Source organism: Homo sapiens, chromosome 13 (assembly GCF_000001405.40).
Source record: "Homo sapiens chromosome 13, GRCh38.p14 Primary Assembly".
Classification (NCBI taxonomy): Eukaryota; Metazoa; Chordata; class Mammalia; order Primates; family Hominidae; genus Homo; species Homo sapiens.
The window spans coordinates 81288266-81360354 of NC_000013.11; the positions used below are offsets into that span (position 1 = coordinate 81288266).

At 36.7% G+C, this 72089-nt stretch overlaps 2 long non-coding RNA genes across 2 annotated transcripts; both read left to right on the top strand.

Annotated features, from left to right (window-relative positions):
• The first annotated feature begins 10343 nt into the window (after nt 1–10343).
• LOC105370281 (uncharacterized) lies at nt 10344–14459 on the top strand. The gene is made up of 3 exons (XR_942123.2): nt 10344–10385; nt 10924–11007; nt 14292–14459. It is a non-coding gene; the product is annotated as an uncharacterized LOC105370281 (long non-coding RNA).
• A 13671-nt stretch (nt 14460–28130) lies between these two features.
• Nucleotides 28131–51543, top strand: LOC105370282 (uncharacterized). The gene is made up of 4 exons (XR_942124.2): nt 28131–28253; nt 37765–37926; nt 47865–47945; nt 51511–51543. It is a non-coding gene; the product is annotated as an uncharacterized LOC105370282 (long non-coding RNA).
• The last annotated feature ends 20546 nt before the right edge of the window (nt 51544–72089 follow it).

Below are 72089 nucleotides of genomic sequence, written 5' to 3' on the forward strand. Positions count from 1 at the left end.
GACGATGTTCCTGAGTAGAGAATTCCAGTGAACCCACAATGCATGGATGTTCGGGAAGACATAAAGAGTATAAGATAAGCATCTTACTTTTGTGTCTGAGTAAGAGGGAAACTGACAGTTCCCAGAACCCACATTTCTTATTTAAAATGTAAGTTGCTTTTAATATAGAAAGGAGGCAGTGGTGTTCTAGAAAATATGAACAACTGAAGAACCCTGTTATAGCTTTTCTTATTCATGTTATTTCCTTGAATTAGCCAACAATTTACACTGAAATTGATAACATATAAGAAGTGAACATAATTTTGTTCACTAGTTCCTACTCTTCAGAAACTGAAGGTTGAGAGTGTTTGTAGAATGTATGCATTAAGACGTGAAATAAAAGTTTTTAATTAGTTCTGTGTAACATTTCTACTGTTTTAGTAAGAATGAAATGCATGTAGAAATATGAGCCACAGGATACTGACTGTGCATTTTTCTATTAAAAAAGAACATTGCACAATATAAAGATGAATGGTAACATTTCTGTTAATAATTTAAAATTTTACTTTTTCTTTACTTAGAACATTACACAACAAAGAAAAAAAAAAACACCAAGACAAGTGGAGAAAGAGCTCATAGAACAAATAAAAAACTTTGTACTTTAGTAGCTTTACAACACATTTTCCCACCATTTTCATCTTGCACAGAGACCCATAATTTAGGGTGTTTGCTCTACACAGATGAGTACATAAAAATGCATACTTATGTGCGCTTGGCTCTGAAGAGTGAAAGAAAAGAGTATAAAACAGCTACCTCACCTGCAGTTCATATTTCTAAACTCATCAGTGAAAGTCATTCCTCTCAGGTTAGGTGTGAGTGAGGAGTTGAAGGAAAAAACAGAGGCTTATACTAATGAAACTTCCACCTCATGAAAAGAAACACCAAGAGTGGAAAAAAGCACTGACATTGAAATTACTGAAGTTTTGTTTTGTTTTATTTTTCTCATACCCCATTGGGTTTAACCCATTTGGTTAAGCTACAAGTCCATGTTGGTATAGTATGATGAGAAGGTACTGGAGAAGATGAGTAGTCTATAATGGCCCATTCTGCTCCACTATCACTCTTGGTAAATCCTTTTTGAAAAGGAATTACAATATTATGTGTTTGCTGCAATTTCTGAAATGAGTAAGATCAACTCTATGATTAACAATATAGTCACAGCTGAAAAGTCACTCTTTATTCCATTTTTATTTCCAAATAATGTTCCTCTAAGTTTTACAATAGTTTATCAGTATTTATGAAATGATGTAGAATAAAATATTAAAAATCAAATGATAAATGCATAAAGATATGTCAGTAATAAAATTCCATCAACATAGAAATAATCCAAATTTAAATTTAAGCTCTCTTCCATTATCAAATTCCCAATGAGACATTATGGTCCATAGATTTAATTTCTTTGCAATCAAAGTCTCAGTATATTAAAACTCAAAGAGTTTAAGTCCTAAATCAATTATCTCACCTTTCAAAATTAAAAGTCCCGAGAATTTAAAGTCTTCTTTAATTAGTCTTATTCTATTTACTGCTTAGACAGAAGGTATTTATCCCTAGTAAGGACCTTGTCTGTTCGCAGTTACAGACTGGGCTATCTTTTATTGGAATGGTATAATTTGTCAGTTCCTCAAAACTTTCATTGGCATAATAACATAGATCTCAAGAGCTTACTTATAAATATGTAACAATTACAAACACACAGAATAGTACACAAGTCATGTGTGTGCAATTTGAAGTAATTGGGTAAAGTGAACATCCATATGCCCACCCTTTTTGTTAAAAATCAGGATACCCATGGCACCCAGTACCTCCCAGCTCTATGTTTTCTCAGTAATTACCACTCCATCTTCTCTGAAAGTAATTGTCCTTTTGACTTAGGTTATTATAGATTATTTTTGTTTGGTAAGGTTATTAATGGAATATTTTGTGTTTGTCTTCTTTCATAAGGTGTTTTGTTTATAATATTCATCAGTGTTTTTGCATGTAATCGTAGTTTGCTCATTTTTATTACATTTCACACATGAATTTAACACAACTTATCCATTTTACTGTTGGACAAGTATTATTGTTTTCTTTTTGTGTCTATTCTGACACTTTTCTCTCAGTGAACATATATATTCATTTCTGTAGGGTATATAACTGTGAGTGGTCAAAGTTATATATTGGCCCACATTTAATTGATATTGCCAAATACTTTCTCACTTTTATGTACAGGGTTACTTTCCTGTCAGTAATGTGTGAAAGTTCCCTTTCCTCTACAACATTTGATTTTTTTTTTTTAAGTTCATGTTTCTGGTGGTGTGGTGTTATCATACTAAATGTTTTACTTTAATTTCCATGCTGACTAATCAAGCTGAAGCATTTTGCATTTTATTCTATGCACCAGCTTTCCTTCGTTTTTGTTTTTGTGTTTTGTTTTGTTTTCTTGAGACAGAGTCTCGCTCTGTAGTCCAGGCTGGAGTGAAGTGGCACAATCTCAGCTCACTGGAACCTCTGCCTCCCATGTCCCGGTTTAAGCAATTTTCTTGCCTCAGCCTCCCCGGTAGCTGGGGTAACAGGCACGTGCCACCACGCCCAGCTAATTTTTGTATTTTTAGTAGACACGGGTTTCACCATGTTGGCCGGGCTGGTTTTGAACTCCTGACTTCGTGATCCGCCCTCCTCAGCCTCCCAAAGTGCTGGGATTACAGGCGTGAGCCACACCATGCACCAGCATTTTTTTTTTCTTTCTTTTTTTTTTTTTTTGAGATGGAACATCACTCTGTCGCCCAGGCTGGAGTGCAGAGTGGCGCCATCTCGGCTCACTGCAAGCTCCGCCGCCGGGTTCACGCCATTCTCCTGCCTCAGTCTCCGTAGTAGCTGGGACTACAGGCGCCCGCCACCACGCCCGGCTAATTTTTTTGTATTTTTAGTAGAGACGGGGTTACACCGTGTTAGCCAGGATGTGTGCACAAGCTTTTAAGGTAATAATCAAGTTACGTCAATGAAGAGAAGGGAAAACAGTTATAGAGTAGGCAGTTCACATTATCTGTCAGTTCTTTGAAGTTTTAAGGTATAAGTACACTCTCTTATCCCCAATTAAATCATTTCCTCAACTAAATCTGCCTATTAAGATCTCTGTTGTTCCAGCCTCTCTTGATACCCTTTCTTTCTGACAATCTGTACAAGTATAATTTAAGATTGAATAATGCAACTGGCACCCTCAGGCTAATTGAATAAGCTAACATCTTCAGAATCTATGCTTTCTTGAGGCTCCGTCAATTCTGTATGTTTGCTTGGCTGAGGTGGTCATGTAAGTAGCATTTTTACTTACCTGCTGAGATCTACTTGGCCAGTGTTTCATTTCAGATTATGCTGGCTTTGATACTTTGTTAAAAGTCCAATCATTCATATTGCTTTATTGAGGGCTTCTTGCCTTTGCTGTAGGCTTTAGGCATGCAGACCATTCAGCAATTCACTGAGAGTCTGCACAGTGCTGCTTCTATAAAAAGATAGGTTGCTATAGATGAACCACTGTGAGCTGTTCTATAGATGTGAAAAATACTGAAAAGCATCACCAAAGTTAAAGTCTCCCACCCTGTTAGCACCATAAATCTTAGTAACTTCACAGGTATTTTGTTTTATGGAGCAAGACTTCCAAATTAAGCTTGTCATTTCCTTATAGGAATTTATTCCAGAATTTAAGGGTTATGTAACAAAATCTATCATTCTAGCAAAAGTCTACCTAATGTCCTAGAGTTCAAACATTTGTGGGCATAATTTAGACAATGTAACATTTAGTCTTATTTAGTTATATTGGTTGATTAATTTTTATATTTTACCATAGCAATAATTCACTGTGTTTTACAACCTACCAGCTTTGGATAGAGGTGCCACACCGTACTTACACATGGTTGATATTCAAAATATGAATACAGATACTAACCACAACATTGAAACAGAGTTCTAGAGGATGCCTCTCACTCTAGGCATTATTAGATTAGTAAGGTGGCTCATGGAGGAGGTTCAGGGATCCCAGAAGAAGGAACCAAGGAAGCCAGATCAGGAGAGTATAGAGGAAGTTTTGGTCAAGAGATAGTTATTAACCAGCACTGCTATGAATATTTCACATTCTATTCACACATTGAATTTGAACTGAATGTCATCCCTTACCCTAACATATTTCAGCTCATCCATTACCACAATTTAGAGATTTCATGTTACATTCCACATCCTGGTAATGGTTTCCGCATGAGTTTTGTCAGTAAAAGTGGAAACTGTCAGAAGTTAGCATTTGTATTAGTCATTATGGGCTAGACAGTGCTGTGGAATAATCTCAAAATCTCAGTGGTATAGAACAATTTATTCAACTTCATGTCCTTCAGTAATCAACAGGGTTCTTTACCTGAGGTCACAGGCTGATGGGCCACCAACATAAAGCACACCACCAGTCCCTATGGCAGGGTTAAAGAGCACAGTGTCTACAGCACTGGCATTCACAATCTTCTTACACCAATTTAACTTATATTTTACTGGCCAAGATAAGTCTAAGCTTGCCAAGGACACAGTTAAATTCGAGGTAGCAGGAAAAACCAGAAATATTTACTACCAAAGAATGGAAAGTGGCCTAGGAAATCTTACTTCTCAGTTATTCAAGAAATAAAAATTCTACTCCCTTTCTGTCATTCAAGTAAAAGTCTTTGCATAGGCAACAGGTAGACTTTTCCAGAATAACTTGTGTCTCATCCTCATCAATGGAGCTGGATTCTTTAACTTAGAATGAATAAATGTGGCTCAGAAATATAAAAATAATTAAAGTATTATCAACCCCAAACAAAGATATGCCAAGCAGAAAAAACAACAAATATCCATTACACCAGATAACATAGATACCAAAACATCTGATCACATAATTCTCTCAAATTGTTGGGCGTTTTAGATTCTCCTGAGACTAAAGCAAATAAATAACACAATTAACAGAATTTTTGCCAGTATCTGAAAGTGATGATACACTTCAAAGGGGCACTTTATTCCTTGTAATATAAACTCTTTTTTAATAGGTTTTATTTTTATTTGTTTTTTGCTTGTGAAGGTGGTGCCATTTTGGTTTCAAATGGCTTATCATTTATCTGTTTGCTTATTTATTTTTGTAACATGGGTAATGTTTTTTGCATTATGTATTTTTAACATTAGCTGCATCCAGATTGTCAGTACTAAGAATAGTATTTGATTGTTAATTCAGCTGTCAGGAAAAAAATTAGTAATGTTAACTCTATTATCCCTGCCAGATTTCTTTAAAAACTGAAGTGATCGTGTTGCTATTGATTTAAAAAAGACATAGAATAATGCTCTAGTCTCATGGAAACTTGCATTTGTGACATACTGATGTGACTCTGATAAAATGAAGATATGTTGGCTGAAGAGGTGTTTTCTGAAACTCTGAGGCATATCATCATGTGGAGGAAGTGGAAACAAGGAAAGGGTCATTAGCTTTATCAATGGATTTTCAATGTTTACTTAGCCTATTTTGGGCTAAGTAAAAGATGCTCAGATAAACACATATCAGCAAGTGCAGAAAGAGATTGCTTGGTCAGGAAGCTTTCAAGGGCTCAATAATACTGCTTGTTGGAAATCCTTTTGAGCCATTGAAGCTTTAAGTCCTTTTTGCTATTAATATTTTTGGCTGATTAAGCAAAATTGACTTAAAAAGGGTTTTTTCAGAATCTATGAAACAGAATTCCCTTTAAATTCCGTGAGTTGATGTAGATCATATTACATTCCAGGAATTCTGATAGTTAAGAATGGCTGAGTTAAGAATGGTGCCGAGTGCATGGTATATGTGTTGAAAGAAATAAAGAAAAGGAGAATGAACTGGAAAAGTTATCAGAAGCCTTAAATAATGCCTTTTTGGGGTTACTGACAAGTAGGTCTTATACTTAAGAGAGTGCAGTATATATAGTGTTTACAATTGAGCATTAAAGTGATTTATTTAGTGCTAAAAACAAAATAAATACATGCATATATAATCTTATTTGGATGTTACATGGCATATTAAACACAAGTATGTAATTCTTATAGCAGCTAGGATTATTGGTTTAGAATTTTCATTTCCCTGTGTTAGTGCACAGCACCCCTTACAGATGGCCTCATAGTCATGCAACTTGCTCTCACAATGGGATATTAATATACTTGGCAAGAGCAGAGTTTTGACTTGTTTTCGTGTGTATCTGTCATTACTTCTTCATTACAAGGGATGCTTTGAGTTTCACAGAGTAGAAACAGCTCCCAGACTACAGATGAGCCCGTCAACTGACCTGCAGATGTACGCATGAGAAATATAAATGTATATATATATTTTCCAAGTTTCCATTGTGTTTGTTACTCAAGAAATGCTGACTGATACACCTCCACCTCTATGTTTTTCTGATATATTTTTAAAATGATGGTAAGGAATAAAAATGAAAGTCTATACCTACATATGCAAAAAGAATCAGAGAAAAAATAATCAATTTTTTAAGAAGCATGAAAACATACTAATAATAGCCAGGGACTCCACAGAGCAGAGGAAAAACTAAGAACTTGTAGTGAGAGAAAGCAGAAAGAAAGATATTTTGCATGCAGGTAGCCTGAAAGTTTTAGGAGGTAGAAATTCAAATTTTTTGCTAAAGGTGGAGGCTTAGATGAAGCTGAAAAGCAAATGTTCCATGGAAAGTCTTTAAGAAAAACAATCAGATTTCTAGATCTCTGTCACTATCCAAAATAATAGATCAGATACTCCTTGACCACCTGGCAGTAGATTCAGTAGCTTAACCAAAGGAATTGACAATGATAGGAGGAATAGGAGAAAAACAAAGAAAAAAACAAAAAATTGGTGTTACACTAAAGAAGAGAAGGACTGTTTCTAGAAGAAAGCAGTGTTGAACAATATCATATGCTATGCAGAGGTCAAACAAGTTAAGGACTGAAAAGTGTCCTGTGGGTTTATTTAATGTTGGCTCTTTGTAACCACCAGTTTTTCAGTGAGATCAAAGTAGAATTTACCTTGAGGTAATTTTCAAAGTGAATTAGATTGAGGAAATGAATACAGTGACTGGTTTGAGGCCCTTCCTGAAGCCTCCAAGCACAGGGAGAATAGAGAAGCTATGTTGCCTGGAGACAGCCAGGGAGTCAGAGTGTTTCTTACTTATTTATTTGTTTTTATATAAAAAAGAGATTCTTGGTACATTTAAATGTTGAAGGACAGGAAAGAGTAGAGAGAGAAATTTCTGATGCAACAAAGAAAAGGAGGAAACTATGGATCCATTCTCTCTTTTCTGATTTCCATTTTTTAGGTGAAAGACTTTCAGTGTGATTCCTTTATGTTTTTGATAAAAATCCTACTTTTTGGTATTTATTGAAAACAAAATTAAATTAGGTGCAAATTTTATTTTGCTTTTCTTTAGCTAATATTTCAAATGTATTTTTTTATTTCATGAGTAACCTGTTTTCCTTTACATTGCAGAATATTTCTATAAGTCCCCTGTCCATAGGAGAGACTGTGGATACTCCCATCTACAGGTTTCCTGCCTTATAGCTCAGTGTGTGTAGAATTCAAACTGCCAGAACTGCTTCTCTTTGTCTCAGGCCTTTTCCCAAACCTTAGTGTTTGTGCCCTAAAAGAGAGAGGCCAAGAAATTAACACTTACCACCCCCTATCCCTAAACCAAGACTGACAAGAGTTGATGTGTGATTTCCTCAATTTCTTGGCTAGCATGGTCATATAACATTGAGTTAGGTGTTTTAAACAGTTTCCCAGGCAGAATTAGGCTTTAGTCACTTGCAGCTGTAATTAACTTGACAACACACTTATCCCTTACATTTCCTCACTCCTATATCAGCCTTTGTTATACCTCTCAAATAAAATACCTCAGCTAGCATCCTTGTCTTAGGGTCTATTCCTAGAGTAGCTACTTTTTCTTGATTTTTTTTTCTGAATACTATTATAATATTTGCCTTGATTTTAAGGGTATAAATGGACATGGTGAATTTATTTAACAGGCCAGCAGTACTATAACCTGAAAGGCTTAGATAGAGAAATGGACCAGTGGACACTCTGTAATTTATCTTTGAGCTATGGGGTGTGTGTGTGTGTGTGTGTGTGTGTGTATGTGTATGTGTCTGAAGTCACTTACTGTCAATCAGTCAATATCCTGATTGACTTATTTGGCATATCCAGCTGTAGGAAAGCCCAGTTTGCTTATTCCTAACAAACATACTGTCAAGTTAGAGACAACCTTACATTATTCTATCTTCTGTAGATACCAAGGACCTTGCAGCTTTTTCTTTCACTATTTTAAATGGCTACTGACTACTGCAGTAAAAGTGTGTGCTCCCAACATATTCCATGTGTAATCTCTATTTCCTGCCTTTGCTACCTCCAATTAGGTGATAATAATGATGTTTATTTGGCATCCCTTGTGGACATATTACTTTCTTTTAATAGAAAGTTATAATTAAGTTCAGAGAACCTTCCTGCAAACTTGTCCTATGCACATTATGCCTAATATACTCTTTACAACTTATGAAATGCAAGCACTAATCTTTCCTAGCTCTGCATAGCTCCACAGAATTTAATTTTTCTTAATTTTTCTAAAATTGTAAAAAATTCACTGGGAGTCTTTGATGGAAAGTTATGTAACTTGATTCTTACAAACAGAAATTGGAGGATGTCAGAGAAAGCAAAAGCAAAAAACCCAGGAGGTGCAAATTTAGAAAATCATGTCATACATGACAAAGTGTTGAATGAACCACATTAGCTGTCGTTCAACTTACAAAGCTGAGAATAAATCATGGAAATCCTTAAATGGAATAGTAAGTAATTTGGACTTAGCTTATTAGAGATGAAAAAGCCTTAGAAATTTTGGAGTAGAACAGTCATGACGAGTAGTTTAGACATAGTAGGCTGAAAACTAAGCCTATTTGGAAATATGAGTTAAAATTGGAAAGTAATTTTGATACTTTAAAATAGCGTATGTAAGATAAAATGTTTCCTAAAACTAAATTAATGACAGTAGGAATAAACGTGAAGTATTGAAGAAACAAACAAACAAACAAAACACAAAATTCCCACCTGCGGGGTAAAGCTTGCAATTAGTCAACCCTTTAACAGATTTTAACCCAGAATGATTGGTAGAAGTAGGCTGCAAGTTCCCTTTGGTGGCTCTGTGAAACAGAAAGATACAAGGATTTCTGTGGTCTGATAAGAAGTAAATCAGAAAGTTGTACATTGGGGTTTATTACTATGTTTATCAGCTGATGGTTGAAAAGAGATGTTTGGAAATCATTACAATAAATGCAATTACTTTTATAATGTTCAGCAGTCAATTCAGTATGTGAGCTATGACCTGCTGTAGTGTTTAGGAACACAGACTACATTAGAGAGTCAAATTCTTTAGCTGGTCATGTAAAAATTACTCTCCTAAGCTTCATTTCCCTCATCTTTTAACAGGAACAACAGAGCATATACCACAGAATTATTATAGAGACTAAAAGAAAAAAAATGCACTTCAAGCATTTAGCAAAGTGCATTTTACCTGGCAAAAACTCAATTCATGTTGATAATGATGAAGTTAATAATGAAGATGATCATTATAGTGATGATACTGTGGATGATGGTATTCAACATGATGATATTTATAATGATGTCAATGATGATCAGGAAGATAATTTCTATTTCCTCTTTAATTGGATAAAATGTCCAACTTTGAAGGGATAAACAACAGAATATTACTCTTTGAACCAAATGCAAATAACACATTTATAGACCTCTCACTATACTCTTCTTATGTGGTGATATGGTTAGGCTTTGTGTCCCCACCCAGATCTCATCTTGAATTATAATCCCCATAACCCCCCTAGCCCCACTTGTCAAGGGATAGACCAGGTACAGGTAATTGAATCATGGGGTCAGTTTCCGCCATGCTGTTCTAGTGATAGTGAGTGAGTTCTCATAAGATCAGATGGTTTTGTAAGGGGCTCTTCCCGCTTCACTCAGCACTTCTCCTTCTTGCCACCTTGTGAAGAAGGTGCCTTTCTTCCCCTTTGCCTTCCATCATGATATTAAGTTTCCTGAGGCCATGCTGAACTGTGAGCCAATTAAACCTAATTCTTTTATAAATTACCCTCTCTCAGGCAGTTCTTTATAGCAGTATGAAAATGGACTAACAGATGAGGCTATCTAAGTATATAATTCAATAGAATGCAAATAGTTTTCACTATAATTTTGACAGACCACATTTCTTATTCTTAAATGATGAAGATGTCCTTCCCACTAATATAGTCATGCTTCACAGGAGCAGTTTTACAAGCACCACATCTGCCACACACAGGTAGCAGTAAGTATAATATTCTAAAATGTATCTTTAATCTATGTCTGTCCTTAATTATGATTAATTTGAAAAACCTGGTCACTGTATTATGTCCGACATAATTGACATCAGACATGTATTATATTTAGGATATTTTATGTGCATTTAAATATATATTTCTTTAAACAACTTATCAATGTTGGCTAGTCATTCTTATATTTCTCCTTGAATGATACTGACTTTCCTGTCACCCTTAGACACCTTTTAGAATTTATGTCAAAGATTTTCATGGTAGCTACACTTTTTAGTTGTTTTATAATTAGTAAGTTTATGAGGGCATAATGGCCTATTATCCTCTACTGATTTGTTTGAAATTTGTTATGACTTTAAAAAGTAGAACTTTCAAAGTTAATGAACATTATAGATAGGAATTATAAACAGAATATTAATAAGAACTGATAATTAAACCAAATAGGTCTTTTCTATGTTTAAAATCATCAAATAAATGTGCCTGGCATTTGTATTATTTCCATCTATTTGACTTCATTTTGTATTGCTGTAACAGAATACCACTGGAAGGTCCAAGATCCAGGGGCCCACATCTGCTAAGGGCTTTCATGCCGTGTCATCCCATGAGGAAAGACAGAGGGTAAGAAGGCATGAGAGACAAGAGAGGGCCAAACTCACTTTTATAACCACCCACTCTCATGATGACAGTCAGGCCCCTTCTGTGATAACAACATTAATCCATTCATGAGGGCAGAGCTCTCGTAGCCTAATCACCTCTTAATAGTCCCACCTTTTTTGTTTGTTTGTTTGTTTTTTTTTGTTTGTTTGTTTTGAGACGGAGTCTGGCTCTGTCGCCCAGGCTGTAGTGCAGTGGTGCCATCTTGGTTCACTGCAACCTCCACCTCCTTCAAGCGATTCTCCTGCCTCAGCCACCTGAGTAGCTGGGACTTCAGGCACACATAACCTCGCCCAGCTAATTTTTGTATATTTAGTAGAGACGGGGTTTCACCATGTTGGCCAGGATGGTCTTGATCTCCTGACCTCGTGATCCGCCCTCCTCGGCCTCCCAAAGTGCTGGGAGTACAGGCATGATTTACCGCGTCCAGCCAATAGTCCCACCTTTTAACAACATCGCAATAGCAATTAAATTTCAACATGCGTTTTAGAGGGGACATTCAAACCATAGCACCTTCAATGTAAGCAACAGAATAATGTACTCCATCTTAAATTATTGAGTGTAAGTTTTATTTTAGGAAATTATTTATCTTATCAGAAACTATTTCCAGAGATTTGTATCCATTGCTTCAGTAACAAAGTAATAGCTACTTAGAATTGTGTGTATATTTATAGAAAGAGTATTTTATTTTAATAGAACCATATAACTTTCCAGTAATATTGGAGAATATTTTCCAAAATGAGGGCAAGTGATTGCACTCTTTTCTAATGCATTATCTTTATTAAATATTTGACTTTAAAGCACCATCCGTCTTTACTCCTAATAATATACATTTATTACATATACTATATTCCTTAGTGATAATACTTAAATCCAAATCATATCTGAAGTTGATTATGACCGTCTGTCTAGGAAGATCACCTATGCGATGTATTGAGTAATGGCTATTACCATACACTTTAGTTTTCTAAATGCATCATGTAATTTATTTAGGTGCATATTGCTGGAATTGACTTGAAGGTAGCCTGATACATTTTTCACTTATTTTCTAACTGTTGCCTATGCTCTTTTGCACCACATAATGTTTTAAATTAGTAACTTGAAGCCATTTCATTGAATGATGTTACCTATATAGTCTATCCAGCAAGGCAGTTATTGTCTCCAAATTCATACTTATTGCAACAATGGAAATTTTAATCTAAAGGAAAACACCTTTTAGTAATTGAGCCTAATTTTAAAGTACCTTTTCAAAAGCTTTTATCTATAAATGTATGCACACCTACCTCACATTAAAATGCCCAAGGGATGGAATTTTGAATAAAAATAGCAAAATAATTAAGCTATTCTTCAGGTTAATCTTTTTTTCTGAGAAATTCTTAATAGGACTTACATTTATACCCATTCAGATTGTCCACAATAATAACTGTGATCCTTGTTAAGAATGTGTAAACAGAAAAGAATTAAGTTTGTCTTCCATTTTATATTCTATAAATTAGACAGTGTTCTGTAAATATAAAACTGTCTCCAAATTAACTTTCTATTTACAAAACAACTCCAGAGATGTCAAACTCCATTACTAATGTTAGGAATGATGCTCTAAATTAGCCTGAAAATAGCAAGTGGGAAATAAACATATAAAATTACTGATCCAAAGAATCACAATAAAAATACACTCTTTAAAAATGCATAGAAGCATAACAATTCCCAATGATTTTGCACAAATTTGTAGTCAATTTAAAATGTTTTACTGCCAACAGAGAAAGTGAAATGCTTTTCTGAAAGGAATGGAATATAATCAAAATTGTTGTGTTATTCTTCTGTTGTAATTTGACTGCCAGAGTATTGCTATCAAAATTAGTATTAAATTAATTATAACTAATTATCGATTATTATATGTGCAAAGCCAATATCACATTACTTAGTAGAAAGTAAAATAAGGGCAAGTTTTGATTTTAGATAGCTAACATATAGTTTAGAAGAATAAACACATTCAAAATCTATGTACCAAAAAAGTATCAAACAAATTAATATTCAGCACTATAGTATAATTGATCCTAGAGTAAGTTGATCAGTCAGAAGCTTAGTCAATTTTTGGAAAAAAATATATAGAGGCAAAATGTTCAAAAGATACAGGCTGGAGATTGGGAAAGTATGTAGTAGCTTAGAAAATATGTAAATATGCAAAAATAATAGGTGCTGATGGTGATGAAATTAAGACAGTTTAAATGTAGCAAGAATCATACTTATTACTCCAATTTCAAACTTCAGATTTTGCATCCACTTGGTTTATTCAAATTTATCCTTACCTTATTTCTGGGAGACATAAAAGACATTTTATTTCTATTACAAAAAATACGACCTAAGCAGAGTTTAATTTACAAAATCACATGTATATAGATAAATATTGTGTTCTAATCAAAAGTTGTGGCATGTTGGAGCTAAGCATAAACAGAATTCAGAGACGAACGTTTCCATTAAAGATTTCTGAAAATGTACTTGCCTCATTCAAATTGACTCTTATGTTCATTAAATCTAGATACAAGTTTCTTAAATGTGCACCTCACTTTTACCTTGACAAACTTATTCAAAGTTAATGATAGAAAAAATAAATTATTCTTTGTCATCCAATTTCTAGAAGGAGACTGGCAACTGCCAAAGGGTAGATCAAAAAGCTTGCAGGTAAAAATTATTACCAAGTCCCATGATTCTAGAAGCTACATTTTACAGTTCTGTCTTCAATAAAAGTGACAAGTAAAGCTATTGTCCATTCTGCTTTAAAAATAAATCCCTCAGAGTAATTTTTAGAATAGTTTTGGTTGTTTGTATCAAGTTGCACTTGAGCCTAGATTTTAGTAGTAGTGGATTATTTTATCCAAAGGGAAATAGCAGTTTCCAGCCCATATATTATGCCTTAAAAATATTGACTTATGTTTCTCTTCAGATTACCATAATGTAAAAGAGTTCAATGAGCTCTTTGTTTCCCATAGGATCCTGTTCTCTGCAAATGCAAACAGTTCTTTTATTACAAGGCTTTTTCAAGGGGAAGAGAAAACTCATTTGGCAGATAAGGTTAACCTTTTAAAAAATCAAGTGTGTTAAGCTCAAGGTGACTATGCAGATAAATCAGGTATATGATTCATATCTTCCCAGACTGAAATATATTATTTTATATTTATCTTAGTATGCTTATTGTTTGTGCTAAGATACTGAAATCTAATGGAAACTAAACTAGTATTATTTTTTCCTAGCAAGGAGAGTCAGATCCAGAGAAAAGTGACACATCTAGATACAAATTCTAGGATCTTCCCGCCTTTCAGTATCATCACTGCTTTTCCACTTTGACACTATATGAACTTCTAGGTTTCATATGAAACATTCTGTATTATTTTCAGAAATAAAAGAAGCTTCATACAAGATAAATGGCTAAGATGGCTTAACCTGTGTAAAATGTTACTAGAGCTTCCCAACTCATCTGAACTTACACCCCTACCTCTAATTCTTCTGAGATGGAAACCGAAAGGTGTGTTAAGAGCCTGATTATTTGTGGTTATGAGGTAACCGAAAAGGATTGTGCAATAAATATAAATGTAACCCATGTGGGTTAAGAAATAAATACCTTTTTTTCATCATTATCCTTAACATCAATGTGTTGAAAGAAAAACCTTAGCAAAAATAAATTTATCTGACTTTAATTGAGCAAAGAACACTTTACAAATTGGGCAGCCTCTGGAGCCAGAGGAAGTTCAAAGACTCCAGTGCAGCCACATGGTGGGAGGAGGTTTACAGACAGAAAAAGGAAAATGAGGTACAGGAAATGGAAGTGAAGTACAGAAAAAGCCATATTGGTTAAGCTCTGTGTTTGCCTTATTTGAACATGATTTGAACGGTTGGCCACCTTTGATTGGCCAAAACTCAGTGATTGGCATAAGAGTAGGCTGTTTACAACTCCCTTTAGGTTGTACAGTCTGTTTACAACTCCCCTTAGGTTGTAGTTCACGAGGTACAGAGACTTAAAATATGTAAGGAGGCAGCTTTCAGCTACACTTGATTTAACAATAGCAAACATTATATCATGCCTGGCTAAAGCACTTAAATTAGCAACTTATTCAATTGTAATTACTCTATGAGATGATACAATAGTGGGCCACTTATCCAAGACAACTCATATTATGCTTCATAAAATTTGTAAAATCAAATGCTTAATTTAAAAAATAGCATTTGTAATCCCAGCTACTCCGGAGGCTGAGGCAGGAGAATTACTGGAAGCCAGGAGGCCGAGGTTGCAGTGAGCCAAGATCGTGCCACTGCACTCCAGCCTGGGAGACAGAGCAAGAGTACCTTTCAATCAAATTAATTAATTAAAATAAATAAATAAAAACTTTTATCCTGTATGCTCTTTCTCTACCCTGCTATCATGTGCAGTAGCTTAGTATGGTACAAATTAGAGAAATTCAGAGAAAGTACATCTGCTCTGCAAATTGTCAACATTCCTAGGCCTAAACTAGTAAGGGAGTACCAGGAAGAGCTATACAGCAAAAAGTCAAAGTCATGCAGTGAGAATGATTAGCATTTTTTAGTTCTCATACTATGTTTTTGCTTAACTCAGTGATATACAGCTTTTCCCACCTAATTTGAAGGCATGCACAGTTCTTAACTTTATTTCTGTTTGATTCCTTTGTCTGCAATTCAGTTTATTCAAAACTAGAAGGACTGAGGAGAAATGTGATGAATTATGTACAGGTTATTGATAACCACTCCTGTAAGTGTCAAGGAAATTGTGTCTCCAGTATAGGGAATGAGGCTGCAAAATTATCCACTTTGGGAAATCACACATTTAGAGAAACATTAAGTTAGAAAAAAGTGCCTCGAGAAGGGAAAATCAAATATAAAAAGCCTATTTCTGAGTCTCAATTTTGGACCTATGTCTCAGGATATTGGACCTAAGGTGCATTTGGAAAATGTCATCACAATAGAAATAAACAAACGTGTATGTTTGCTGTAATGATTCATCCATGCAGTGACTAAAGTTAACTGGACATAAGCCATGATGAACCATGGAATAAATCCACAAATTAAGGGAAATAACACTATTCTGAAGTGAGCTTTATAGTTGGGGGAGAATATATAAGTGGAGGATAGATGTATTTAACACAAAGAACTATTTGTACATAGAATTTCATGAGCTCACCAGAGGATGTCTAATACTGGCTAGTTGTGATAGAGACAGGAGACAGCCAAGGGTCCCCAGCGAAACTCTGCCTTCAAGCCTAAATCAGCCTGAAGGCTGAAAAACTGGACTGCTAGTCCCGGAAGAAGCCCACATTTCCCGACTGATTCTCTCGGAATAATGCCCACCTACAAACTGGGAGGACGAGGTGGAGCCTCTGAGAGTTCACGCAGTTTGAATTGGGGGGGAGCCTGACCTCTTCAGTTCCCATGTGGTGACCTGGGATTCAATTTGTGAGGTGGGAGACCTGCTAGCAGGACTCTCTCTGGCTTTGCCGAGAGTTATTTTTCCTTTCCTTTTTGCCCAATTAATTCCACTCACCTTTCTATGTCCACAAGCCTAATCTTTCCTGGTCTGTGACAGAAACCCAGTTTTAGCTGAACCCTGGAGAAAGTTCTGCAACAGTTGGAAACTATCTTTAAACATTTTTATAAGTGCATTTTTTTTCAGGAAGAAATATATATTGGCTCTTGTCACTGGTTCCTGTCACAGAGCTAAAACCTTTGTAGTTTCCTGTGTTGTTGGAGTGATAGGAGGAGATTTTATTCTAATCTGGTGGCTCTTGCCAGCCCCTAGATAGCTTCAGGATGGGGGGGTTGGATGCCAGAAACCTCAAGCCTTGATTAGAAGCCTGAAACTTTCCCCTTCAACCTTTGGGGAGAGGAAAGGAGCTAGAGATTAAATCAATTGATTATTCCAATGTGATGAAACCATGAAAATCCCTAAATAATGGGGTTCAGAGAACTTCCAGATGGTGAATACTACCATCTTCCCAACTCCACAGAGATTGAAACTACCGTGCTTGGGACCCTATGTGCGTCTTCATCTGGCTGTTCATTTGTATCCTTTATAATAAACCAGTAAAGTGTATTTCTGAGTTCTGTGAGTTATTCTAGCAAATTATTGAACCTGAGGAGGTTGTCTTGGAGCCCCTAATTTATAGCCAAGTATAAGAGACCCAGGACTTATGACTGGCACCTGAAATGGGGTCTGGCAATCTTATGGGACCGAGTCCATAACCTGTAAGCTCTGCATTAACTCAGGGTAGTTAGCGTCAGAATTGAATAAAACTGTTGAACACACTTGGTTAGTATCCAGAGAACCAGAGAACTGGTTGTTGATGTTGAAAAACACTACAGAATTTCAAAAAAGAAAAGAGACAGGTGGATGTCAAACAAGACTATAATAGACCCAGTCGTTTTTGTTAACCATGGTGAGTCAAGTCATGAATTGTCTTTGGAACTAGTAATAAATGTGAGAGTTATCACCAAGAAAATAGGCATACCCTTTTGCCAGAGATGGAGTGAAGGAACTTTTAATTGTAGTTAGGTTATCTCACTGACATGATCCAGTTTTGGCAAACTTCTAGGCAAAGAAATGTCGTGTTATCAGAAGAGTGAAGAACCAGAAATGAGGTGGCTATGTCCTAACCTCCCAAAAGTACCTCTAACAAGCAAAGTCCAAGAGATGGGGAAAATTGGTCTCTAACTCCAGATGGTGTTTCATAGTTAGCAAATATTTAAGAGTTATTTGATAAAATCTACTGACACCTAGAAGTTTGTTTTGCTTTAGTTATGGGACACATTTGCTGCAGTTTGTGGACATAGTGATAACTGTGTGAACTGGGATAGCATAGGTTGTACTGCAGTAACAACACTAATCACCACAAACACAAGAAAAAAAATCTCACTGACATCAAACAACAAAGGTTTATTTCTTGCTCATTGTACCTATCCACATGGGCAGCTTGGCCACTTGGTTTAATCTTGTTCTCCTCTCTCTGAGACCTGGAAAGAAGGAAAGAGTACTATTGTGGGAAAGAGAAAAGATAATACGAATAGTTTCTCATCAGGAATTAGATGCAATAAGCTAAAAATGACATGTGACTTTCACTTATGGCTGACTGGTAAGAGTTAGTTTAAAGCTCCAATAAATCACAAAGAATCAAAAAGTAGAATGTTACTATGTGTTTAGAAGAAAGAATAATTGGAATTTGATCAAATAATGTCAATGACTTTGAGATATTTTCTGCCTTCTACCTATGCTTGTTCTAGTTATTCTTCTAAGCAATTTTATTCTCTCTACACATACACACACACGTGTGTGTGTGTGTATGTATGTATATGTATATATATGTATTCCTCATGACTTTCTTAAAATAATTTTTTACCACCTGTGAGATAAAATATGGAATTACAAGGCTGCAGGGGAAAAAATTAGATCTTTTTCTTACCAACTAAAAAGTTTATGACTGAGACCCTACAACAAAAGACAGATTAACAAAGAAAAAACACATACATCTATTTCTTACGAGTTTTATGTGACATGGTAGCCTTCAGAAACAAAGACCTAAAAGAAACAAGATAAACTGTGTATTTTCAAGTGTAAATTTGATGGAGAGCAGACAGCTGTGTGTAAGTGTAATTGGACAAAAAGGGTATGATCTTGTTACAGTAGTTAGTTAGGGATGCACAGGGCAGGAGAGGGATCCCCCACCCACGAGGAATGTCAGGCGACAATCAGGTGATGGTCTAGCAGTTATCACACTGCCTGTCTAAAAGCGATAATTGGTTGGGCTGGTGCCCGGGAGAGGCAATTTCCTGATGGTCCAGCAGTTGTCACACTAAAATGATAATTGGTCTCAGGCACCAGGGAGAGGCAATTTCCCAAGGGATAAAAACATTTGAAATTGGTAATCAGCAGCTTCCAATAAAATCTCAGGAATTGGGTGAGTAAACTCCAGCATGTGCATTAGGAGACAAAATGGCAGGGTATAACCTTCCAGAAGCATTCCACCAGAAAAGGTAAAAATGCCTCAGGCGATCATGCATACAACTCCAGCAAACACTGTGCATGTTCACCTCTCAAGTGTTAGCAGGCCACCTTGCATGTGGGCAGCCCACCCTAAGGGAAGAATCACAGGGAAAGGGACGCAAGGCCCTGCAAGTATGCCAACATATAAAACCCCAAGTCAAATGCCTCACTTGACCTCCAAAGTGCCTGCTTGGATCTCTTTCAAGTGCACTTTCCGTTGTTTCCTGCGACAGAGCTTTTTAATAAACTTCCACTCCTGCTCTGACACTTGCCTCGGTGTCAGTGTCTTTTTCTGCCTCATGCCCCTCAGTCAAATTCTTTCTTCTGAGGAGACAAGAATTACGGTTGTTGCAGACCCATAGGGATTCACCACCGTAACTCGGTTATTTGCCACCACTAACTATCTGATGGGAATAAACTCCAGGGGGAGAGACTTAGCATAGCCTGTTTCTTCAGTTTCTTCTTGGCATCTCTGTGTCTTCATTGATGCCCTCTGGGTATAGAGAAGGATCCTCACGAATGAGGGTCTTATGATTTTCTTTAGAGGAAGATCAGGTCAGAGAATTTTTCATAGCCTGCTTCAGGGAAGAAAGGTATGGGGAAACTTGAGTTATCCTTTGCTTATGTAGTTTTCTCAATTTCTTTTAGCTTAAAATACTCCATATAACAAGATGCCATATTTTGGGATAACATGTCCTGAATCCCATCAAGGTCTTTCATAAAGTGGACCTACATCTCCTGTCTCACATCTGGTCAGCTCATAACACTCTATGGTACAACTGTACCAGATTAATCAAAATCCTTGTAATGCTCAGTATAATTTCATATATATTTCCCAGCTAGAATTCCTCCTTTCCCCTTGTCATCTGTTTCTCAATGTTGTATTTATTCAGTAAGAACCAAGGTAGTCGTCAATGTACTTCACTTGAGGCATTTTGCACATTCTTGAGTCTGCAACATGCTGCAGACTTGATAGCTCCATGAAGGCATTGAATACTTTGTGTTGTAATTATTATTTGTCTACAAAGATGTCTTTGTTACTAGACTGTAAGCTATACGTGATTTATGCATTTGTTTGCCTTACACTAGGCCCAGTACCTGACATAGAAATCATTCCATAGATGCCTAGTGCATTAATAAAATGATTAAATGAACTAATATAGCACAAATTGTTTTGTGTTATATTTTATATTAAGTGAACTAATATAACACAAATTATTTTGTACTGCTTCGTTCTTTATAAGGCAACTAAAGCAAAACCCTACACTTTACATCTCTTTTTATGCTCAGGATCTGAAATAGGATTTAGAAATAGATTCTCAAAAATTGTTTTCAAATGAGTTAATGAATAAATACTATTTCTGGACTAACATTAAATTTCTTTCTTAGTTACATTATTTTTAAATGAGCACAAAAATACAAGTTTAATTGTAACAAATATATAGTGGAGAGAAATCTTAGGCCAAATTGGCCAAATTATTTTTATTGGAAAAAAAAAGTAGATTCACTAACACTAGCCTTAAAAAGTAAAATCCTTATATGAGAATGACCTGAACAATTGATCTGCTGTCAAGCACTCCAACCAAGGTGATTAGTCTTTCATAAATAGCTCAATTTTTGTCTTCTTAAAAAAATAGTTCATTTTACATTATTAAAAGCCACAGGCAAAGCTGGAGTTTGTCTGAGTTTAGGGTACCTGGGGAAGATTGGAAGGTCCTTATGCATAGGAAATTAGTTTCCAAAGAGGAGTTAAGGAACAAATATTTTCAGTTTAATTGTTTATTTCCTAGAGCCTTACAGATTGTCATCTAATTTCAACAAACTCATAAATACTATTCAGCCATCGCTATTCATCTATTCACTCCAAATCATGAAACTACAGAAATGGATATAGAAATAGGTTTTGTAATAAAATATTCAGGCCCTGTAAGATTTCAAATTTCAGATAATATTCTCAGATTTTAATGTAACTTAAATATATCATTACAAATATACCTGTGGCATATTCTGGCATCTACAGTGCATTTCAGGATTTTAATAAATAGGCAAATCTTCAAAGATAAAGTAAGACATGAACAAAAGTGGGAGATAAACAATGATAGTGAGAATTCTATATTATACTTGAATGTCATAAGAAACTGAAATTCATGTCATTTCATGTTTCCAGCATTCAAACTGAATAATGTTTTTTAGACTTTTCTACTTCTATTTGGAATCTCATTTCTTTACATTTTCTGTTGTTGTTGCCACTGAAAAATGATACAGACTTCTTGCTTTCTTGTTTAAGGAAATAACAACTGTTGGAGACTGAGGATATCTGTTGCAAATTTCAGCTACAAAGATCTAAAGCCTTCAAAGTGTGTTTGTAATGGAAATTCCTATAGAATTTTTAAATGACATAGGAATTGAAGGTTTAAACATTATTTCATAAAAGCCTCTTTTTTCCTCTTTGATTACTAACATTTAAGGGTAAAAATTGTTTGAAAACCAAGGATTTATTTTACTTTAGAGTTTGCATATGATAAGAATTTTATCAACAAAAATTCTGTCTCAGCACTTAACCCACTTCAAATACAAGTTATACCAAAGAATCCTCCATCTAATACACAAGGGCTCTAAAGTAGCTTGGTAATTGAAAAAGTTTGCAATTTAATAAAACCTCGGTCATTGTTTTTTTTTCTATCATAAAGAATTCCTATATTGCCAAAATATTCTTATTTTTTAGATACCTATGTTTTTTTTCCTAGTTAGATATTAAACTCTGTCCAGTAGTAATGTGGAGCTATGCTGACAAGCGGCCACTTAAGCAATTATCGAATTGCAAGGTGAAATGGAATAACCCTGCTATCAAGTAGATTCTTAATAATATGCCATAACTGAATGAAGACATCAATGAAATACATTTTAAAATAATTATCCATCATGATAAACTTACTAAAATTAATTTCAAACTAGAATTATAACAATAATATAAATTTACTTGTAAGCAAAAGTAACTTGACCGAGTCAAGAAATTAGATTAAATGTACCAAAATTTATCTGCTTTTAAATTTAAGGCATATGTTTGCATGATTTAGGATATTGTAAAATGGTAGAAAAAAAGAGCAGAAATCTTTAAGAATATATAAACTGGTGTCCAAAGCCAAATTGCAAATGAGAGGACATTTGATTTTAGACATAAAAGTGAATAAACCTGAATATATATACAATAGAAATTATAGCAAGGATAAATGCTGAGGTCACTTAAAAGTTTTATTAACGATGAACTAGCTCAATCTTTTCTTACTTCATTTATAATAGATTGAGAAAAGTATTTGAGATGATGAAACTGTATGCAAAATAATTTAAATCTCAAAGCAGGAAATGTCACTATGCACATTTTATTGTTGTTATTAATAATAATATAAATTCAAAATATTGAAATACAGTCAGGGAAATTATGTCAGGGATTAGTTCAGTTCTATTGATAGTATATGGTAAGAAAAACTACTTCTAAAATGAGATATGGCTAATATGTTCTTTCACTATTGCACGGTGCTATTTACTCATTCATTCAAATATTTATTTTTATCTAGGTCATTCTTTCTTAAGGAAACACATATTAAAATATTATCTAGTGCAGAAATTATTTTTTGGCAAATTTTTAATAGTTTTAGTGGAAGTTTAAACATTTTGATTGATCAAGGAAGGAAAATTTGATACACTACAGTACAAATTTAACAAACCAAACTGATATACCTATTGTTTTAAAGAAAGATTGTCTCTTCTGGGTGATAGATAATGAAGAATTCAAATGGAACCTCAGAGTCAGCCACACACAAGTATCACCAGATATATGTCTTTCCAACCTAAATTTACTTCCATGGCATCATAGATTATAATTTTCTTCTACCAGTTCCAGATTACTTAATTAAGCATGAGGATAATCTTAATAAAAGTGTATCGCTAACTATGGAATGTACTTTTTTCACAATATTGTTTTCACTCAATAACAAATAGCCAGGAAAATGATCATAAAATGTTGTACTTTAGTAGATGTAGTAGATAACTAACTTTAAATGAAACCCTAGACCTTACTTTTTTGTTGTTGTTGTTTTGAGACAGAGTTTCACTCTTGCTGCCCAGGCTGGAGTGCAATGGCGCGATTTCCGCTCACTGCAACCTCCGCCATCTGGGTTCAAGCAATTCTCCTGCCTCAGCCTCCTGAGTAGCTGGGATTACAGGTGCCTGCCACCACACCCGGCTAATTTTTTGTATTTCTAGTAGAGAGGGGCTTTCACCGTGTTGGCCAGGCTGGTCTCGAACTCCTGACCTCAGGTGATCCACCCGCCTCGGCATCCCAAAGTGCTAGAAATACAGGCGTGAGCCAATGTGCCCAGCCCTAGACTTTATTTTTTAAAACTAGTTTTAGGTTTATGACAAAATTGAGCAGAAGGTACAGAGTTCTTCTAAGCCCCCTACCTTCCCCCGACATGCATAGCCTTTCCATTTTCAGTACCCACTACCAGAGTTGTACATTTATCACATGGATGAACCTACCTTGACACATCATCATCACCCCAAGTCCACACTTTACATTAGGTGCATTATATGGGTTTGGATAAACGTATAATGACATGTACTTACCATTATAGCAACACACAGAGGATTTCCATTGTCCTAAAAATCCTCTATCCTATTCATCCCTTCCTCACTCCTAGCTCCTGGCCACCACTGAACATTTTATTGTCTCCATAGTGTTTTACCTTTTCCAAGATGTTGTATTATTGGAATACTTTAATAAGTGAAAGAAGCCAATCATTAGTAAGTGAAAGAAGCCAATCTGAAAAAGCGGATACATTATGCAGCTTTTTCAGATTGGCTTCTTTCAGTTACTAATATGTATTTATGTTTCCTCCATGTATTTTTATGGCTTGATAGCTCATTTCTTTTAGTGCTGAATAGCATTTCATTATCTGTATGTGCCACAGTTTATTTATTAATTAATCTAATTAAGGGCATATTCGCTACTTCCTGGTTTGGGCAATTATGAATAAAGCTGCTTTCATATAAGCATCATTATGTGGGTTTTTGTGTGAACAGAAGTTTTTGACTCCTTTGGGTAAAGACCAAGGGGTGTAGTTGCAGGATTATATAGTAAAAGTATGTTTAGTTTTGTAAGAAACTGCCAAACTATTTTCCAAAGTGGTTGTACCATTTTTCATTCCCACTAGCAATTACTGAGTTTCTGTTGTTCCACATTCTTGTCAGCATTTTGTGATGTTAAAGTTTTTCATTTTGGCCATTGTAGAAGGGGTGGATTGGTATCTCATTGCTGCTTCCATTTGCATTTCTCTGATTACATATGATGTTGAGCATATTTTCATATGCTTATTTGTCATCTGTATATCTTATTTACTGAGGTGTCAATGGTCGTAGCCCAATTTATAATCAGTTTTTTTCTTATTGTTGAGTTGTAATAGCTCTTTGTATATTTTGAATAACAGTCTTTTATCAGATATGTCTTTTGCCAACTTTAACTTTTAAATGCATTTTCTCTATATATAGTAACAATTCTCTACATCTTTGAAGACTTCTTATAATATCACTAAAATGCCTTGATGTGCCACCCAAGTTTTATGCATATTTCTTAAATTTCTAACTTCTTTATCACTGTGTCTGTGCATATTCTCCTATTTTTTGTCTAAAAAATAAATAAAAATTGATTCTCTATGTTTATTTAAGACAGCATTTTACCATTACATTTTTGAAATATTATTTATGAAATTTTTAAATTTTATGATTTAATTTTGTCAAATTTAGGGAGATAGATTTTTTTGAACAAGCTATCATGCCACAACTAAATATTTTATAACAGCCTTTTCTAAATGAGAAAACATAAATAAAAGTACATAATTAGTGACAAAACATTTTTTCCATATGAGCATTCTTTCAAGGATAATGATTTAGATATGTCTGAATATATGAAATATTAGTATTTATTTTGATTATAATAACTCACAAAATTTCAGGTTACAAAAGGTGCACAAGGAAACTTGAGAACATAATGCACATATTATAGTTCTGGTTATGGTTTGGTATATATATGCGTATATTGAAGCCTATCAAATTGTGTACTTTGAGTATATGTAGTTTATTTGCTAATAGTAAGTACGTTAACAAATTTATTAAAAAGTCAATGACCAGTACATTTAAAATACATGAATATTCCTGCATCAAAATTTTAACTCAGTAAAATCCAATAAAAATGTTGACGCAAATAAGATCTTGAGCTTTTATTTCCATTTATCATTTTTAGCCCTCATCCATTCGGGTATATGTCATGATAATAATGTGCAATCAAAAGTGACTTCAGATTTGAAGAGCGATACTCTGTATGTGCAGGTATTAAATATAATGATAGATTCACATTTAATTGTAGAATGCAAGTTCACTGTGGGTACAGAAAACGAGGTCTAATATGCCAATGACACAAACTCACCTAAAAATTACTGTGAACAACCATTACAAGATTGCCTACAACTAAATTTCCACTTTTAGGAAATAAATTTTATACTTTAAATACCAGTTTAGCTTCTATAGAGACTATGTAAATCTGTTTCAACTCTGTTACAACTGCTTTCTGATATCTTCTCCTTTAAAAACACGTATATTTTTATAAATAGATATAAATTCATATACTACATATACTTATGAATAACTATCCATACAAAGAGCAATTTCTTTTAATCTCAAAGTATTGTTTTAAAGGTAGATGATATACATGTCTATTTTTTGGTCCAGTTATATATTTTCCAGTTTTGGAAACAATGCTTTGCATAAAACCCATGCAATTTCAGTAATCAGAATTTAAAATGAAAACTATATATTTTCAACAAATCTCCTTGTTTATCTGTACAAAGCAATACTGAATTCTTAATAAACATCTATGGTTTTTAATGATATAATTAATACTATTAGGAAAGAAAACATTAATGACATAAGAGAAAGTAAAGACAAGTATTCATTTTGCAATGGTGCCTATGCATATGGTGACAGCGTAGAAAGCAATGTCTGCATCAGTGTAATGCCCCCAATTTCTAAAATTTGAAATATTAAGATAATTAGTTGAATAACACTCAGAATTGTTTGACTCCAAGCAGAGGTTCCAGCCTCATTATGATACTGAAATTATTTTACCCAGTTCTTCCCCATTGGTTTTTATTCCATAGTCTGAAGCATAGAATGACTAGTCACTGAATCAGATTAGAAAACATAATGAACACTGCAGGAGCACTGTTGTACCAAGAAGCCTGACGGTCAAAGAAGAACTGCACTTGATCTTACGCACAATTAAGCACAGCACCAGACGTTAAGTACTCCAGGGTAGGTCTTCCATGTTTCACAATTTAGTTCAAGTCTGAGAAATCAGTCTGGTATTCAACTACCTATAAGTATGTATATATTATACTTTTATGTATTTATTTGTAGATACATACATGTATGTATGTACACATATATACATATATATCATACTTTTATGTAATACATATGTATTTATCATACTATTTTATGTTTCATGATGTAAACTCTGTTATATCTTAGAAATAAGACTATTGGTAACATAATAACATATTCATTTAAAAATATTTTAGTCACAGATTCTTATTCATTGCTGTCTTGATTAGCATAATACTAAGACTGCCATGTAATATGTTGATTAAATAAAATTCATATTAATAAACTGTATTCATTTACTTTTGGGAAAACATCTGAAGAACATGATTCCTTGAGCTGTATTTATCCAATGTTGTGTTTAATTAGTTGGGAGTGAAATTCAAATATGAAACATAAAATCAAAGGCTTGTTAAAAAAGGTTGTGCATGAAATTTTATGACTACTATTGTTTCTCGAAATAATATGTTAGATAATAAAATTTTAAAACAGGGAAAACTTTTTAAATTAAGTTTTGCTATGAAGCTTTAGGAAAAAATAATGTGGAGAAAATTGTAATGTAAGTGAAACATAATAGTGAAACACACCAGTGAAATTAACACTTCAATTATTAAACCTTGTACCAACCTTAAGTTCTACAAACCTATGATTGAACTCAGTGTTTCCTCACTATGACCCCTCAAAAGCTCTTGGAAGTATATCAGTTCCATTAAACTTCACTCAAGCTCCAAAACTTTAATAATCTTGCTTAAGTAACCCCTAATTCCCCACTTCAGGCTAATATTAAACTTATCTTCTCTTCTACAAATACTCTCCTAAAGGATTTCATTCAATCCCCTTATGGCTTAAAAAACATCTATACACTGATGACTCCAAAATATGTATCACCAGTCCCTATTGACTTTTTCATGAATTCCAGTTCAATATAATCTACTGAAAACATAACATTTCCACCAAGATACTTAGCTGGCATTTCAAACTATACATGTTCCAAACCAAACTTTGGTTTACTCTCCCATGCCTGCTCCCATTCTGACTTTTCTGTCTCAATTTACAAACCTATCATCCATCTTATCAACTTTTTTCACACTTCAGATTGAAGATCCCGTCTTCAATCTTACTGCCATTATCTCCAACTTATGTGCGTTATTCAACCATTTATTTTCACCTCCTTAGTTCCTAGTCACTATTATCTCTTTTGCAACAGCATATCAACCTGTCTCTAAGTTTGCATCTGATCTACTGAATTCTATTTTCCAAATAGCTATTAGAATAATTTTAAATGTTAAGTCTGAAGATCATCTTACACGGTGATCAAAATTTCCCTTTACTTTCCATCAAACTCAGAATCATATATCATACCTACATGGTTAATGAAACACTAAAGGACCTACTTTCTCTTACATCTTAGAACCCATCATCCACCATTTCCCCTCAATCGTTTCTGCTAAGCTACTAGCACCTGTTGTCACCTCCAGGGGAGGAATGTTATTGCGTGAAGGATAGCCAAAAAGCAAAGAATGTAACAATGTCTACCACCAGGACCAGTGATCCCAGCATGTAAACTCACTACGTTGTTTGCAGGTGTCAGGGTTACGAAGAGAGGCACAAATTACCCAGACATTGGATGGAACGTTTTACTCATTTAGCAAGAGACAGAGCAGGTTTAGCCTTCATAGTAAGCCTCGGTCCCCCATGGCTATTGCCTCTTCTCCACAAACTTCATGTACTGCAGGTAAAATATCTATTTCTCTCCCCATAAGAAATAGTAATAGCAGTGGGATGGGCCAGGTGCTGTATCATGCACATGTTTTACCAAAACAAAAAAGTGTACATCAAGCCCAGATCATGGAAAGACATGCCCCCAAAAGATGATACATTCAGCACAGCCTGCGAGGCCTCTTTATCTCCATGTAAGGAAATGTTTTCTCTGGGCCTGAGGCTCACTTCTATGAAACCTTGTAAAGGTTGTCAGGCCATGTGTGACTGTCAATCCCCAAAAAAACACTTTTGGCCCTGGATTGGCTACTGAAATAGCAGATAAAGTACATAAAATTTGGTAGGGCCACCTCTTGTCCCCAAATTTGTAAGGAGAGTTGTGTCCAGTGAACCCCTGAACAACACTTTATAGATGCAGTTTCCTCACAGACCCTCTGTCATTTTGAGACATCAGGGTCACTAGGAGAACCAGACCCAGGAGGATGATGAGGCCTCCCTGGCAGATAATTCTTAACCAGGAACCCCAAGTGCCTGAATTAAAGCAATTAAATAGATCACAAAATGAGCTTCACAGGTAGGAGGGGTGTACAGCTGATGATCTCCAGCCTGAGCATGGATCTCCTCCAGCTCAGTTTCTACCTTCTCTAAACTATTGATATTTACACAGCAAAGGGTGTTGGTAAAAGCACAAATGCCAACCTGTTCTGCTAGCAGACAATGAGGCCTGTTCAATTGTCCATTACCACATTGACTAGTGAGTTTATTGGGTTTTGTTGATCTTGTATGGACTAAGTAGGATTATTAGCTATTTCCACCATGATTAAGGACAGATTGTATACCATTTGTCCTACAGCTTGTACACCTATGTCTGGTATTAAAATAGGAGCAGCAAAATAAAACCAGCTGTGAGTTTGTACTACCAGGAGGACGTTATAAACCAGTCAGTGGTGGGTTAGCAAAGTGGATCCCAATTGCACCCCCTCTCAAGCCCTTTATGTAATTTTTTAACATGAACTATGGGCCCTAGGGCTCAAAGGCAATAAGATTCTTTGCCCAAGGGCAAACACTCTGTTGCCCACTAAGGTCCACAGAGAAATCCATAACCCGGAGGGGTGCAGGTGACCCCCATCAGGGATTTGTGATTATCCTGTGTAGACTCGTTATATACAGTCTCAGTTCGTTTTGCTATGTGGTAGCAGGGAAAGAAAAAAAGGCACATCCAAGCCTGAAATGCCAACATAGATCAGTAATGTGTGTTCCAGCCTAGGGATTCTTTCCTGTCATATCTTTTTTTTCTTTTTGAGATGGATTCTCGCTCTGTCGCCCAGGCTGGAGTGCAGTGGCACAATCTCGGCTCACTGCAAGCTCTGCCTCCCAGGTTCACGCCACTCTCCTGCCTCAGCCTCCGTAGTAGCTGGGACTACAGGCGCCTGTCACCACGCCTGGCTAATTTTTTTGCATTTTTAGTAGAGATGGGGTTCCACATGGTCTCTATCTCCTGACCTGGTGATCTGCCCACCTGGGCCTCCCAAAGCGCTGGAATTACAGGCGTGAGCCACCATGCCTGGCCCATATCTTAAGTCATATTAAAGCAAGGGACTCAAGAATGTGTCTGCACCTGGACGTATAGCAATGGAGTCACTTGGCATTTTAACCCAGCTTGTAGGTGATCCAAGTCCTTGTGTATCTACCAGGGCACAAAATGGATTAAGAAAGATGTTCAGCCTGGGGTGAGAAATCCAGTGTTGTTTGAACTCTCCTCCTCTCACCGTGGCTATGCTTATTTTCATTTGTGTTATAATGTCAGGCAAGGCAGTGGCTTCTGCAGGAATAAGAAGAGGAATGATTAATTCTCCCAACTTCCTTCTGAGGCCAGGGATGATCTTATCCAATAACCTGCGGTAAGGATTACCTGGATTTAGCTGACTAGGCTGTTTGTTCATATCCTGAGGCTCCAGTCTTTGTAGAGATCCACTGCCCTTGTTACTTGACCCATAGGCACCAGTCAACCAACTTAGGGAAGGAGGTCACACCCTAAACAAATTTGGCATGTTCTATAATATTTCCTATCTTTATGGGTGGGGGCGGGGGTGCTGGGAGTCCCAGGCACAACCAGAGGAACCCTAGTACCTTGATATTCTGTCCCCTCTTCCCCCTTCCCTATGGGGAATCCCACAATGGAGAGGTGCCCAAAGATAGCCTTGCCTACAGGTTTGAAAAAGGAGGCTCCTGTAGTGTTGCCATTGTGGCCTAGAACACAAACCAGCACTGCAGGGTGCATTTCAGAGTGGGGAAAACTCTTGGGTATATCACGGTTGGGATTTTGAAACAACAGCCTAATTAGGCAACTTCCTGGTCCTTCACTTCCCTCCCCAAAGTTCAACATTTTTAACATGGATTGTAGTGCCATTTTTTTTTTTAAATGCTGGAATGTAGTATTGATAGGGACTGGAGGAAGAGAAACTCTAGGCAGACAGGGGCAGGTCCCTGGCAAAGCCCCACCTTCAAGCCAAAAAACCTGAGACCATGGCCCAAAGTAAAAACTTATATTCCTGTTTTCTCTCTTGAATGTTGCGTTTTCCTAAACCACCCATGTCTCTGCCCCACCCCATCCTGTGCCTATAAAGACCCCCGACTCAGCTAGCAGAGAAAAGCAGCAGCTGGGTGTTGGGGACTATGGCTGACATCAGAGAGAGCAGCTTGACTTCAGAGGGATGGCTTGATGGCATAACTTTAGAGAAGAATCCGGCTGGAGATGGCTGCACTCCAGAGGAAGTTTACCTACCCTCCTCCCATCCCCTTTTCAGCTCTCCTTTCCACTGACAGCCACTTTCATCAGCAATAAAATCCACCACATTTAGCATCCTTCAATTCATTCATGCACCCTCATTTTTTTTTCCTGGATGAGGGACAAGAGCTTGGGATCCACGAGTGTGGATACAAAAAGCTGGCACACTGTCCTTTTGCCCTCACTGGTGGAAGGCAGCTGCCTCATGCAAAGAGGCAGAGGGCCCACTAAGCTGTTAATACTTAAGCCGTCTGTGGACAGCAGAGCTAAAAGAGTACTGTAACACACTCTTTGGCTTCATAGGTCACAGGCATACACTCTTTGATGCTGCCTTGGGGTTTGCATGGAATTTGCTCCTGCCAGCACTGAAAAGTGCTTGCCCTAGCTCCTGCATCCACTTACCTGGGTGCTCCCTCCCACGAGGGTTGGAACACAGTGGGTCCAGTGCATGGAGTTTACTCCTCCTGGCGCCAAAGCAGCCAGCTGGTTCCAGCACTTGTGCACTCCAGTCCTGCCTCATTTGCTCACGCACTCCCTCCAAAGAGGAGTTGAGAGTGGCAGGCTGAGTAAATGGGGCACCACTGTCTCAAGTCCCATGAAGGGGTCTGGGAAATATCCTGCATCAGTATTTAGTGTCCAAATGGCTTTTGTTAAAGGAGAGTATGACCCAGTTAGTTGACCTTTTGATGGCCTTTGTGTGTTCATGGTTTACACCACCCATCCAATTGCTCTACTGCCCCGTTTGCCCAGAGAGTACAAAACATTTGTCTTATGTGGTGGGACTGTGTCAGTTATTGTGTGGTTTGTGCAGTGAATGTGGTACCTTCAGTGAATTAAAATCCTTCTGGATATCTAAAAATATGGCAGAGGTGTTTTCTGAAGGTTACAACAGTGGCACTTATGTTTACATGGCACACTAGAAAGGCAGTCTCCTGTTTGGAATATGTACCATGGCAATGTATCAGAATCCATGACTGAAAACAAGGGGTCCTAAGTCGTTAATATTCCACACTCATGTGAGGCCTATGTCTTGGTTAATTTAGCCCAGTTTTCCATATTGCAAGGCCAGGGGTTACTGAAAGATATTACACAATTCTATCTTATTTTTGCCTTTTTTAAAGGGTAAATTCTCATAATCTTGTCCATTTTTGCACCTGAGGTGAATTTTTTATGTTCCACTCTGTCATAGACTTAACACCTGCCTTGCCAGAGGGGGCTAAGAGTGCATGCGGGATGTTTCTGCCCCTGGGGGAACAACAATTGTGGTGATTTGGTAAGTGCATGCTAGATCAGCTTGTGAGTTTCATTTTGTTCCCTTTTGAATGGTCCTGTGTCACAGGCACCAACATGAGTGATAAATAGTTTTGTTTTTGTTTTGTCTTGTTTGTAAGCTGCTGTCACTGTCCCTGTCCCTACACAGGGGGGCCCTTAATGTTTAATCATTTATTTGCAAGTCAGTGGACCATACAGTTAGCCTGTTTGTAATAGCCCATGAGTTTGTAAATATGTAGCAGAGTTGCTGTTGGAGTGGCCTGCAAGGCCCTCGTTACTACTGGGAGTTCCATCCATTTCATATAGTGTCCTTGTCTGGTTTCAATTCAAAGGTGGCCATCCTTTGGACAGATGGCAGCAGTGCCCTATGGGACTCCATGAGCTTTGAATTTGCAGATCTATTAATCAACTGAGCCATACCATGAGCTGGAACATCTTTGAATCAAGAGCCCCCCTTAGTTAAGGCAGGTGCAGTAACATCCCCTATGAGCTGTTTAGCTCCCTCTGGCAAGGCAGTTAGTTACTTATACCTGGAGTAGGTTGACTTCCTGGGACCCTGATCTGAATCCTTCTTGGAGGTATCATTTTTATTTAATAATGGAGCTTTGGTGAGTGTGCCCTTATTTTATTTTATTTTATTTTATTTTATTTTATTTTATTTTATTTTATTTTATTTTATTATTGTATCAGTAGGATTCATGAAAATCTGTATGAAGATAGGCATCTCAGGTTTTTTGTTTTTTGTTTTGTTTTTGAGATGTAGTCTTGCTTTGCCGCCAGGCTGGAGTGCAGTAGCGTGATCTCGGCTCACTGCAAACTCCGCCTCCCGGGTTCAAGTGATTATCCCACCTCAGCCTCCCATCCCTCTTGTAGTAGTTGGGACTACAGGCGTGCACCACCATGCCCAGCTAATTTTTGTATTTTTAGTACAGACAGGGTTTCACCATGTTGGCCAAGATGGTCTCGATCTCTTGACCTTGTGATCTGCCGGCCTTGGCCTCCCAAAGTGCTGGGTTTACAGGCGGGAGCCATCACGCCCAGCATGGCAGCTCAGGTTTTAAGATTACCTGCAATGCTGCAGTGGTCAGTTGCTTTGTTTCTATTAAAGCACAACAGCAGGTTAGGAGTTTCTGTTTGAAGGGGGGTGTATCTGGTGGATGATGCCTTGGGTACTTTGCTTGTCTAAAATTTGAGGGGCTGATGTACCCCAGTAACAATCTATTGTTGTCATAGGCTCCAATCTTCATGAGTAGTTGTCACAGAGACCTATAGCTCCATAGAATTAGTGGGCTCCATCAGCCCAATGGTAGGGCCTGTGTCACTGCATTTTGCATGGTTTCCAGAGTCTATTGTTGTTGGGGTTCCTATGTAAAGGTGGCCACCTTGCAGGTCACCTTGCATGAAGGTCAAGAGTATCCAGATGTGGTACATGTTGTCTGCAATAACTAAATAGGCCTATCAGCTGTTGAACTTCTTTCTTATTAGTAGGAGTCGCTATGGTCAGCAATTTTTGTTTGATTTAATTAGAAATAAAATTACCTTAATAATTTTATCCAACATCTCTGATTATCATCCTGAGTGGCTCTCAAGAGCTACATTTGTTGAGCATGACCCCATATTTTATTAGGGTTGATGGCCCTGCCTGTCTGTGTTCTAGTGTCTGTGACCTTACGTAGGATCTGGTTATCTTGTTTTTAAGTCAGGCCATCAATGATGATGCCATCAGCATAGTGGATGACAAGAACTTCTAGGAATAATTTGGCTTGCTGAAGAACTAACCCTACCCACTAGTGGCACATTACAGGGAAACTGAGGTAACCCTGGAGAAGTAAAATATGCTGTAAGCTGTTGCATGTAATCTTTATCACACAAAGAGATGGAGAAGAAAGCATTAGTGAGATCTATAACAGCATGCCAGTTTCCCCTGTGGGCTACCAGTACTTTGGGGATAACAATAATGTCAGGTACCGAGGGTGGCATCTTGGCATTCAATCTGTGGTAGTTAGCCTCCAGGCTTTTGAGACTTTTTTTTACAGGATGGACTGGCTGCTAACTGCAACAGGTTGGTGTCTAACATTCTTGTCTGGAGCAAGTCCTATATCAACAGGGCAATGCTCTGTGCCTGGTATGCTGCACTGCTTTTGTTGAATAATCCTTCAGGACTTGGGCTTGGGTAACTTAGGTGACCAGTAAGGGTGAATGCACCACTCTGTTATGGCTTGAATCTTGTGTAATGAAGGGACATATCCCCCGAGGCAACAGTGATGTTTTGTGCCACAAGCAGCCAAAATGCCTATAATGCACTCAATTGCGTGAACCATGATTACTGTTGCCCCAAATGGCCCAAGAACCCCATTTGTAAGCACACGTGAACCTGCATGTGAGCTATGTTAGCTATGCATCACTGTGTTTGTCCCCAAACCTCCTACTTTCATAAGCTTAGCCCTACCCCTGTGGAGACCTCTGCCTATTATGATTTGATCACCAGTATCCATGAGCCACAAAGAAGTTTGAATTCTCTCTTTTTTTCTTTTAATTTGTCAGGCATGTAAGTCCATTAGGCCCCAGCAGAGACTCAGAGACCTTGGTCTCATTCCTAATCATTCTTTTTGAGGGCGTGAAGTCAAGATACATGCAAAGGGGATCACATCTTCCTTGTCTGATTCATTGCACTGAATTGGGATCATATTCCTCATTGACTTGGTTGGGGCATCAGAAAGCCTTAAAACCCCATGCACCCCTGTTCACAAAACATGTTCAGGGACTCTGAGAGCTACCATGCAGGATTCTAACTAAATCTGATGTGGGTCTTCCTCTCCTCTTTTTCTTTAGCTTAACTGAGGGCCTTACCCTCCAAATTGGGGGAACACACTCTCTGCCTCCTTAGAGTGTTGGCAGACTTTTCATTTTTATTTTTATTTTTTGTCCCATGGACTTTTATTTTTACTACCCCTTGTCTTAACAAGCAAAGTCACATTACTCTGCAGGCTGGCCTTATTCCCTTTGGTTTTTTGTTTGTTTGTGTGATTTTTCCTCTTGTCACCCATTGAGGTCCCCTGTTGGTTCTTTGGCATTGTTACCACTACCATGTTGGGTTTCCATTCACCCAGGCCTGAATCACAGGAAATCACTGAAACCATCTGCCATTTGCATCCCAATATGAACCATTTCTGTAGAGCTTCTCCATTGCTTCCCCCATGGTCATTTCAAGGGACAACAGAAAGAGTAATGGGGTCTTCCAATGGGGATGCTGTGCTTCATGAAAGCTTGCAGTGTGGCTCAGGACAGAACTATCTTTTTCACATTTACAGGGGAAAGGTTATATAGCCAAGAATCCATGGCTTTTACCAGAAGCCACTAAAGCTTTGTGAACATTTTTTTGAGGGGTAGTTCAGGGAAATTCCCCACTGTTGGGAATATTGCTCTCAAGCTTCCCTCAACCAAGATCATGAGCGACATGGGCTGATGTCAGTCTCTGTTTTGTTAGTTGTTATGTCTGATATTGGCAATAAATGTTCTGTATGAGAGAACTAGTTCAAAAAATTATAATGCATTACTATTAAGCTTAAAGCTATCTTTTCTTCTAACAAATATTTACTGAGAACTCTGTATTGAGATGATGTTATACTGGAACTCTGAGATGCATCAACAGAGAGTCCTTTACCCTGGTCACTGAGAAATCTACAATCTAATGTCAAATATATCTAATTAAATTGTTAGAATTAAACATGATTAGTGCTTTAGTAGTTGTTGAATAGGGTGGAAGGTAGAGAAGAAAGGTAGAAATCCTCTCTGGAGTGCTGTGGAACAAATGGATGCTAAGAACAAATATGCATTTGACATGAGAAAAGAAAAGGCAATGCAAGCAAGAGAAAAACTTGTAAAAACACAGAGTTATCAAAGATGGGAATTGAAAGAAATTCTGAAACATCACTTTGATCTGAGCTTGGGTAACCTAAATGGCATAGAGGAGAGATGTGAAGAAAGATTCTCAGCATAGAAAAAGGTTTAAGTTTAAGTTAGAAAGGTAAGGGGGAGAAAGTTTAGTAATTCGGTTCTATAAGACAGAAAGGGAAAATTGCCAAAGCCTTCCGGTAAAGAATATTCATTAACCTTAAATGAGAGCCACAGGAAAAAAGATTTGCTTTCACAAATGTTGTGTATATCAGCAAGACATGGACTGTCTGAAAACCCTGTTATTAGTCTGAGAATAAAGCTGACACACAGATCATATCAAAGCTGAGAGTTTCAAAGTTCTTCAAAGAAATAAAGCTGGGATTCTTACGGTACCATACATGATCTCACCAGAAATGTCCAGCTAGATGAGCCAACAAATCCCCTTAATTGTTCACACCAGTGATGCACCACACAGACTCAAAATGATCTGAGGGGCTTGTTTAAATATTAGATATAGCAGTGTTAAGATATTTCAGAAGTATGTAAAATAAAACAGTTTTAATTTAAAATTTGAGATAAGTATTTTTAAACTATTAAATACATTTTTGTCACATAGAAATATGTTAAATTATTAAATAAAAAATAAAGTTGCAAACCAAAACATACTCCATGATTCCATTATTGTGAACAAAATAACAGTTAAATATAGAAAGTTTTATATATGTTTTAAGGGCTCCAAAATGCAAAGCAAATGGGGAAGGAGGTTTACCTATGGGAAGAAGAATGGCATTAGGTATTTTGATATCTTAGTCTTTTAAAATAAGCTTCAACACTTATATTTATAGAATACATGTGCAGTTAAAATATTTTTAAAGGGAAAATACATATTAATAAATATTTTGGTGAGGTACTGAAATTTTATAATAGGGGCTTAGATTAGATGATTTAAATTTGGTATAGAGAGAAAAATAAATCTAAGTAGACTAATATAGTGAATAGATTCAAAAATCAATACAGATAGAAAAAGAATGCCCATAGGCAAACTCGAAAATGACAAATATTAAAAGAAAATAATGACAACATAGTAATAAATATTAATGATATGCTGTCATTCAGATCTACCTGCAGAGGAACTATGAGACAAACTAAATTCAGGCAAAATTGAATGTTTTCTTCTAGAGACACAACTTCAACAAATAAGAGTGACCCATGAACTATTATGGTTCAGTTCTACTTGATAAATATTGTAAAATAGACAAGTATTATGAATACTAACACATCATCTCAGACCTAATTTTATTTCTACATATGTACATATATATGCCACTTCAGCAGATGCAAAATAGTTTAATAATTTTAAGCAATCAGCTATTCCTATGACATCTTTACAACAAATTTTATGTAAGTAGAGAAACTATCTATTGACTGCTAAAAATCAAATAGCCAAACATTTTATGAATGCTTCACATTTGCCAGAAACTGTTCTAAAAGCTCTAGATGTATTAACCCATTTAATTTTCACAGAAATTCTATAGATTAAATATTTCCTATCTCCCTATATTTTTTTTAGACGAACAAGCAAAGACCCCACAAGGCTAATTTTCAGAGCTAGTAAATGAGAGAAGAGAATACAAGGAAAATGAAGAAAGACAAAATATTAGCATCTCTGACATTTACAGAATAGATGGGAGAGAAGAACCTGGAGGAAAGCTGTAAAGGGTACATCAGAGAGGTAAGATGAAAATCAAGGGCATATGATACTAAGAAGGAGTTTCTGGAATGGGAAAGGGGTCCAAGGTTTAGAATTCCACTGCCATAGAGGAACATCTGGAGACTCTCAATGACTCTGACAAGGTCAGTTTTACTGATATGAAAGTGATGGGGGGAAGCCAAAAGTCTGATAGCAATAGATTGAATTAGTGAATAGGTGATTTCTGGGCTAAGCTTTGAAGGAGAGTAACAAAGTGGGAGAATGATTGCAAAGAGTATGTTATCATGAGTTGGCTTTGTCATCACCAGCATCTTCATTTCCTAGACCGAAGCTCTTAATGTTTAGTTTTTTGTTCAATATGTAGCCATTTTTCTGAATTCTGCCCACCTTGGCCCCAGAGCACTGATAATCCATAGACAAGATCTTAAAAAACAAATATTAAAAAGAACAATCTCAATGAATCATCATGGATTCATAACTTTCTGTTGCTCAAATCTGCCTGCAGAAGACTATGAAGTCAGAATGAGTTTAGGCAAAATTCAGTAATTTTCTAATAGAAGGAAATACTGTTTCAACCACTGACATCTGAAAGACTAAGGAACTCATATAGTTCTACTCAACTTGATACAAACTGAAAAAAGTCAACCATGTTTATTGTCTTTTTCCACATGTACTCAGACCCACTCACCTCTTGCCTCCATGGCTCCTATATCCCAAAGCTTGAGAAACATCTTTACAACTATTCCAACCCAAACTTCTGATTCCCTTCACCACATTGGATAAATAAGCTCTCTGGCTACCTTCATAAGTTCTTAAACATTACCATTTCTAGACACTATTATTACTAGACTTCCTAAAACAACCAAGGTGACTATTCTAATGATTCTCCTACCACAAGCAAACAAATGTGAACTGTACTGTACAAGCAAATCTCATAGCAACATGTTCAGTATTTGGCAGGCATTCAAAAAGTGCCATACCTTATTGTAAATAATGTGTGCTGGTAATAATGTGGCAGACACTGAGTATTTGTTTGTTCTTCTTCCTGGGAACACTAGTACTTTACATTTCAATTATATGTGGTCAATTGGCTAAGCAACGACAGATATCAAAAGACTTTTTCAGATTTAAACTTTAAAAATTTGCTCTGGCTGAAATGTGGAGAGTGAATAAATGGTAGGGAAAATCTATATTTGGGAAGAGAATATTATAATTTTAGGCACGCTGATTTGTATTGCAAGTTTAAGAAACTGGTGACTATTTTTAGGAGGCAATTAGATACTGGAGAGTGAGCCTCAAATATAGGATTTGAGGCTGGGCATGGTGGCTCAGGCCTGTAATCCCAGCACTTTGGGAGGCCAAGGCTGCTGGATCACCTGAGGTCAGGAGTTCTAGAACAGCCTGGCCAACATGGCAAAACCCCATCTCTGATAAAAGTACAAAAAATTAGCTGAATGTGGTGGTGGGTGCCTGTAATCCAAGCTACTTGGGAGGCTGAGGCAGGAGAATTGCTTGAACCTGGGAGGTAGAGGTTGCAGTGAGCCGAGTTTGCGCTATTGCACTCCAGCTTGGGCGACAAAGCAAGAGGCTGGTTGAAACAGTATTACCTTCTATGAGAAAATTACTCAATTTTGCCTAAATTAATTCTGACTTCATAGTCCTCTGCAGGCAGATTTGAGTAACAGAATGCTGTGAATCTATGACGATACACTGATATTTTTTTCTGTCTCAAAAATAAAAGATAGGATTTGGGCAGTTCGTATACATTTGAGATTTATGCATGTGTATATGACAACTGAGCACATGTTTATGAATTTGGTTAATTAAGGGAAGGTTATTGATTTGATTTAAAAAGAATATCTATACTCATTAAGTGGATTTCCTCTATTTCAAGTTTGCAAGGAAATGGTTAGTATGTAGAGAATAAGTGTCAAGAGATGTAGGTGGTAAGTTGGAGAGTTTATGTTGAGAAAACCAAAAAAATGATGCTTTGGTAATGAGGGTCAAGAAAGGAAAAGTGACTTACTCAAGCTGACAGTTAATAAATTAATACATGATGGAGATGGAATTTTTAATTTTTTTTATTTCTTCTTTAAAAAATGGGATACATGTGAAGAATGTGCAGGTCTGTTACATAGGTATATGTGTGCCATAGTGGTATGCTGCACCTATTGACCCATCCTCTAAGTTCCCCCACCACCCCCCAGCAGGCCCTAGTGTATGTTGTTCCCCTCCCTGAGTCCATGTGTTCTCACTGTTTCACTCCCACTTATGAGTGAGAACATGTAATGTTTGGTTTTCTGTTCCTGTGTTAGTTTGCTGAGGATGCTGGCTTCTAGCTTCATCTATGTCCCTGCAAAGGACATAACCTCATTCCTTTATGGCAGCATAGTATTCCATTTGTATATGTACCACATTTTTCTTATTCAGTCTATCATTGATGGGTATTTGGTTTGGTTCCATGTCTTTGCTATTGTAAATAGTGATGCAATAAACATACACGTGCATGTGTCTTTATAGTAGAATGAGTTATATTCCTTTGTGTATATACCCAGTAATCCCAAGCAAAAAGAACAAAGCTGGAGGCATCATGCTACCTGACTGCAAGGCTAAAGTAACCAAAACATCCCAGTACTGGTATCAAAACAGGCATATAGACCAATAGAGCAGAACAGAGAACTCAGAAATAACACTACACATCTACAACCATATGATCTTCAACAAACAAGCAATGGGGAAAGGATATCCTATTCAGTAAATAGTGCTGGGAAAACTGGCTAGCCATATGCAGAAAACTGAAACTGGACCCCTTCCATATGCCTTATACAAAAATTAACTCAAGATGGATTAAAGACTTAAATGTAAAACCCAAAATTGTAAAAACCCCAGAAGAAAACCTAGGCAATACCGTTTAGGACACAGGCATGGGCAAAGACTTCATGACAAAAACACCAAAAACAATTGCAACAAAAGCCAAAATTGACAAATAGGATCTAATTAAACTAAAGAGCTTCTGCACAGCAAAAGAAACTATCATCAGAGTTAACAGGCAACCTACAGAATGGAAGAAAGTTTTTGCAATCTACCCATCTGACAAAGGTCTAATATCCAGAATTTACAAGGAGGTGGAATTTCAAGCCAGGATTGCTGTTCCTAGGGTCCTGGCTTTGAAACACATGCTCACTTGTGAGTTATTTTGATATCTAAAACTTCATTAAACTGCTTGAACTGCCAGTGAAATTATCAGTATTTAATTGCAGATATCTGGCACTGACGTCTTTTCCGGGAAAAATTTTCAGTGTTCTCAGGGTTCTTTTGTCATTAAGGTAAACAATGTGAAAAGGTGAGCTGATATTTAGACAAGCTGAAATGGTTATTCTTTCTTGAATAAAGTTTGCTTGAGGATGAAACTATAAAATAAAACCATAATTGCAAATCTCATTTTTTATTGAATCAGCCAGTAAAGGGTGTCTACTATATGCCTACCAGACACTGGATCATTCCTTTATTTTATAAACCATTCATTTGGTTCATAATTTGATGAATATTTTCCTCATAAACATGATAACTTCCATAATATTAGTAGTAATATTTTTGGATAATTTCTATTTTTCAGGTATTATGTAAGTATTTTACATGCATTGTATCACTTAATGTGGGAGCCTAGAAAGTCCATAGAATATTGTGAACATTGAATGTGATTATGCACTTAGAGACCTTAGGTCAGATATTTAATAATAAAGCAGACATATAAAATAAGTAGAATCAATAATCCCATTGTAAAAAGTGATAGTGGAAATTAAATACACTAAATGAATGGTCAAAATCATATAAAACTGGGACAAGACCTAAGGTTGTTTGGCACCAAATGACATACAAACTTACTGGCTGATGATTGCTTCTCAGAACCAATATTTTTCACTGCTTCTTCTGAGACATCTATGAAATTTTTCATGAGTTTGTGATACACTGAAAGAAGAAAACACATTTTCAAATCTATATTTTATTTTACTATTGATTGCAATATTGATATATGTGTGGGTATGTATTAAGGGATTTTTTTATTGAGCATTTAACAGATTTCAAAATTTGTGCTAAGTATTTGCATAAGTTGTCTCAGCAAAGTGGAAGTGGTGTCTGAAAATCTGTCTTCTAGTCCTATTGATGGCAGCAGCAGCTCCAGTTGACCTGCCACTACCATCACGCCAGCTGCAGCAGGGAGGCGTGGGCAGGGCTGCACACTCCATGACACAGGCAGGAGCCTCCCCTTCATAGTGGGGCTACAGCTGCCCAAATTGTGACTGTAGATCAGAGCCTCCCTGTGCTCTTAAGGGGCTGGGAGCAGTTAGGAGCCCTGCCTCCTGGACACAACAGCAGCTGCCCAAACTGCAGCTGCAAACTCAGGCATCACTGCACTCTTGGGGGCCCAGGAAGGCCGCCCTGTTCTCATAGGCTCTGAAGTTCCTGCTCCTGCTGCCTGACTTCTCCCTGCTGTTGGTATCTGCTCTGATCTCAGGGCAAATTCAGGACCAACTCTAAGTGCCATGAGTGGCAGCAGGTGGCAGACAGATTCCTGGGTGGAAGGGGGCATGTCCTGGTGAGGCCCCACCTTCAGGGCAGGGAGGGGCTGAAAGCTGGGGGCTGGGCTGCTAGTCCCATAAACTTGTGTGGGAATTTGTGGTGCCTTTTCTTGACCCATGGACCAATCAGCATGCCCTTCTTCCCCCTCTTGGAGGCCCATAAAAGCCCCAGACTCAGCCAGAGCTGAGCAGATGGGACAACCAGCTGCAGAGAGGGTAGCTCCTGCAGAGAACTTCAGAGATCTGCAGAGATGTTGGGACTACCAGCTGCAGAGAGGAGCCACCCACTCCAGGGCCTCCTCTCTGCCAAGAGCTGAACCCTCAATGAGACAACCTGCCTACAGAGAGGAGCTACCCACTACAGGTCTCCTCTGAACAGTTCTAATACACAATAAAGCTCCTCTTCTCACTCACCCTCCACTTGACTGAGTACCTTATTCTTCCTGGACACAGGACAAAAACTCCGGTAAAGGTGCCACCAGCCACAGAGGTTTCTGGCCAGAAAAGTGACACCCCAAAGATCCTGTGACATTATCTTTTCCACTATCAAATTATTTGACTATCCCTTACTATTTAAGTTTTTTTAAATGTGAGCATGGGAAAGAGACCTTTATTAACTTAAGCAATAAATAAATTACTGGGAAGAACATAGAGGAGCTCACAAAATTGAGAGAAAAAATAAAGAAGGAGATGCAGGTAACACAGGGACCAGAGTTCCTCCAGAATACAGGATTGTAGTGTCCAGTTTCTTCCAGATGCTGCCAAACGTATGATTGAGCATCAAACATTTCCTTTATTTGAATAATGCTGTTAAGGTTTCAAAATTCAGAGAAAGAGTATTAGATTGGCCAATCATGGTGAGGGCATAATGACTGAAAGTACAATCAATCTTCCTCAAATTAAAAAAAAAAGTATTCAAGAAGAGGAAATGGAAACCACATTGCTAAAAATAAAAAGATTCTACATCATACATAATTGGGGAATTACAAATTAAAACAATGCACTACCACTTAGAATGATCAAAATCCAAAACACTTGACAATGTCATATGCTGGGAAGGATCTGGAGCAATCAAAATTCTCATTTTTTGGAAATGCAAAATAGTACAACCACTTTTGAAGACAGTTTGGCAGTTTCTTAGAAAGCTAAACATAATCTTACTGTATGATTAATCAATCATGCTCTTTGGTATTTATTCAAAGGAGTTTAAAACTTATGTCCACACAAAAACATGCATGTGGATGTCTACCGTGATTGCCAAAACTTGCAAGCACCAAAATGTCAATCTATCAAGCCTCAAATGTATATTAATAAGTGAAAGAAGCCAATGGGAAGATGGTATATGCTGTATAATTTCAACCATGTGACATTCTGGAAAGGCGACAGCAAAGAGATAGTAAAGAGATCAGTGGTTGTCAGGGGTTGGGGAAGGGAGGAATAAATAGGGAGAGCACAGGTGGTCTTTAGGGCAGTGAAACTGTTGTGAATGATACAGTAATGGTGGATACCTGTATTTTACATTTGCCCCAAATCATAGAATCTAGGACAAGAGTGAAACCTAATGTAAACTATGGACTTTGGGTGATGATGATGTGTCAATATAAGTTCATCAACTGTAACAAACATACTGCTCTGGTGGGGGATATTGATAATGAGGGAGATGGTGCATGTATAGGGGCTGGGGTATATGGGAAATCTCTGTACCTTTCACTTAATTTTCCTATGAACCTGAAACTACTATAAAAAATAAAATCTATCAAAAAAAAAATAAGACCCATGAATTATTAACTATACTTATAAATAATATATTAACTCTCTGACCATATGTCTTTATGTAGCAGAATTTTTTATATTTTTGCCAGAATAAGGAAATTCTTTTACTTATTCTTCTACCAGAGTTTAAGGATTGTCACAAATAACATATAAAAGTGCTTTGGAAATTGTTATGTAAAAGTACTATTGTTTTATTTTGATATAAATTACAGAAATTGAATAAATGAGGAAAATAATCTCAGAGTATGTGTAAAAGGAGTGATAATGGATAGAGTTAAAGATAGAAGAGTATAAAATTGTGACATTAAATATATCATTTATAACTTTTTGTTTTTCATATTTAATTTATTGTTTCTCATTTTCAAAATTCCTGTTGAAAACAGGAATTTTCTGAGTTCTCAAGCACTGCATGGTATTTCCTTTAGGGCAACATCACTGCTGTGTACTTGTTAAATAATACCTAATACCACATGTATGTTAGAAGAAGATTTGTTCTTTTGAATTAAGAATTCTTAATGAATGCTTATTTAAGGTAGAGCCACAGAAAGGAGAATGCCTGCCTCACCTGTTGCAGGTGGGTACAATCTACTTTTTGCCTCAGATTCTTCCCAGCGTGCTTGTAAATTCAGACAGTTCTTTGGAACTTATTCTATTTCCTTCTCCCTGCAGAAAGGCTTAGAAATATGCCAGCCACATACAGGCTATTACTTAATGAAAAGAGGTTTTCTCCTGGAATTAATTAGATGTTGGGCCCAGCAAAGAAAATGTATGTAGCAGGAGCAGTTCTACTTTCTTTTAAAAAGGAGGGATAATTGAGTTGATTATAGTCAAAAATGAATCCCTGATACTAAAAATTTAGAAAGAGAAAACAAATAAAGAACAAATTATTTTTTACAAGAAACTCTTGAATGAAAAATTGTCCTAACAAATGGGTATTCAGTCTTCACTTTATCATTGTCTACAATCAACACATAGGACACAGACTATTTAAAAACATAGATTTCTTCAAAATACAATCGTGTTGTCAAGTACTTTTGAAAGACAAAAGGTGAAGGTGTGAACAGCATGTTAATTTCAACAGGAAAAAATATCTTTATCTTATCAAGGTCAAATGAAATTTAAAATGCATTATAGAAAGTGATAATTTACTGATGGCAGCAGCAGCTATAATGCATGTAATATAATTTGATAGCAAGAGATTGTTGGCTATGTTCTTTGATTAAATACCTGGGACTCGATTCTTTTTAAAAAATGCCTAAAAATACAGTTCTCGTCAGCCACAGAGCATTGTGTTCTGGGACATTTTGTGTGATTTATGCAATTTATATTAGCCAGAACTCTTATAGCATTAAGCCTCTAACCACCAAAGTGTAAAACTAAATTATTATTTCAGTGGGGATAGGAGAGAACATTTAAAAATATTCAATAATGCTATAGTCCAAATGCTTTTCATGGCTCACCATTTTTCATATTAATCTAGTTCAGAATGCTGCTATTAAATTAACATTTAATTATTATTACATTGTGACCACTTGTAACAGGCAACTAAATACTGAACTAAGCCGTAACATACATAGCACACAAGAAATTTTCTCAAAATAGTTATTTTATGCTTTCACTGACAAGAGTACATATTGCAAATCTCAAGTAAGAATATTGCTCTCAACAGCATAATATAATCTTTAGTTTTTACTATTTCATTTTGAAAATAACATAACTGAGTTATTTCACACTATCATGCCATGGCAAGATGGAAAAAATATGAGCAATACATTTTAAAATTTATGTTGGTGGCAAAATTTACAGAAACAATTCATAGTAGGGCTCTACCCAAACTTGCACTTGGTTATAATAGAGAAGAACACAGGAAAGAGGAATAATATATGGTTATAAATATTTAGATACCAAATCATTGAGCCATGGTTGATGACTTCCCAAGTGCTTCTCTACCGGCAACGTAGGAGTTAACTACTCCTAAACTAAACAACTAATACAATAATTCCTTGATAGTCAGGCTCTAATAATTAGTTCAGTCTTCTACAGGAAAAAGATCTGCGACAAAATTACCTAGCACATAGTGACCAAAATCTGTGTTAGTTTCCCGTTGCTATTGTAACATATTACAACAGACTTCGTTGCTTATAACCACAAAAATTTATTATCTTATTGTTATTGAGGTCTGAAGTCCAAAATGGGTCTTACACGGCTAAAATCAAGGTATCACCAGACCTATTTTCTTTCAGTTTCTTCTGTTCCAGGAGTGAATCTCTCTCTTGCCTCTTCCTTGCTTGCTTGCTTCCTTCCTTCCTTCCTTCCTCTCTCTCTCTCCCCCTCCTTCCTTCTTTCTCTCTCTTTCTTTCTCTCTTTCTTTCTTTTTATTTTCTTCTTTCTTCGTTCTTTTTTCTTTCTCTTGCTCTGTCACCCAGGCTGGAGTGCAGTGGCATGATCTTGGCTCACTGCAACCTCCGCTTCCCAGGTTCAAGCAATTCTCCTGTCTCAGCCTCCTGAGTAGCTGGGATTACAGGCATGCTCCACCACGCCTGGCTAATTTTTGTATTTTCAGTAGAGACTAAGTTTCACCATGTTGGTCAGGCTGGTCTCAAACTCCTGACCTTGTGATCCACCTGCCTCGGCCTCCCAAACTGCTGGGGTTACAGGCATGAGCCATCGTGCCCAGCCTTCTTGCCTTTTTTAAATTCTGGAGGCTGCACACGTTCCTTGAATTGTGATCCCCTTCCAGCAATTGGATCATTCTGACATGTCACGTGATGTGTTATTACGTTATATTATATATATATATTATAATATATGTAAATAAATCCTTTTTCATGAGGCATTTGTCAAAATCGTATTTTTCAGTGTAGTGCCAAATTCCAACAACATTTTAATTCTGAACATTGAGGAGAGTGTAGTGTCATCTAAGCAAAAGAGCATGTGAAAGATCTGCAAAATCTTTCTTCTCAGAGAAGTAATACTATATATAATTATTATTAGTGTCATTTACATGAATTAAACATATTGGGAGCTCAGGAAAATCATTTCCAACATAAATAATATTTGTTCAGTTACTGTTTTAATATAATATGATCAGAAATGTCTGTCTTTCTAATATTATCATACATTTTTAAATAAAAAATACTGGTATTTAAAAATAATTGGGTCAGTTTTTACAAGTACTATTTTGCAAATGGCTTTGATTTAGTTTTGCACTCTGTGTTTTACTAGTTTCTACTCAATGAAAAATAAATTTGATATATTGGCAATAAACATAATATTGTACAAGCTATGTATTAAATTTATCATAATTATTACTATACTTAAATGTACTGGATTGAAATAATGAAGAAAATAGACAAAAAATGTTCATAAACATTTGCATGTCAATTTTTACTAACTGCTTTTCTCTTCATATCCCAGATACACACTATTCCACTCACCTCTTACTGCTCAACTCAGGTGTCATTTCCTCCTGCATTCATTCCTATAAACTCCTTCCGGTTTTCAAGAAGCAAAATAAATATTTTATAAATTATACGCTTTTTAGGTAATCAACTTATGAGCTTTATAGAGACATTAATTTTTGCCTGTTCTTTTGTATTTCACCAGTGCCTATCTTGAGGATTGGAACATACGTAGTGGATATTCTATTGTATTTGCTGAGAGATTGATGGAATCAATGATAAATGAGTAAGTGAGGGTAAAATTTGGCATTCAATATTATTTTAAATTATCCTCCATAGCTCTATAAACTCTAGTGGTTTTATCCATAGCCCCCAACAAGGCAGGTCCACATCTGAATCTCTAGCATCAGTGAACCTGAAAGCCTTATTTGAAAAAATATATATGCAGATATAATTAAAGATCTTGAGATCAGAACATCCTGAATTACCTGGTAGGCCCTAAATCTAAAATGTTCTTATAAGTGGCAGAAGATGTAACAAAAGATACCCACATAGAGGAAAAGGCAATGTGAAGACTGAGACAGAGATTGGAGTGATGTAGCCACAAGCCAAGGAAGCCAAGTAATACAGAGCCGCCAGAAGCCAGAAGAGGGAAAAAAGCATTCTTCATTGCATCTTCCAGAGGTAGTACTTCCCTGCTGATAGCTTGATTTGGGGCTTCTGGTCTCCAAAGCTATGGGAGAATACCTTTCTGTTATTTTAAGCCACCAAGTTTGTGGTAATATCTTATGGCAATTCTAGGAGACTTATACAAGTATTATCGGAAAATATAAAATAAACAGAAACCAACTTCACTATCCTCAAGAGCCTTGTCTATTTAAGAGCAGCTATCCACTTATTTCCAAACACACATACACACATTTATACAGACAGACACTTACACACCCATACACAACAAATGAGAAATCCACCGTATCAAAAATTGAAAATTAATATACATATACATAATTAATGTTGAATAAGTGCAAAGTCAATTTCAAAATGTGTAACTTTATGTCAAATTATTTGATTTATTTGGAATGTAAATGGAACTTTCACAGTAATAGTTTAATTCAGGTATTATATCATCATATCTATTTATGTAAATTGATTTTCTTAGTTGATTATCAGTAATGCTATTTCACAGTTTGGAAAAAGTAGATAGAAAACATCTTGGAAAAGTCAAATAAATAGTAACTGATCAAGAATGAGCAGAATTGAGTGTTGAACTGGATTTCTCCCATGCATGCTGGCTGCTTGGAGTCATTTGATTTGAGAACCCATTATTAAAGTTGAGTATTTGTCACATTAGGTCCAGCTTTCCAAGACAGAAGTCAGGAATTCATTATCCCAGATACTAATCATTTACAATTTTTTAAAGGTCAAGAATGAAGGCATAGAGACTGCTGGGAATTCTGGTATTTGGCAATGGCGGTGGGGGGCTCTGGCTTTTGAGAGCAGTGGTGAAAAAGATTTGGGTACTGCAAAATACGGCACCCATGTCAGGTTGGTGAAGCAGAAAAGTCTCAATGGGACTTTCACTCAGTATTTTTAGCATTTTCTTTGAAGGATCATGTGCAAGTCTCTGATTTTCTTTATAATTACTTTTTTTTTCTTCAAACTGCTAAAGTGGGTTTTCTTTATAGAACTGACTCACTCCAATTACAAATTAGAAGAGAATGAGATGAAGAATTGAGGAAAGCTTAGGAAGTTTAAGTTTAGATTGGACAGGGGGTGATTATAAATAAGTGAGTGATGATTTGACATTTTATATGAGAATATTGGAAAACATAAGCAAATTTTCTCCTCTCCTATATCTAATTGGATTACTCAATCACATTATTATTTCTTTTTTATATGTCTATGTCCCCTTCCCTTTTCTTCTGCTAACTCATTGTTGCAGTAGTCTCCTTGATGATTTCTTGGCATTCAATCTAATCTTTATTCTTTATGTAAAAAAGTAAAATCTTTCTAAATAACCATATCAGGATGTCAATCACATGATTGAATTCATTTCTCTAGTCCAAATAAATAAAGTCATGAATAGATAAATGAGTGATAGTATGTTGCCATCTGCAGTGGATCTTAACTGGTTCAACATATACTGGCAGCAAAACAAAGGAATAGTTTTGGTTGATTTAAAAAATAAGAATTTGCTTTTTTATCAATCACAATGTTTATTAACAGGTGTGACATGTCATTTCATGATATTAAATTGAATAATTACAGCATTTTATCTTTGTGTTCTAAATTTACAGTGAAAAATAACAACAAATTGTTTCTACTAACCAAAATTGTTTTGTTGTGTTTTATTGTAAACAATTTACACTAAGCCAGATGCAGTGGCTCACACCTATAATCCCAGCACTTTGGGAGGCCAAGGTGAGAGGATTACTTGAGCCCAGGAGTTTGAGACTATCCTAAGCAACACAGCAAGACTCCATCTCTACAAAAAGTTTTTTAAAAGCCACTGTGGTGGTGAATGCCTGTTGTCTCAGCTACTTGGGAGACTGAGTTGGGAGAACTGCTTGAGCCCAGCAGTTCAAGGCTGTAGTGAGCCATGATCTTGCCACTGTACTCCTGGGCAACAGAGCAAGATCCTCTTTCAAAAGAAAAAAAATCCTTAAAAATCTTATTTTTATTAACATTTTATTTTCTTTGAATTTACTGCTATTTTTGTAGTAAAATGTACCTACAAAAACATTGTTATTTTAATCTACTAAAGGAATTATTTTTGTTTTAATACATTTGGATGCCAAAGCAATAAAATGTACTCCTGACATTACTAATGCAAATGGTATGCCTTTAACATGAATCTAAATGGTAAATAGAATTACAGAATACTTGAAAGTATAACTATTCTTTTTTATGTATAATGATATTCTTGGGTGATAAAAAGCTTTTTTTTTTGTTTGTTTCAACCATAATGAAGTTCCTGTTTCAGTGTAATATGTAAAGCAGGCTTATTCAAAAGCATGGAAAGAACCAGTGTAAATTCCTGAACAAAATATTTCAAAAGGTTCTATATTCTAGAATTACCTTGCTAAGTTTACATGCATCTCTCTCTATCATGATCCCTATACACCTGCTGAAAACATTTTATGCCCCTTTTTGAAAGTACTTTTTGAGTTGATTTATGCATTAACTCCCTTTCTACTACTACAAGAGCAAAGAAAACACCCTGTACAAAGCCTTATTTGAACACCTCAGCTACATAAAAATGCTTACAGTATTCACTAATCCTACCACTCACTTTTTGTATATCACATACAATACTATATCATTAATCTGTAGATATAAAAAGTAATGTTTCTCAAAAATCATATGATAAACTTCAGGAACACAAACACTAGATCTAAAACTTGTTTGATTTCCAGGCAATAAAATTTATTGCTGTTTATAGTAAATAAAACTTAAGTCAGGGCTACAATAGTTTTGTTATATTTATTTTCTTATTTAATTAAAAATCACTTCATGGTATGAATATCAATATCCCCACAGTGATAAAAACTAATCACTATAATTTTTGAAGATATTTCCTTAAAGTGATACCATGAAGAGAGTTAGGATCGGAAGGCTAATCCTGTGCTTCTCCTGCTAAAATTTATGGCCTCAGGATTGAAGGTTTTCTTACAAAAGGATGAGTTTTCCCTATCTCATGTTCCAAAGATTCTCAATGCCTGAGTACACAAATTTTAAGAACAAAAGACCCTAAATTTATTAATTATTATTATTTTCTTACCTGTTGGTTTCTGCTTGAGAGGCCTAATTTGCTTCTTCAGCCTGGGAATTTAAATTTTCTTCCATGGCAGGAAACAAAGGTCATAATGTGTCCAGAATTGGTGGGTTCTTGGTCTCACTGACTTCAAGCATGAAGCCACGCCCCTCGCGGTGAGTGTTACAGCTCTTAAGATGGCGCGTCTGGAATTTGTTCCTTCTGATGTTAAGATGTTTTCGGAGTTTCTTCCTTCTGGTGGGTTCGTGGTCTCGCTGGCTCAGGAGTGAAGCTGCAGACCTTCGCGGTGAGTGTTACAGCTCTTAAGGCGGCGCCTCTGGAGTTGTTTGTTCCTCCAGGTGGGCTCGTGGTCTCGCTGGCTTCAGGAGTGAAGCTGCAGACCTTCGCGGTGAGTGTTACAGCTCTTAAGGCAGGGCCTCTGGAGTTGTTCCTTCCTCCAGGTGGGCTCGTGGTCTCACTGGCTTCAGGAGTGAAGCTGCAGACCTTCGCGGTGAGTGTTACAGCTCATAAAAGCAGAGTGGACCCAAAGAGTGAGCAGTAGCAAGATTTATTGCAAAGAGCGAAAGAACAAAGCTTCCACAGTGTAGAAGGGGACCTGAGCAGGTTGCAACTGCTGGCTCTGGCAGCCTGCTTTTATTCTCTTATCTGCCCCCCGCCAACCCCCGCCATCCACATCCTGCTGATTGGTAGAGCCCAGTGGTCTGTTTTGACAGGGCACTGATTGGTGCTTTTACAAGCCCTGAGCTAGACACAAAGGTTCTCCCCTTCCCCACCAGATTAGCTAGATACAGAGTGTGGACACAAAGGTTCTCCAAGGCCCCACCAGAGTAGCTAGATACAGAGTGTCGATTGGTGCATTTACAAACCCTGAGCTGGACACAGGGTGCTGATTGGTGTGTTTACAAACCTTGAGCTAGATACAGAGTGCCGACTGGTGAATTTACAATCCCTGAGCTAGACATAAAGGTTCTCTACGTCCCCACCAGACTCAGGAGCCCAGCTGGCTTCACCCAGTGGATCCCGCACCGGGGCTACCGGTGGAGCTGCCTGCCAGTCCCGTGCCCTGCGCCCGCACAATTCAGCCCTTGGGTGGTTGATGGGACTGGGCGCTGTGGAGCAGGGGGCGGCGATCATCGGGGAGGCTCCGGCCGCACAGGAGCCCACGGAGGGGATGGGAGGCTCAGGCATGGCGGGCTGCAGGTCCCAAGCCCTGCCCCGCGGGAAGGCAGCTAAGGACCGGCGTGAAATCAAGTGCAGCGCCGGTGGGCTGGCACTGCTTGGGGACCCAGTACACCCTCCGCAGCTGCTGGCCTGGGTGCTAAGCCCCTCATTGCCCGGGGCGGCAGGGCGGGCCGGCTGCTCCGGGTGCGGGGCCGGCCAAGCCCACGCCCACCCGGAACTCCAGCTGGCCAGCAAGCGCCTGGGGCAGCCCGGGTTCCCGCTCACGCCTCTCCCTCCACACCTCCCTGCAAGCTGAGGGAGCCGGCTCCGGCCTTGGCCAGCCGAGAAAGGGGCTCCCACAGTGCAGTGGTGGGCTGAAGGGCTCCTCAAGTGCCTCCAAAGTGGGAGCCCAGGCAGAGGAGGCGCCCAGAGCGAGCGAGGGCTCTGAGGACTGCCAGCACGCTGTCACCTCTCAATAATACAAAACTCCTTCACTTGCTTCATTTCCATAGGGATATGACAATAGTTCTAAATCTTATTTTAAATCACAACGAAAAATCTTTGGACTTCAGTTTTTCATTACTTCAAAAATTATGTATTCAATAAATATTTGCAGGCCAAGCATGGCGGCTTACACATAGAATCCCAGCACTTCGGAAGGCTGAGGCAGGAGTGTTGCTTCAGATTAGTAATTCAAGATCAGCCTGGGCAACATAGGCAGAATTCATCTGAAAAAAAAAAAAAAAGAAAAGAAAAGAGAGAGAGAGAGAAAGAGAGAGAAAGGGAGGAAGGAAGGAAGAGAGGGAGGGAAGGGTTAGCCTAGTCTGGTGGCATACACCTATAGTCCTAGCTACTTGAGAGGCTTGAGGTAGGAGAATTGTTCGAGTCCAGAAATTTGAGGGTACAGTGAGCTACGATCATGTCACTGCACTCCAGCCTGAGTGACAGAGCAAAACCCTGTCTCTAAAAAAAAATGCAAAATAAATAGTTAAGTTTTAATTAAATGAATGAGTAATTTCTAGTATTTCTATATGTTTACTATTATTATATGAGTTAAAGACCAGATATTATTTCCCACCATAACTATTGAAAGTGAAACTTTTAATTGGTTCATATATATAACAGATATCTTTGGTCTATCTTTTTAGGACATTTAGATCTGCAATTTATTAAATATGTGATAATGGCCAGTTGCTAAACCTCCCTTAATTCAAAATTTCATATATAAAATTTTGAAAAATAGCACCTAAGATTAGTAACTATTTTTAAATAATAAAATCAAATTGACTAATGCATATAAGAGCTTAACAAGTTAATTAATTTTCCATTCATTCATTTCTTTGTGAAAGAACTAGAAAATGATGTTATACCAGGTATGAGCTAGGAAAGAATTCTCATGTTTTAGTATATTTGCATTCTCAAAGGTTCTTCAATTTAAATTAGACATATGCTATCATTTTACAGTGACATAAAACAGGTATAGAAGAATCACATGCAAGGAAAAATAATGTGACTTGCATGTTAGCATTTAATCTTGCCACTTTTTTACATTCTCTGTCAATATATCTTCACATTTAAGAAACAGTTGTGTTTGGGGGTTTTGGGTGGTTTTAGTCTACCAGGCAACTTCTCCCTATAGGTTTGATCCACATCAAAGTTGAATCTCAGATACCATCTAGTGTTCAAGCAGTTTATTCTGGCAGCACCCAGAAGATGCATAGCAGGAGCAGACCGGCAACATAAGCCAGGTACAGTCAGGGGTTCAGATGACTAACTGTCAGGAGAGTCTCTGTCTGGAGACCAATTTCAGAGTTTGGGTAACACTTTCCCCTTTCTTTTACCTGTATTCAGTCCAGGTCAGTTACCAGGTATTTCTGTCATAAAGGGAATCTAAGCTCTTCTTGCAAGGATAGCTTTGTGAGCTTCTGTGCTAAGATCATTCGTGAAAAGTTCTGGAGAAGCCACAATTGGATGTGGAATATCTGGCCACCTGAAGCAACAAAAGGCAATAGGCATGCTAGGGTTTGGAAAACACTATTACATAGAAAGGCAAAAGAAGTTGAACAGGGTTGATGGCAGCAGGTTGGAGTTGTCTTGACTGCACAGAAATGGCAGACCAGTGTGGAGCACAAAGACCAGGTGGTTTCAGAACTTCATAGTAAGGTCTGGAAACACTATGCACTGGAGGTGATGTCACAGATGCAAAGCTTGCTTGTGGAGATTGACCAATCAAACCAAAGTTTCAGGTCTTGTCCATTCCAGAATACTGCCAAGTACAACTGAGATGCCAAGTGTTTACAGGCATACAGGCCATAGAAATGATGCTGTAGGTGGTCCAAGAAAATACTGGGCAAATACACCAGTAAAATTCTTGCCAGGCAGTGATGAAGTTGGGGTTAGTAGGACAAGCGGTGCAACCATCCTGGGCACAGCACGGATGATAGCAGTAAAGGTATCTTCCAACAGGTAGAAAGTCTGTGCTTAATATTCATCATGCACGTGACAAAGCAAGGGACCTGGCAATGCTGGATAAGTGTGGAGGTACACTGGTAGTGACCTCCCTGAAGTGAATTTGTGAGGACAAGGCATAGAAGTGATTGTTCATGAAGCAGCTCCTTGCAGATGGGAAAGACCTGAGCTGGGGTTACGAGCTGCATGAATGTAGAAAAAGCTCTTTGCCTGTAAAGTTGCTACAACATTGGAAGAGTCTGAATAAAAGCTAAGAAGAAAGATGAGGGAGTGTCTGTGGAAGCTGATCAGAAGGGAATCTTTGCTATGTGCTGGTGTGTTGGAAGAAAGTGGAATTTTTGTAAGCAGAGATGAAGGCACATGACACAGGGAGGCCAAATATGGTTAAGCAACCAGTGTTATTAGCCCACAGCATCATTCACCTGGTAGAGTCTGAGGGGAGGGAAAGAAGTAACCATGATGTCCCAGTTTCCACGTATCACAAGAATGACACAGGCATCAGGGATATGGTGCTGTGAGGTCTGTATTGCAGCAAGTGCCTTCCTCCACTAGTAATTGTTAGCATTTTGCCAACCCAGTGGTGGGGGCCCCACAGGGTAAACAATCAAAGTGAAAAGATCAGTTCAATCTGGGCAAAACTCTCCTAAGTAACACAGTAGAATTCTATCAGTGCAGGGCCGACAAGGGGACACTGCCAAGTCAGGCCACTCCGGAAGGGGCTTCGGGAGATGAATCTACAGAAGGTCTGATTGGTCCCAGTGCAGAAGCATGGCAATGGTGTTTGAGAGTTGGTAATTGGGACAGTATATGGGAACACAACTCATGAGCTTCCTGATAGTAGGAGTGGGAGCACAGGGCAGGGTACGACTTTCAAGAGTGGAGATGTAATCATGCTGATATTTTAGTAAGATGAGCAGAGCCTTGTCTTCACTGATCAGTTATTGAATTTTTGGTGGTAATGACCCAAAGGGTACTCATTGGCACAGGGGAGGCAGTTGCTGATCTGGGGTTTGTGGCAGATGAGGTGAAATTAGTAGTAACCAAACCACAAAGTGGAAGGCCCCTACAGAAAGGTTCCCAATGTTGAGCATTGTGCAGAGTGTTATCATCACAATTGTTCCACAGCCCACAGAAGAGGAGGCTCAGAAGGAAAAATGCTAATAAGCAAAAGCAGTGGTGTCAATAGCAAGAGCAAGGATATGTCTATCTACGGGTCCAAATATTATTTGCCCATGTTAACTTACTGTGATAAACAAAGGTCAGGCAATGAGCTTCTAAGAATTTTAGGCTCAATGTGTTCCCGTGGCTGCCAGTAATTGGCTTGCTTTCAATAAGAGTTGATTCCAGAGTTGGTTTTCAGAGGACTTTGCATGGCAGCAACGTGGTGGGCACCATATCTGGAGGTAGAATCGTGTAGGGTGGCCAGTAGCACGTTCATTCTGGTAGTAACATTAACTGGAGGAAGAGAGTTAAGGAGCCTTTGAAGGGATGCTGTGTCCATGGGAGGGTGGCCCAAAGTTGTGGGGAGCATCCCCAAGGGGACAGACAAGGGGAAACATTAGTTGAGGGCCCCTGTCCTGGGGCCAGCAACAACAGCTGTGGCAACATCAAAATCCAGTTGTTCCACATTGGGATAGGCAGGGCAGAGTAAAGGACAAGGCAGAAAGTTTGAAAATACAACAAGTCCTTGGAGATGAGGAGTAGCAGGCCCCAGTGTGTAGCTGTTAATATGGGCCAACACCAGGAGCAGATGTTGGTCAAGAATGAGTCCAGCAGCCAGCTTATTCTCGAAGAAGGACCTTCTTCACTAGCCCATTTATGCTCTCAGTTAGTCCAGCTGTCTGTTGTCTGCTGGTATGGGAGTGAGAGGTCCAAGTGATGCTACTCCAAGTTGATAGTTGAGCTTGTCTGAGATGCCCCAAAATCAGGTGTGTACAGGATAAGACAGCTGGTTCAGGTACCTTATTCTCTACCGCAAGGGCAGAAATGTGGGTAAGCTCATCAACCTTTTTCATATATTTAGAGACAAGATCTTGGCAACTGATATGAGCCTAGACATAGAACATGAAGATAGGCCACATGGTGCAGATACCAGCAATGCATCGCCAAAGGGAAGCACCCCACAATGCCAGTCATGGATTGTCTACTCTGAGGCCACTCAGCTACTAGACCATACAGCTAAGCTATTGGCCACAGCTCGGTCATTGGTAAAGATGTGAATTTCAGGATGGCCTCGGATGGTAGACTGTTCATAAGCCAGAGCATTTCAATCTGTTCATTTTTTTATAACTGGAGTTTTTTTTTTTACTTTTATACCAATGTTTCATTTTGAGGAGTAGTGTAAAATCTGGCACATCAAACTCATGATCTCATGACTATTACAGCTTAACATATGATGAATTAAACATAAGTTGAATTTAAAAAGTACCTAAGAAATGGTGGTAGCCTATAAATATGAGTTGTGTATAAGAATGACTGAAGATAAGGAAATACCTAAGATATTAGAATAATTTTTAATATTATACCTGGCATGCAAGAAAAGCTCAGCAGTATGTCAAGGAAATTAATAAAGAGCAACAAAACACTTTCTTATAGATTATTTTATTTACTCCTGAAGAAAACACACATTTTTATGTATTCTTAAGCCCAATTTTCTGAATTCATCTTCTGTAAAGACACAAGTTTAATATATTGTATCTTTGGTTACTGGTAAAATGCCTAGATATCCAGAGAACTAATAATTCAGCCATGTTACCCTGACATCAAGTTTGGTGCTCATTCTATTGAACTAAATACACAAGATTTTGAGACTTATAACAAAATTTTTAAAGCAGAAGGAAACAGAAATGTTTCTACGGCAAATTACTTACATAAACTTATATCTGAAAAGGGGATGTGCAATGCCTCATGGCCAGCGATGGTAGGCACTGTTATATCAACAAGGAAAGAATCCTGATTGCAGTAGATGCTTTTTAAAACATGTATTACTCCCATTTCTGCATTTAAATTTTTAGCAAACATTTTATGAGTAAATGTCAGAGTCTAAATGTAAGTGACTAGTTGTGATTAAACTTTCAAAGATTAAGTACATATTTCCTTATATGTACTTCTATTAAAAATAAAGATACACTGCCTCAAATGTAAGTTAAAGGCACCCCTGCTGGGAGGAAAGGACAAGAGAACATTAATATCGCACAGTTTGAAATGACAGAATATGGTGTAAATTTTTACTACAATTCAATTTATGGGACCAAATATTAATTTTTATAACCATGCTACCACCAAAATGGCATGCTCTGTATAGTATAAAATATGCTTACTCCTTGCTCCCAAAGTAGTATGAAAAGGAAGATTTTTAACAGAGGTACGTGTGCTATACAAGGAGTGGAGATTCTGCAGCATGTCATTTTGGGCAGCTACAATAGTCTCTCTGCCTGGATTGCCCTTAGCTATGCCTCACATTTTACTTCTCACAGACTATAGAATGTCTAATCTAATAGCTCAGAATTAAAATAACCCACCATTTAACCCTTCTTTCTTTATATAGGCCTAAAAGCATGAAAAGAGTCCCATGCAATCTATGTCAGAGTTCATTTCATCTCCTTAATTTGGGAGACACATGTATCACAAAACTTTTTTTTAAAAGAAAGTGTTGAAACTCAGTAATTTAGTTACTGAGGAATAAGGGTATAAAGAGAGGAACCTTATATAATCACCAATTCAATTTTCTCAAAGAGAGACATAAGAAAAGTGTATTTATAAAATAAATGCAGAAATCAATAAGATAAAAATATGAGATCAGAATTCTTTGAGTTTCAAACATAATCATGAAATTCAGAAATACCATAAAATCATGGAACAAATAATTTAAATACCAAAAATCGAAAGCAGTCAGTTAGGGAAAACAAAGATAAAAAATACCACAGAACTCAGAAAAAACATCCGAAGCTCTCTAACCGCTGATAAAAAGACTAAAGATAATGTAAGATAATCTAGGATGTGAATAATATTTATTATAGCAATTAGAGAAGTAGTGAAGTAAAATTATCTATGAAAGATATGACAGTTCCTGAAAAGAAGTACCAAAACTAACACTATGTAGAGAATAATAAAACTAAATTAAGGGAAAAGAAGTAAGTATAATGGATGTTAAGAATTATTAATGTGGCCAGGTGCGGTGGCTCATGCCTGTAATCTCAGCACTTTGGGAGACTGAGGTGAGTGGATCACTTGAGCCCAAGAGTTCAAGATCAGCCTGGGAAGCATGGCGAAACTCCATCTGTTTAAAAAAGAAAAAAACAAAATGATTAGAAATGTATCAGATAATTAAGGAAAACAATAAAAAATGAGAAGTAGGCATCATCCTCTATGTAAGGAATATCTGAATAATGATGATCATAGTGGCTACAGACTATTCCATTTTTGCCACGTGCCAGGAGCTATATTCTAAGCAAAATTTATAGGTGTATTCTTTAATACTGAAAAAAATCTTATGAGGTGGGTGATGTTTCGGTTGAGATCAAGGAAGGAGTCTGAGCCAGATTATTTCAACTTGAATTCCAATTTTGCCACTTACTGGTTGTGCAATCTGTATAAGTTACCTAAACTTTCCATTTCTCAGTTTCTTTCTCTTTATTTCTCATCAGATTGTTATGAGGAATAAATAAGTTGTCAGGTGAAAATTGCCTGGAATGAGAAGCAACATATAGTAAGCAATGTCAAAATATCAACTTGTCATTATAATCACTATTATTATTTCATGCATATGAGGAGATTACATCACCAATCACAGAGAAGTAAAATAGCTTGCCTAATTTTATAAAACTAGCAAATAATTAATACAATAAATTTACATCTTTAGATTTTGGAGGAAAATATGCAGATAAGAACAGCAAGCCATATACCTTTTCTAAAATTTATTTATTTCTAAAAATAAATATGAAGGTGCAGTTGCAGTGGCTCAGCCTGTAATCTCAGCACTTTGGAAGGCCAAGGCAGGAGGATTGCTTGAGGCCAGGAGTTCAAGACCAGCCTGGGCAACATAGTGAGATTCCCATCGCTACAATTTTTTTTCAATTAGCCATGTGTAGTGGCATGTGCCTATAGACCTAGCTACTGGGGAGGCCGAGGCAGGAGGACTGCTTGAGCCCAGGAATTCAAGCCTGCAGTGAGCCATGATCATGTCACTGCACTCCAGCCTGAGTGACAGAGCAAGACACTGTATCTAAAAATAAAAAATGAAAATAAGTATGTATAACAGAGAAGGGCAGAAGATGGAGATGGGTATATGACAGAAAAATACAAAGCAAACATAAAGGAATAGCATCTTTCCTTACATAATAGCAACAACATTTCGAGGTTCCAGCAGATAAGCAGGAGAAATGATTGTAATGATTTTAAACAGTAACACTCAGGCAGTGTTTGGTTTGTTTTTCCTCTAATCTATGCTCATCATATAGTTGTTTGACCCTACATCATACTTGCACAGGAGATAGAACAATGTTCCTTCCACATGACTTTTACAAATTTCTGTAGCTTGAGCAACCTTCAGTTTTGCCAAGTATAGGGATATATCTTATATCAATTGGTGACATTTCCCAAGTGTTTTAACCAAACCAATATAATGATTACCCAAATCAAGTTTAACATTGAATCCTGACTGAATGACAATTGTCCCTTCAGCTTATATATGTTTGGGGATGAGGGTTAAGTTTCGGTTCATATATTGGCCTCTTAATTAAAGGCAATAGTATCTTGAATACCTTTGCCAGAAGATAATTAGTAATCATGAAAACTTTGTCTCTGTCTTAGGATATTAAGATAAACATTTATATTATACACTTTTAAATCTTAAAATATGATTGTCCTTGATTGAGCCATAAGTCATTTTAAACTGTTTTATAAAGGAAGCAAAATTATTTGCAATATTATTATAATATCACTCAAAACACTAGAATTAGATACTTTTAAAAAAATGTCTTTATATCAATTTTTGACAATTAAATGAACAATGGCCATCCTTCATATTTACTGACATTTACTCTCATAAGAATAGTTTCAAGTATAGAAAGCAAATTATAATATTCACATTTGGAAGATTTCAGAAGCATTCTGACAAAGAAGCATTCCAAAAACTCTATGAAAGTTCCTAATGTGGCTATCTAGTGTATTCCTAACATAGGCACATTAGGAACTTTTGTAGAGTTTTTGTAGTGGAGCTAGTTTTAAAAGCATGCATTACTAATCTTTTTGAATTAATGGAAGGTGTTTTTATTCTAACATCATTCTTTAAGTGTTGGTTCTGGGCAAGTATTATAACTTGTTTCTCTTTTCAATGCTGTATACTTACTTAAAAAGAAATAGATATTTTCTAAATCAAGAAAAAAGATTCTCATATTTTCTTTGAGATATTTTATTCTGTGCAGCTAACCAGATGTCATTGTATGAGCTATAGTCAATTATGGTGTGTTAGCAATGTATACAAAAATAAGGCAACAATGACAATACAAAAGAAAACATGATTGCTTTTGTGTAGGTAAATTAAGATTTAAAGAAGGCGGATATTTAATCTTAGGTGTTTTCTCTCAGCTTTAGTTCAAATTAAATTCAGTATCTTTTTTTGGCCAGCAATATACCTTTTTGTGGCTCACAATGTCCCCTTGTTCATTTTGTACAGGAAGACTTGTGGAGTGGCATGCATGTTTCTGTGGCTTTAAATGGCAATGCGAGCTGTGAAAACAGTCACTTCTGAAGGAGTAACAATTAGTCCTTACACTACGATGGCAAAGAGAAATGAAGCATACTATCTTTAGTACTTGAATGTAAGATTTTTTTTTTGTTTGCCACACATTTATTTTTCAATCTCCTTCCTCTTCCCTTTACTGATAGAAAAATTTTAATAAAAATCTGAAGTCAGTTTAATGCAAACTGAGTCAGCAGAATTTTCTCATTTATTTCTTTTTCATTGACCATTTATATCAGTTCTATATGAACTGTATATATAAATATACACACTTAAAGTATTGTTTTTATCTAAGTGGTAGTTAGGTCATTTATATTACTTTATACTTAAATTAACTTTTTGAAAGTTGAAAAAACTTTAAAGTATACTGATTTTTCAATTAAGTCATGTATGCCTTCTGACCCCATCCCTCTGTATATAAAGATCATTCTTTTTTTAAAAAATAAAATATACCATGTCTATAATATGGTCTCATAAGGGCCTATGGCCCACTGTAACACCTCATAGAGATCCAAACTTCACAAATAGAATAGAAATGTGTTCTAGCTCTATCTCAGGTCTTTTCTCTAGTACTCCATTGTATCCTTTGAAGATAATCTCGTCTTAGTCCATTTTCTGCTGCTATAACAGAATACCACGCATGGAATAATTTATAAAGAAACGAGTTTTATTGGGCTTATGGTTCTGGAGGCTGGGAAGTCCAAGATCAGGGGGCTACATCTTGTGAGAGCCTATGTGTGGCATCATAACATGGCCAGAGACCATGCAAGCGCTCAAGAAAGATTTTATAACAGAAGCACTCCTGCCATAACTAACCCATTCCCATGTGGCATTAATCGATTCATGAAGGCAGAACCCCCATGATCTTGTCACCTTTTAAAAGTCCCACATCCTAATAATGCTGCAATGACAATTAAATTTTAACATGAGTTTTGGAAGAGACATTCAAACCATAGCAGCCTCTAATTTAGAAGAATCACCTTGGAAAGTATCTCATGACCCTCAAGTCCATTGAATTATGTGTGCACCTATTCGCAAAAGACATCAAATGTTCTATTGGACTCCAGCCTTTGCCAACATGTCCTACTGCAAACACAGGCACAGGTACAAGCAAACACACACACACACACACACACACACACACACACACACACACAGAGACACACCAGTTTTATTAAGTGTGAAACAGCATTATGTCTAAAAAGCAACGTACATGCATTAATTAAAATACTTTACTTTTTAAAAATTCAAATGTTCATCTGAGCTTTCGTCAAGCTTTAATCTTTTTTCTGGTGGAGGGCCTTGCCTACATATTGATGGCTGGTGACTGATCAGTATGGTGGTTACTGAAGGATGCAATGCCTGTGGCAATTTCTTAAAATAAGTCGACAATGAAATTTGCCACATCAGTGGACACGTCCTTTCAGGAAGGATTACTCTGTAGCATGCTGCTTGATAGTATTTTATCCACAGTTGAACTTCTTTCAAAACTGGAGTCAATCCTCTCAAAACCTGCTGCTACTTTATCAACTAAATTTATATAATATTCTAAGTCCTTCTTTGTCATTCCAGCAATGTTCACAGCCTCTTCACCAGGAATAGATTCCATCTAAAGATACAAATTCCTTTACTCATCAAGACTTGCTCAATGCGGGGTTGCCACAAACATCCAATTTGTAAAAAGCACAATAAAATGAATTTCCATATAATGAGTTATGCCTGTATATCAACAATCCAAGTCTATCACTTGCTTTTCTGATTTGATTGATCCAGTTCTTAGTGGGTTGGGTAAAGCTTGACATGTTTGGAAATAGTTTCTTACTAATATTAGCAATGTCCGTTTTTGACTTTGAAACCTGACAAGATAATTATAGTGAAAAATGAAGATAAACTTGCTAGGGTCAGTTAGTTATATAGAGTTAGAGAAAATTTCTAATGTGGAAATTTACATTAGAAACTAACCTTTATTTATGCTACCAATTTACCACAGTCTCTATGCAATAATTTTTACTTGATTCCTAAGTGCATATAATGCTTGCAAATACCAAATCAAAACATAAATAGTGTTTTATCCATATTTCTGTTAATTTACTATTCGATTATTGAGCAAAATTTAAAAATTTGTCTAATTTAGATTTTTTTGTTACTGTATGCTGTACTTTTTTTGTTAACATATCAAAGTAGATTTGAAAAAAGATAAAAAGAAGCAAGGGTAAGTGGTAGTCATCCTTGATGATAGTTATTTCTTTACTAAACTGTAAGACTACTTAAATTGAGGAATCTTTTTATCTATAATCTTAAGACAAATCACATTTATTACAAATTTATATGGCACTGCCATTTCTTTAGTTATATTGTGTTTACAATGATAGGACTGTACTTTATATGCAGAACAGCCTATATCCCACCTTCCACGTCTCTGAGGTAGAATCAATGAATGTGATTCTTCCCTGAATCAGTTCTGGCCACATCACTGTTCTAAATAAAATTCTCCACTGAGAAAATAGATAGTAAAAAAAAAATCAGAAAACATGAAAAATAACAGCCCCACAATTTTCTGTTGTATTATGGTGTTGAGGGTCTCTGTCCCTTGCAGAGGAGTTAATATTTTGTAAGAGTCTTCAGGGTTGCATGGGGAGAGGAAGTATAAGGACAATTTGATCAATTTGTAACCTCCAAAGTCTCTACAAGGTCAATGTTCTTTGTATTTGTTTAACAGGTGTTTATCTCATACTCATTTATCTTAAAACTTAGCTCCTTATTCATTATCATGTTTTTCTAGCCAAAATAACTGGGGCCCCTTCTCCTGCTTTAGTTATTCTAACTTTTGAATATATGATGTTTGCCTTATGATCAAGTGATACTGCCTTGCTTATTCCTGCATTTTTCTAAAATTCTAGTTAAGAGTAGACAATGGAGCACACAGAAATGATGTAAATTAAGGGACAGCTGGATGACAAATGCTTCAAAGATCACTTTTATACTCTTATAGTGAATCTGAATGTGGAGGAGTCAGTGCATTCCTGGTAGAGGGAACAACATTTGTAGACATATTTATTTCAGAAAAAAACATTATGTGAGTCTAAATATATGTTTGTGGAAATAGTAAATACATTTGTATAATTTAAGTCAGTATTAGAGACAATAAGAGGTAATCCAGGTCAGGTAGACAGAGGCCACATTAGACTAAAAAGAAACAAAAACAGAAAACCAAAAACTTGTTTCTTAGCATATGAGAATGTGGATTTCATCCTGTATGAGAGATTCTAAATAAGGATCACCATAGCAAAATTGTTCTGAAAACAGGGCTGAAGATAATTAAAAACATTAATGTAATGATTTATTTTAAAGTACAGTTTACACAGGGTATTCAAACATATATTAACAACAACCTTTTGATATAGAAAGAGTATCCACAAATCTTCATTTGGTGGCATCAGCAACACTACTACTTGTCTACTGTTGTTGATGAATGTACACACTTCAAACTTACATCTTTTAACCCACATATAATAATTAATTTCATGCCCAATCCTGCCTTTTTAATAACACTAATAGCTAATACCTGCAAAGTATTCAAGATGTAGTAAACACTGTTTCAAGAAGTTGGCATTTATTAAAAAAATTTAATTTTGCTTCTAAGACTATAAAACAAGTAATACTATTATTTCCAATTCACAAATGAGGAAATATGATATAAAAACATGAAGTTAAGCTGCCCTCGGTGTTAAAACACACTAAATATGGACTCTGTACTTCTGTATTTTAGTCCTTGTGGATGAACTGTAACCTAGCTTAATAGTCAGATAAAATTGAAAACCTAACTTAATAGTATGCACCCATAACAATAGCTGAGTGTTGGCCAATCCCAGTGGCCATACTTCAACCGCTCATAGACTGCTGTGTTCAAATTATATTGAACTGCATTCAAATAAGGCAAACACCAAGCTGTAACCAATCTCGCTGTTTCTGTACCTCATGTCTGATTCCTATACATCACTTTACCTTTTTTTGTGTATAAATTTGTTCCGACTACTAGGTACCCCTGGAATCTCTGTGAATCCACTCTGATTCTGGGGGCTGCTCAATTTGCGAATCATTCATTGCTCAATTAAACTCCTTTAAATTCAGCTGAAGTTTTTCTTTTATCAAAAGTCATCCTTCTAATATATAGTGGAGCTAAGATACTAACCCAAAAATTATGCCTCAATAGTCCAAACTTTTAAGTGCAATTTCAAAACACCTCTTCCTTGATCATAGTAACATTCTCTCTTCTGTATGTATTATTGATAGAAAATTACTAAACATAAAAAAAAATCTCGTTGCATCTCTGTATATAGTCGTATTTTTGCAAATATACAGTGCAGTTAAATTTAGTGTGAGAGCTTTTCTTCACTAGACTCACAGAACCCAGACTATCCAAAAGATATTGAGATATACAGTATTATTTCCTGCTATGGTTTGGATGTGGTTTTTCTCTGCTAAAACTCATGTTGAGATTTGATGCCCCTTGTAGCGGTGTTGGGAGGTGGGGCCTGGTGGGAAGTGTCTGGGTCATGGGGTAGATCCCTCATGAATAGATTAATGTCCTCTCAGAAGGGTAAGTTCTCACTCTTGTAGGAATGCACTAGTTAAAAATAGTCTGGCTTCTTTGGTTTCTTTCTCTTGTTTTCTTGCTAGCCATATGATCTCCTTGCACACTCCCACTCCCCTTCCACTTTCTATTATGAGTGGAAGCAGCATGAGACCCTCACCAGATGCAGCTGCCCAGACTTGGACTTTTTGACCATCAGAATTGTGAGCCAAATAAACATCTTTTCTTTATAATACCTAGACTCAAATATTCTGTTATAGCAACTTAAAATGAACAATTACATTTCCATAATTATAGAGAAAAACAACTGAGCTCCTAAGGAAGAAATACACTGAGGCGCAAGTATTTTTACTAGCCTCAACTCACTGCTAGCTTATACATAAACTTACAGGAATGTGCCCCTGGATTTTCTCTATTGGCTACTTCATTACCAATACAAAATCAGTCCCCTAGTGAATGACATTTCCATAAAATGTAAAACATAACTTACTCTTCATCAATTCACTATGTAAGCTTTATATTTCATTATAAATAGTATGTCTATCTATATAAAATATTGTGTCCATATTATTCTAAGATCACATAACTGTCTGGTAGCCTGGTAAGGCATCCCGACACTTGGAGATATTTTTAAATGATACAATAATTTATCCTTAATACAAATATTAACATAAATAGTAACTCATATAAATCTCAGAATTTTTATTGATCATAAAGTAAATTCCATGTCTTTACTTGGTGAATTTAACCATTCCTAATGATTGGTCCTGTGGGAACACCATTCTTTTTTTTTTGTTTTTGAGGCGGAGTCTGGCACTGACACCGGGACTGGAGTACAGTGGTACCATCTCAGCTCACTGCAACCTCCACCTCCTGGGTTCAAGTGATTCTCCTTCCCCAGCCTCTCAAGTAGCTGGGAGTACAGGCGCCCACCACCACGCTCAGCTGATTTTTTGTATTTTTAGTAGAGATGGGATTTCACTATGTTGGCCAGGCTGGTCTCAAACTCCTGACCTCATGATCTGCCCACCTTGGCCTCCCAAAGTGCTGGGATTACAGGCGTGAGCCACCAGGCCCTGCTGGGAACACCATTCTTTAAAGAGTTAATGAAGAAGATTGAGGAGTAGCCAGGAAGTCGAAAACTTTACTGCACACTTTACTGAAAGTAGAAAAGCAGGGCATTTCTAGAGGAAGGTTGACCTACAGCATCGACCACCGATAAGTCAATTAGGGCAATAAACCACAAGTTACTAACACATTTTGAGAACCATTCAACCTCTAACACTTCAGTATGTTTATCTCTAAAAGTGATACATTCTGACCATGCAGAATTGAGTTAAACTATCCACTGCTGAACAAGACCTAAACAGTCACAACTCATTCTTTCTTTGCTCATTGAAAACAAAATACCTAAAGACAGAAAACAAAATACACAGTGATTTTTGTTTCCCATTTAGTGTTCTTCTCACAACATAGCTCACTATCTTTGTGAAAATATTAATCGGTACCTTAATCTAAGTCTTACTTACTTTACCAACTGATGTGGAAAATAATATTTAAAATTATTTTTAAAGTCTTAAAATGTTGTTGTAAGGATTAAATCAGTGCAGTTTGACTGCTTAAGAGACTTTGAAACAGTGAGTACCATCAAATTGGATGTTGCTGCTGCTGTTGATGATAATGATGATGATAAAATAATAATTATTATAATAATGTTATTTCAATGTCGTTATGAGGATGCAGTACATGTGTTGCTTAAGATTATTTTGTTTTTCTTTTCTGTGTCCAACAAGCCTCCTCATCAATTTAATGGATCATTTTAGGTAAATGCTGAAAAATTGAATAAGAAATCCTGAGAATATCAGTTTTATAAACAATGAAATATTAATATTTACATTGCTGAAAAGACTTGCTTTAATTTTTCCATTGACCTTTTGTTGGAGCTTTCAGTAAACATATGTAATTTTGTACTCTAAATTTAATCAATTGTGACATTAACAGTTCACTAGAAAAATAAATTAAACTATTTTGGAAACTGGATTTATAATACTCTCAGAGAATGTCATCATTGGAAAGGAGGGAGGTAACAAAATGGAGAGGGATTATATTTTAATATGAATAAAGAACAACAATTTATATTTGACCTATTATTCTTTGACGGGCAATATATTGAATGACTGTTAATTACGTATAATATAACACATAAGCAGTAGTTTGGATTTAGAATTTTCAGAATCTAATTTTAGTAATGTAGCTAACAAGAAGAAATACTTTCATTAAATTTGAAACAACATTTTAATGTTTTTATTTGAAATTAATGTTTGGACTATTTTAATGCATACATCTATTTGTAATTAACTATTTTCATCTCTTTTTTTCCCTTACTAATATCCATTTCTTACATAATGTCATACTCTGTCTATTCCACAGTACCAACATTTTCATAAACTGGATGTAAATGGTTTCCCTTCAGTGATATAAAATAAATAGGCTTCTGATTCCAGTAGAGGAATTCACTGCCCCTAAAGTGTTACTTTCCTCCTAAATTTTTCACTTCTATAGCTTTAGCAGAATCTAAGTGACTAAAAGGACAATATTTTAGATCATTACACCTTCCTTTCAAATTGAAATGCCACTCTACTTTCCTTCTGATCGAATCACTAGTAGTTTGTGTGTCCAGTTAAAAGCTGAACACCAAGTGCAGAAAATATACTGTATAGTCCTTCTGTCTTCACCCTTACAAGAAAGCTATAACTTGCACAACAAGTTATACTATAAATCCTAACATCTAATCTCATTGAATAGCTGAATGTATTAAATGAAAATTGACTGCAACTATTTTCCGAGGGAATTCAATCTCAATACAGAGGAGCATTTCTGGTAAGCCAGACAGTTGCAATATATTTAGTCTCTCAAGTTCATGCAGCATAAAAAAGTTTTTGATGTAAGGCTTTTATGTTTTAAATTTTTTCCTACCAATTTATCATGCATTAGCTTATAAAACATATACCAATTATCACAAATGCAAAGCACTGGATTTAAAGTATCAGCACTCATTGAAATTCACTAAGATATTTGATATTTAATGTTGGTATACTTTTTGCTCAGTGTTCTTAAGAAACCAAGTGATTCCTTTTGAAACCTAATATCAAGATTTCCCACTTGTTAAATGAAATGGTTGCAGTTTATTTTCAGCTTTCTAATGTTAGAAATATGACATTTTAAAAAGTAAACATGACTTTACACAATAAATATGAAATGAAGAATATCATCATGATAAAGTAATACATAATAAATCAAAAGATTTGAAAATATTCCAAATTTATCTGAAACAAACATTAAAAACTTCAAAGTCTTAATGTCAGAAAAAGGTCAGAACACTATAAAATACATGCCTTGACAATGTTCTCAAATAGAGATCAGGAACATTTTTTAAACTAGACTTTCTGCATTTCTTAAGACAATTACAAATTTGATTCTCTGCTTATGGTTTGTTTCTTTTATTTTGTTCTTTTCTTCTTCCCTTCCTTCCCTTCTTCCTTCCTTCCTTTCTTCCTTCCTTCCTTCCTTCATTTTTTCCTTTTTTTCTTTCCCAAGAGCTATGAATTCTATCTTGTCAGGACAAATTTTATCTAATTTTTGCTAAGACCCTGTTCACAAAAAATTAAACTAACATTTATAAAATGCTTAAGATGTGGCAACATTGTTTCAAGAATGTTAAACAGTAAATTTTAAAAAAGTGAACGTACAAGATTATCTCCACAACATAAAATTTAAAGCTGAAAGACAGACATTACAAGTGCGAATGAGAATATGCTGCAAATAGAATGCTCATTTACTTCTGGTGAGAGTTAAAATTGGAGAAAACAATTGTGAACACCTTTATATTGCATCTAATAGAGGTAAATGCTAGCTGTTAGCCTAGAAATTTCACTGCTAAGTACATTCCATCAGGAATGTAAACATATGTTCCCTAAAAGAAATGCACAAATGTGTGTATACACATATTCCTCATAATAGCCCAAAACTAAAAATCAGTGCTAAACAACACTAAAAAAGGTAAGTAAATTATCGTATATTAACACAGTGGAATATTTGTCAGCAGTGAGAAAGAACAAATTACCACTTTGCAGGGATAATATTTTGCTTGTGCAAAAATATGATAGACTCTCACAAATATAATGTTAAGCAAAAGAAACCAGGTATTAAAAAGTGCATACTGTATGATAGTGATTTTTACAAAGTTTAAATATAGGCAAACAAATATATGATATTAGAAATCAATTGGGGCTTGGCATGGTGACTCACGCCTGTAATCCCAGCACTTTGGGAGGCCGAGGTGGGTGGATCACTTGCGGTCAGGAGTTCCAGGCCAGCCTGGCCAGCATGGTGAAACCTTGCCTCTCTTAAAAATACAAAAATTAGATGGGTATGGTGGTTGGCGCCTGTAATCCCAGCTACTCGGGTGGAGAATCGCTTGGACCCAGGAGGTGGAGGTTGCAGTGAGCCAAGATCATGCCACGGCACTTCAGCCTAGGCGACAGACAGAAACTCCATCAAAAAAAAAAAAAGTCAATTGGCAGAAGAACTGGAAGTCGATGACATGGACATATAGGAAAATTCTGGGATTCTGGGGTGCCAAAATAATATTTGGGAGCATTCTATTTATTGGTTTATTTTTATTATTATATAATAGTTGTACATATTTTGGGGGTACATAGAGTGTTTTGATACATTCATACAATACATAAAGATCAAACCAAGGGAATTGAAACATCCATCGCCCCAAATATTCACCCCTTCTTTATGTTGGGAACATTCTAAAGCCTCTGATCCAGCAATTTCGCACTATACAATGAATTATTGTTAACTATAGTCACCTCTTCTATGCTCTTGAGTGCTAGGTCTTATTCCTTCTATCTAATTTTATGTTTGTATTTATTAATCAACCTCTCCTCATTTCCCCCTCTTCCCTACCCTTGGCAGCTTCTAGTAGTCATCAATCAGCTCTTTATCTTTATGAGATCCACTTTATTCAGCTCCCAGATATAAGTGAGAATATGTGGTGTATGCCTTTTCCTGCCTGGCTTATTTCACTTAACATAATGACCTCCAGTTCCATCCATGTTGTTGCAAATGTCAGATTTTTTTTCTTTTTCATGGCTGAATGATATTCTGTTGTGCATATGTACCGCATTTTCTTTATTCATCCAACCACTGATGGACTCAGGTTGATTCCATATCTTGGCTATTGTGAGTACTGTTGCAATAAACAGGGGAGTGCAGGTATCTCTTCAATACATGGATTTCCTTTCTTTCAGATGTATACCCAGGAGTGGGATTGCTGGATCATATGGTAGTTATACTTTTAGTTTTTTGAGAAACCTCCTTTCAGTATGGGAACATTTAGGGTTGTAAATAGTAAAGATTACAAGGTTCAAGAATATATTGGGAGCTGTTACTGTACCATAGGGTGATGTGAACATAGTCTATAGGAGCCAACTTGACGTTTGTGTGTCCAGATTGCCACGCTTAGTCCATCTGATGGATTTCAATCCATGGAAGGGGACTCTTGTCCTGGGATGTCATTAAAGTTCCTCTTCCATTCTGCTGGCATGGATTATTTGCATTGAATATCAGCAACTGTGTATGCCTGCTGCTTTGTTCCTGGGCCTTTGACTTTAAGGGT